Below are 72,089 nucleotides of genomic sequence, written 5' to 3' on the forward strand. Positions count from 1 at the left end.
GAACGACGATGGGTTAAGATGTCGATAAGTTCGAAATAATACACTTTAAGGCCAAGGCCTGCGCCAAAGAAGAAGTGTTCGACCTTGATCGAACGACGACGGGTTAATATTTCGAAAAGTTCGAAATAATACACTTTAAGGGCAAGGGCCTTTTCCAAAAAAGGAGAGTTCGACCTTGATCGAACGACGACGGGTTAACATTTCGATATGTTCGAAATAACCACCTTAAGGACAAGGGCTTTCGTCTAAGAAGAAGAGTTCGACCTTGATCGAATGACGACGGGTTAACATTTCGATAACATCGAAAAGACACCCTTTAACGCCAAGGGCCTTCGCCAAAGAAGAAGAGTTCGACCTTGATCGTACGACGACGGGTTAATATTTCTACAGGTTAGAAATAACACCCTTTAAGGCCAAGGGCCTTCTCCAAAGAAGAAGAGTTCGACCTTGATCGAACGACGACGGGTTAACATTTTGATAAGTTCGAAAGAACGCCCTTAAAGGCCAAGGGCCTTCGCCAAAGAAGAAGAGTTCGACCTTGATCGAACGATGATGGGTTAACATTTCGATAAGTTTGAAATAACATCCTTTATGGCCAGGGGACTTCGCCAAAGAAGAAGAGTTCCACCTTGATCGAACGATGACGGGTTAATATTTATACAAGTTAGAAATAACACCCTTTAAGGCCAAGGGCCTTCTCCAAAGAAGAAGAGTTCGACCTTGATCGAACAACGACGGGTTAACATTTTGATAAGTTCGAAATAACGCCCTTTAAGGACAAGGGCCTTCGCCAATGAAGAAGAGTTTGACCTTCATCGAACGACGACGGGTTAACATTTCGATAAGTTCGAAATAACATCCTTTATGGCCAAGGGCCTTCGCAAAAGAAGAAGAGTTCCACCTTGATCGAACGACGACGGGTTAATATTTATACAAGTTAGAAATAACACCCTTTAATGCCAAGGGCCTTCTCCAAAGAAGAAGAGTTCGACCTTGATCGAACAACGACGGGTTAACATTTTGATAAGTTCGAAATAACGCCCTTTAAGGCCAAGGGCCTTCGCCAATGAAGAAGAGTTCGACCTTGATCGAACAACTACGGGTTAACATTTCGATAAGTTCGAAATAACATCCTTTATGGCCAAGGGCCTTCGCCAAAGAAGAAGAGTTCCACCTTGATCGAACGACGACGGGTTAATATTTCAACAAGTTCGAAATAACACCCTTTAAGGCCAAGGGCCATGGCCAATAAAGAAGAGTTCGACCTTGATCGAACGACGACGGGTTAATATTTCAATAAGTTCAAAATAACACCCTTTAAGGCCAAGGGCCTTCGCCAATGAAGAAGAGTTCCACCTTGATCGAACGACGATGGGTTAACATTTTGATAAGTTTGAAATAAAACCCTTTAAGGCCAAGGTCCTTGGCCAAAGAAGAAGAGTTCGACCTTGATCGAACGGTGACGGGTTAACATTCCGACAATTTCGAAATAATACACTTTAAGGCCAAGGGCCTTCGCCAAAGAAGAAGAGTTCGACCTTGATCGAACGACGACGGGTTATCATTTTGATAAATTCGAAATAACACCCTTTAAGGCCTAGGGCCTTCGCCAAGTAAGAAGAGTTCGACCTTGATCGAACGACGACGGGTTAACATTTCAATAAGTTCGAAATAAAACCCTTAAAGGCTAAGTGCCTTCGCCAAAGAAGATGAGTTCGACCTTGATCGAACGACAACGGGTTAACATTTCGATAAGTTCGAAATAACAACCTTAAAGACAAGGGCCTTCGTCTAAGAAGAAGAGTTCGACCTTGATCGAATGACGACGGGTTAACATTTTGATAACTTCGAAAAGACACCCTTTAACGCCAAGGGCCTTCGCCAAAGAAAAAGAGTTCAACCTTGATCGTACGACGACGGGTTAATATTTCTACAAGTTAGAAATAACACCCTTTAAGGCCAAGGGCCTTCTCCAAAGAAGAAGAGTTCGACCTTGATCGAACGATGGGTTAACATTTTGATAAGTTCGAAATAACGCCCATAAAGGCCAAGGGCCTTCGCTAAAGATGAAGAGTTCGACCTTGATCGAACGACGACGGGTTAACATTTCGATAAGTTCTAAATAACATCCGTTATGGCCATGGGCCTTCGCCAAATAAGAAGAGTTCCACCTTGATCGAACGACGACGGGTTAATATTTCAACAAGTTCGAAATAACACCCTTTAAGGCCAAGGGCCATGGCCAATAAATAAGAGTTCGACCTTGATCGAACGACGATGGGTTAACATTTTGATAAGTTTTAAATAACACCCTTTAAGGCCAAGGGCCTTCGCCAAAGAAGAAGAGTTCAACCTTGAACGAACGACGATGGGTTAAGATGTCGATAAGTTCAAAATAACACACTTTAAGGCCAAGGGCCTTCGCCAAAGAAGAAGAGTTCTACCTTGATCGAACGACGACGGGTTAACTTTTCGACAAGTTCGAAATAATACACTTTAAGGCCAAGGCCTTCGCCAAAGAAGAAAGTGTTCGACCTTGATCGAACGACGACGGGTTAATATTTCGACAAGTTCGAAATAATACACTTTAAGGCCAAGGCCTGCGCCAAAGAAGAAGTGTTCGACCTTGATCGAACTATGACGGGTTAATATTTCGACAAGTTCGAAATAATACACTTTAAGGCCAAGGGCCTTTTCCAAAAAAGGAGAGTTCGACCTTGATCGAACGACGACGGGTTAATATTTCAACAAGTTCGAAATAACCACCTTAAGGACAAGGGCTTTCGTCTAAGAAGAAGAGTTCGACCTTGATCGAATGACGACGGGTTAACATTTCGATAACTTCAAAAAGACACCCTTTAACGCCAAGGGACTTCGCCAAAGAAGAAGAGTTTGACCTTGATCGTACGACGACGGGTTAATATTTCTACAAGTTAGAAATAACAACCTTTAAGGCCAAGGGCCTTCTCCAAAGAAGAAGAGTTCGACCTTGATCGAACGACGACGGGTTAACATTTTGATAAGTTCGAAAGAACGCCCTTTAAATCCAAGGGCCTTCGCCAAAGAAGAAGAGTTCCACCTTGATCGAACGACGACGGGTTAACATTTCGATAAGTTCGAAATAACATCTGTTATGGCCAAGGGCCTTCGCCAAAGAAGAAGAGTTCCACCTTGATCGAACGATGACGGGTTAATATTTATACAAGTTAGAAATAACACCCTTTAAGGCCAAGGGCCTTCTCCAAAGAAAAAGAGTTCGACCTTGATCGAACAACGACGGGTTAACATTTTGATAAGTTCGAAATAACGCCCTTTATGGCCAAGGTCCTTCGCCAAAGAAGAAGAGTTCCACCTTGATCGAACGACGACGGGTTAATATTTCAACAAGTTCGAAATAACACCCTTTAAGGCCAAGGACCATGGCCAATAAAGAATAGTTTGACCTTGATCGAACGACGACGGGTTAATATTTCAATAAGTTCAAAATAACACCCTTTAAGGTCAAGGACCTTCACCAATGAAGAAGAGTTCCACCTTGATCGAACGACGATGGGTTAACATTTTGATAAGTTTGAAATAAAACCAAGGCCAAGGTCCTTGGCCAAAGAAGAAGAGTTCGACCTTGATCGAACGGTGACGGGTTAACATTCCGACAATTTCGAAATAATACACTTTAAGGCCAAGGGCCTTCGCCAAAGAAGAAGAGTTCGACCTTGATCGAACGACGACGGGTTATCATTTTGATAAATTCGAAATAACACCCTTTAAGGCCCAGGGCCTTCGCCAAAGAAGAAGAGTTTGACCTTGATCGAACTACGATGGGTTAACATTTCGATAAGTTCGAAATAAAACCCTTTAAGGCCAAGGGCCTTCGCCAAAGAAGAAGAGTTAGACCTTGATCGAACGACAACGGGTTAACATTTTGACAAGTTCGAAATAATACACTTTAAGGCCAAGGGCCTTCGCCAGAGAAGAAGAGTTCGACCTTGATCGAACGACGACGGGTTAACATTTTGATAAATTTAAAATAACACCCTTTAAGGACAAGGACCTTCGCCAAAGAAGAAAAGTTCGACCTTGATAGAATGACGACCGGTTAACATTTTGACAAGTTCAAAATAACACCCTTTAAGGCTAAGTGCCTTCGCCAAAGAAGAAGAGTTCAACCTTGAACGAACGACGACGGGTTAACTTTTCGACAAGTTCAAAATAACACTTTAAGGCCAAGGGCCTTCGCCAAAGAAGAAGAGTTCTACCTTGATCGAACGACGACGGGTTAATATTTCGACAAGTTCGAAATAATACACTTTATGGCCAAGGCCTGCGCCAAAGAAGAAGTGTTCGACCTTGATCGAACTATGACGGGTTAATATTTCGACAAGTTCGAAATAATACACTTTAAGGCCAAGGGCCTTTTCCAAAAAAGGAGAGTTCGACCTTGATCGAACGACGACGGGTTAATATTTCAACAAGTTCGAAATAACCACCTTAAGGACAAGGGCTTTCGTCTAAGAAGAAGAGTTCGACCTTGATCGAATGACGACGGGTTAACATTTCGATAACTTCAAAAAGACACCCTTTAACGCCAAGGGACTTCGCCAAAGAAGAAGAGTTTGACCTTGATCGTACGACGACGGGTTAATATTTCTACAAGTTAGAAATAACAACCTTTAAGGCCAAGGGCCTTCTCCAAAGAAGAAGAGTTCGACCTTGATCGAACGACGACGGGTTAACATTTTGATAAGTTCGAAAGAACGCCCTTTAAATCCAAGGGCCTTCGCCAAAGAAGAAGAGTTCCACCTTGATCGAACGACGACGGGTTAACATTTCGATAAGTTCGAAATAACATCCGTTATGGCCAAGGGCCTTCGCCAAAGAAGAAGAGTTCCACCTTGATCGAACGATGACGGGTTAATATTTATACAAGTTAGAAATAACACCCTTTAAGGCCAAGGGCCTTCTCCAAAGAAAAAGAGTTCGACCTTGATCGAACAACGACGGGTTAACATTTTGATAAGTTCGAAATAACGCCCTTTATGGCCAAGGTCCTTCGCCAAAGAAGAAGAGTTCCACCTTGATCGAACGACGACGGGTTAATATTTCAACAAGTTCGAAATAACACCCTTTAAGGCCAAGGACCATGGCCAATAAAGAATAGTTTGACCTTGATCGAACGACGACGGGTTAATATTTCAATAAGTTCAAAATAACACCCTTTAAGGTCAAGGACCTTCACCAATGAAGAAGAGTTCCACCTTGATCGAACGACGATGGGTTAACATTTTGATAAGTTTGAAATAAAACCCTTTAAGGCCAAGGTCCTTGGCCAAAGAAGAAGAGTTCGACCTTGATCGAACGGTGACGGGTTAACATTCCGACAATTTCGAAATAATACACTTTAAGGCCAAGGGCCTTCGCCAAAGAAGAAGAGTTCGACCTTGATCGAACGACGACGGGTTATCATTTTGATAAATTCGAAATAACACCCTTTAAGGCCCAGGGCCTTCGCCAAAGAAGAAGAGTTTGACCTTGATCGAACTACGATGGGTTAACATTTCGATAAGTTCGAAATAAAACCCTTTAAGGCCAAGGGCCTTCGCCAAAGAAGAAGAGTTAGACCTTGATCGAACGACAACGGGTTAACATTTTGACAAGTTCGAAATAATACACTTTAAGGCCAAGGGCCTTCGCCAGAGAAGAAGAGTTCGACCTTGATCGAACGACGACGGGTTAACATTTTGATAAATTTAAAATAACACCCTTTAAGGACAAGGACCTTCGCCAAAGAAGAAAAGTTCGACCTTGATAGAATGACGACCGGTTAACATTTTGACAAGTTCAAAATAACACCCTTTAAGGCTAAGTGCCTTCGCCAAAGAAGAAGAGTTCAACCTTGAACGAACGACGACGGGTTAAGATGTCGATAAGTTCAAAATAACACACTTTAAGGCCAAGGGCCTTCGCCAAAGAAGAAGAGTTCTACCTTGATCGAACGACGACGGGTTAACTTTTCGACAAGTTCGAAATAATACACTTTAAGGCCAAGGCCTTCGCCAAATAAGAAGTGTTCGACCTTGATCGAACGACGACGGGTTAATATTTCGACAAGTTCGAAATAATACACTTTAAGGCCAAGGGCCTTCGACAAAGAAGGAGAGTTCGACCTTGATCGAACGACGACGAGTTAACATTTCGATAAGTTCGAAATAATACACTTTAAGGCCAAGGGCCTTCACCAAAGAACAAGAGTTCGACCTTGATCGAATGACGACGGGTTAAGATGTCGATAAGTTCAAAATAACACTTTAAGGCCAAGGGCCTTCGCCAAAGAAGAAGAGTTCTACCTTGATCGAACGACGACGGGTTAACTTTTCGACAAGTTCGAAATAATACACTTTAAGGCCAAGGCCTGCGCCAAAGAAGAAGTGTTCGACCTTGATCGAACTATGACGGGTTAATATTTCGACAAGTTCGAAATAATACACTTTAAGGCCAAGGGCCTTTTCCAAAAAAGGAGAGTTCGACCTTGATCGAACGACGACGGGTTAATATTTCAACAAGTTCGAAATAACCTCCTTAAGGACAAGGGCTTTCGTCTAAGAAGAAGAGTTCGACCTTGATCGAATGACGACGGGTTAACATTTCGATAACTTCAAAAAGACACCCTTTAACGCCAAGGGACTTCGCCAAAGAAGAAGAGTTTGACCTTGATCGTACGACGACGGGTTAATATTTCTACAAGTTAGAAATAACAACCTTTAAGGCCAAGGGCCTTCTCCAAAGAAGAAGAGTTCGACCTTGATCGAACGACGACGGGTTAACATTTTGATAAGTTCGAAAGAACGCCCTTTAAATCCAAGGGCCTTCGCCAAAGAAGAAGAGTTCCACCTTGATCGAACGACGACGGGTTAACATTTCGATAAGTTCGAAATAACATCCGTTATGGCCAAGGGCCTTCGCCAAAGAAGAAGAGTTCCACCTTGATCGAACGATGACGGGTTAATATTTATACAAGTTAGAAATAACACCCTTTAAGGCCAAGGGCCTTCTCCAAAGAAAAAGAGTTCGACCTTGATCGAACAACGACGGGTTAACATTTTGATAAGTTCGAAATAACGCCCTTTATGGCCAAGGTCCTTCGCCAAAGAAGAAGAGTTCCACCTTGATCGAACGACGACGGGTTAATATTTCAACAAGTTCGAAATAACACCCTTTAAGGCCAAGGACCATGGCCAATAAAGAATAGTTTGACCTTGATCGAACGACGACGGGTTAATATTTCAATAAGTTCAAAATAACACCCTTTAAGGTCAAGGACCTTCACCAATGAAGAAGAGTTCCACCTTGATCGAACGACGATGGGTTAACATTTTGATAAGTTTGAAATAAAACCCTTTAAGGCCAAGGTCCTTGGCCAAAGAAGAAGAGTTCGACCTTGATCGAACGGTGACGGGTTAACATTCCGACAATTTCGAAATAATACACTTTAAGGCCAAGGGCCTTCGCCAAAGAAGAAGAGTTCGACCTTGATCGAACGACGACGGGTTATCATTTTGATAAATTCGAAATAACACCCTTTAAGGCCCAGGGCCTTCGCCAAAGAAGAAGAGTTTGACCTTGATCGAACTACGATGGGTTAACATTTCGATAAGTTCAAAATAAAACCCTTTAAGGCCATGGGCCTTCGCCAAAGAAGAAGAGTTAGACCTTGATCGAACGACAACGGGTTAACATTTTGACAAGTTCGAAATAATACACTTTAAGGCCAAGGGCCTTCGCCAGAGAAGAAGAGTTCGACCTTGATCGAACGACGACGGGTTAACATTTTGATAAATTTAAAATAACACCCTTTAAGGACAAGGACCTTCGCCAAAGAAGAAAAGTTCGACCTTGATAGAATGACGACCGGTTAACATTTTGACAAGTTCAAAATAACACCCTTTAAGGCTAAGTGCCTTCGCCAAAGAAGAAGAGTTCAACCTTGAACGAACGACGACGGGTTAAGATGTCGATAAGTTCAAAATAACACACTTTAAGGCCAAGGGCCTTCGCCAAAGAAGAAGAGTTCTACCTTGATCGAACGACGACGGGTTAACTTTTCGACAAGTTCGAAATAATACACTTTAAGGCCAAGGCCTTCGCCAAATAAGAAGTGTTCGACCTTGATCGAACGACGACGGGTTAATATTTCGACAAGTTCGAAATAATACACTTTAAGGCCAAGGGCCTTCGACAAAGAAGGAGAGTTCGACCTTGATCGAACGACGACGAGTTAACATTTCGATAAGTTCGAAATAATACACTTTAAGGCCAAGGGCCTTCACCAAAGAAGAAGAGTTCGACCTTGATCGAACGACAACGGGTTAACATTTCGATAAGTTCGAAATAACAACCTTAAAGACAAGGGCCTTCGTCTAAGAAGAAGAGTTCGACCTTGATCTAATGACGAAGGGTTAACATTTTGATAACTTCGAAAAGACACCCTTTAACGCCAAGGGCCTTCGCCAAAGAAAAAGAGTTCAACCTTGATCGTACGACAACGGGTTAATATTTCTACAAGTTAGAAATAACACCCTTTAAGGCCAAGGGCCTTCTCCAAAGAAGAAGAGTTCGACCTTGATCGAACGACGACGGGTTAACATTTTGATAAGTTCGAAATAACGCCCATAAAGGCCAAGGGCCTTTGCCAAAGAAGAACAGTTCCACCTTGATCGAACGACGACGGGTTAACATTTCGATAAGTTCGAAATAACATCCGTTATGGCCAAGGGCCTTCGCCAAAGAAGAAGAGTTCCACCTTGATCGAACGACGACGGGTTAATATTTCAACAAGTTCGAAATAACACCCTTTAAGGCCAAGGGCCATGGCCAATAAATAAGAGTTCGATCTTGATCGAACGACGATGGGTTAACATTTTGATAAGTTCGAAATAACACCCTTTAAGGCCAAGGGCCTTCGCCAAAAAAGAAGAGTTCAACCTTGAACGAACAACGATGGGTTAAGATGTCGATAAGTTCAAAATAACACACTTTAAGGCCAAGGGCCTTCGCCAAAGAAGAAGAGTTCTACCTTGATCGAACGACGACGGGTTAATATTTCAACAAGTTCGAAATAACACCCTTTAAGGCCAAGGGCCATGGCCAATAAATAAGAGTTCGACCTTGATCGAACGACGATGGGTTAAAATTTTGATAAGTTTTAAATAACACCCTTTAAGGCCAAGGGCCTTCGCCAAAGAAGAAGAGTTCAACCTTGAACGAACGACGATGGGTTAAGATGTCGATAAGTTCGAAATAATACACTTTAAGGCCAAGGGCCTTCGCCAAAGAAGAAGAGTTCTACCTTGATCGAACGACGACGGGTTAACTTTTCGACAAGTTCGAAATAATACACTTTAAGGCTAAGTGCCTTCGCCAAAGAAGAAGAGTTCAACCTTGAACGAACGACGACGGGTTAAGATGTCGATAAGTTCAAAATAACACACTTTAAGGCCAAGGGCCTTCGCCAAAGAAGAAGAGTTCTACCTTGATCGAACGACGACGGGTTAACTTTTCGACAAGTTCGAAATAATACACTTTAAGGCCAAGGCCTTCTCCAAATAAGAAGTGTTCGACCTTGATCGAACGACGACGGGTTAATATTTCGACAAGTTCGAAATAATACACTTTAAGGCCAAGGGCCTTCGACAAAGAAGGAGAGTTCGACCTTGATCGAACGACGACGAGTTAACATTTCGATAAGTTCGAAATAATACACTTTAAGGCCAAGGGCCTTCACCAAAGAAGAAGAGTTCGACCTTGATCGAATGACAACGGGTTAACATTTCGATAAGTTCGAAATAACAACCTTAAAGACAAGGGCCTTCGTCTAAGAAGAAGAGTTCGACCTTGATCTAATGACGAAGGGTTAACATTTTGATAACTTCGAAAAGACACCCTTTAACGCCAAGGGCCTTCGCCAAAGAAAAAGAGTTCAACCTTGATCGTACGACAACGGGTTAATATTTCTACAAGTTAGAAATAACACCCTTTAAGGCCAAGGGCCTTCTCCAAAGAAGAAGAGTTCGACCTTGATTGAACGACGACGAGTTAACATTTTGATAAGTTCGAAATAATGCCCATAAAGGCCAAGGGCCTTTGCCAAAGAAGAAGAGTTCCACCTTGATCGAACGACGACGGGTTAACATTTCGATAAGTTCGAAATAACATCCGTTATGGCCAAGGGCCTTTGCCAAAGAAGAAGAGTTCCACCTTGATCGAACGACGACGGGTTAATATTTCAACAAGTTCGAAATAACACCCTTTAAGGCCAAGGGCCATGGCCAATAAATAAGAGTTCGACCTTGATCGAACGACGATGGGTTAACATTTTAATAAGTTTTAAATAACACCCTTTAAGGCCAAGGGCCTTCGCCAAAGAAGAAGAGTTCAACCTTGAACGAACGACGATGGGTTAAGATGTCGATAAGTTCGAAATAATACACTTTAAGGCCAAGGCCTGCGCCAAAGAAGAAGTGTTCGACCTTGATCGAACGATGACGGGTTAATATTTCGAAAAGTTCGAAATAATACACTTTAAGGGCAAGGGCCTTTTCCAAAAAAGGAGAGTTCGACCTTGATCGAACGACGACGGGTTAACATTTCGATAAGTTCGAAATAACCACCTTAAGGACAAGGGCTTTCGTCTAAGAAGAAGAGTTCGACCTTGATCGAATGACGACGGGTTAACATTTCGATAACTTCGAAAAGACACCCTTTAACGCCAAGGGCCTTCGCCAAAGAAGAAGAGTTCGACCTTGATCGTACGACGACGGGTTAATATTTCTACAGGTTAGAAATAACACCCTTTAAGGCCAAGGGCCTTCTCCAAAGAAGAAGAGTTCGACCTTGATCGAACGATGATGGGTTAACATTTCGATAAGTTTGAAATAACATCCTTTATGGCCAGGGGACTTCGCCAAAGAAGAAGAGTTCCACCTTGATCGAACCATGACGGGTTAATATTTATACAAGTTAGAAATAACACCCTTTAAGGCCAAGGGCCTTCTCCAAAGAAGAAGAGTTCGACCTTGATCGAACAACGACGGGTTAACATTTTGATAAGTTCGAAATAACGCCCTTTAAGGCCAAGGGCCTTCGCCAATGAAGAAGAGTTTCGACCTTGATCGAACGACGACGGGTTAACATTTCGATAAGTTCGAAATAACATCCTTTATGGCCAAGGGCCTTCGCCAAAGAAGAAGAGTTCCACCTTGATCGAACGACGACGGGTTAATATTTATACAAGTTAGAAATAACACCCTTTAAGGCCAAGGGCCTTCTCCAAAGAAGAAGAGTTCGACCTTGATCGAACAACGACGGGTTAACATTTTGATAAGTTCGAAATAACGCCCTTTAAGGCTAAGGGCCTTCGCCAATGAAGAAGAGTTCGACCTTGATCGAACGACGACGGGTTAACATTTCGATAAGTTCGAAATAACATCCTTTATGGCCAAGGGCCTTCTCCAAAGAAGAAGAGTTCCACCTTGATCGAACGACGACGGGTTAATATTTCAACAAGTTCGAAATAACACCCTTTAAGGCCAAGGGCCATGGCCAATAAAGAAGAGTTCGACCTTGATCGAACGACTCCGGGTTAATATTTCAATAAGTTCAAAATAACACCCTTTAAGGCCAAGGGCCTTCGCCAATGAAGAAGAGTTCCACCTTGATCGAACGACGATGGGTTAACATTTTGATAAGTTTGAAATAAAACCCTTTAAGGCCAAGGTCCTTGGCCAAAGAAGAAGAGTTCGACCTTGATCGAACGGTGACGGGTTAACATTCCGACAATTTCGAAATAATACACTTTAAGGCCAAGGGCCTTCGCCAAAGAAGAAGAGTTCGACCTTGATCGAACGACGACGGGTTATCATTTTGATAAATTCGAAATAACACCCTTTAAGGCCCAGGGCCTTCGCCAAAGAAGAAGAGTTCGACCTTGATCGAACGAAGATGGGTTAACATTTCAATAAGTTCGAAATAAAACCCTTAAAGGCCAAGGGCCTTCGCCAAAGAAGAAGAGTTCGACCTTGATCGAACGACAACGGGTTAACATTTTGACAAGTTCGAAATAATACACTTTAAGGCCAAGGGCCTTTGCCAGAGAAGAAGAGTTCCACCTTGATCGAACGACGACGGGTTAACATTTTGATAAATTTAAAATAACACCCTTTAAGGACAAGGACCTTCGCCAAAGAAGAAAAGTTCGACCTTGATAGAATGACGACCGGTTAACATTTTGACAAGTTCAAAATAACACCCTTTAAGGCTAAGTGCCTTCGCCAAAGAAGAAGAGTTCAACCTTGAACGAACGACGACGGGTTAAGATGTCGATAAGTTCAAAATAACACACTTTAAGGCCAAGGGCCTTCGCCAAAGAAGAAGAGTTCTACCTTGATCGAACGACGACGGGTTAACTTTTCGACAAGTTTGAAATAATACACTTTAAGGCCAAGGCCTTCGCCAAATAAGAAGTGTTCGACCTTGATCGAACGATGACGGGTTAATATTTCGACAAGTTCGAAATAATACACTTTAAGGCCAAGGGCCTTCTACAAAGAAGGAGAGTTCGACCTTGATCGAACGACGATGGGTTAACATTTTGATAAGATCGAAATAATACACTTTAAGGCCAAGGGCCTTCACCAAAGAAGAAGAGTTCGACCTTGATCGAACGACAACGGGTTAACATTTCGATAAGTTCGAAATAACAACCTTAAAGACAAGGGCCTTCGTCTAAGAAGAAGAGTTCGACCTTGATCGAATGACGACGGGTTAACATTTTGATAACTTCGAAAAGACACCCTTTAACGCCAAGGGCCTTCGCCAAAGAAAAAGAGTTCAACCTTGATCGTACGACGACGGGTTAATATTTCTACAAGTTAGAAATAACACCCTTTAAGGCCAAGGGCCTTCTCCAAAGAAGAAGAGTTCGACCTTGATCGAACGACGGGTTAACATTTTGATAAGTTCGAAATAATGCCCATAAAGGCCAAGGGCCTTCGCCAAAGATGAAGAGTTCGACCTTGATCGAACGACGACGGGTTAACATTTCGATAAGTTCGAAATAACATCCGTTATGGCCAAGGGCCTTTGCCAAATAAGAAGAGATCCACCTTGATCGAACGACGACGGGTTAATATTTCAACAAGTTCGAAATAACACCCTTTAAGGCCAAGGGCCATGGCCAATAAATAAGAGTTCGACCTTGATCGAACGACGATGGGTTAACATTTTGATAAGTTTGAAATAACACCCTTTAAGTCCAAGGGTCTTCGCCAAAGAAGAAGAGTTCAACCTTGAACGAACGACGATGGCTTAAGATGTCGATAATTTCAAAATAACACACTTTAAGGCCAAGGGCCTTCGCCAAAGAAGAAGAGTTCTACCTTGATCGAACGACGACGGGTTAACTTTTCGACAAGTTCGAAATAATACACTTTAAGGCCAAGGCCTTCGCCAAAGAAGAAGTGTTCGACCTTGATCGAACGACGACGGGTTAATATTTCGACAAGTTCAAAATAATACACTTTAAGGCCAAGGCCTGCGCCAAAGAAGAAGTGTTCGACCTTGATCGAACGACGACGGGTTAATATTTCGACAAGTTCGAAATAATACACTTTAAGGCCAAGGGCCTTTTCCAAAAAAGGAGAGCTCGACCTTGATCGAACGACGACGGGTTAACATTTCGATAAGTTCGAAATAACCACCTTAAGGACAAGGGCTTTCGCTTAAGAAGAAGAGTTCGACCTTGATCGAATGACGACGGGTTAACATTTCGATAACTTCAAAAAGACACCATTTAACGCCAAGGGCCTTCGCCAAAGAAGAAGAGTTTGACCTTGATCGTACGACGACGGGTTAATATTTCTACAAGTTAGAAATAACAACCTTTAAGGCCAAGGGCCTTCTCCAAAGAAGAAGATTTCAACCTTGATCGAACGACGACGGGTTAAATTTTGATAAGTTCGAAAGAACGCCCTTTAAGGCCAAAGGCCTTCGCCAAAGAAGAAGAGTTCGACCTTGATCGAACGATGACGGGTTAACATTTCAATAAGTTTGAAATAACATCCTTTATGGCCAAGGGACTTCGCCAAAGAAGAAGAGTTCCACCTTGATCGAACGATGACGGGGTAATATTTATACAAGTTAGAAATAACACCCTTTAAGGCCAAGGGCCTTCTCCAAAGAAGAAGAGTTCGACCTTGATCGAACAATGACTGGTTAACATTTTGATAAATTCGAAATAACGCCCTTTAAGGCCAAGGGCCTTCGCCAATGAAGAAGAGTTCGACCTTGATCGAACGACGACGGGTTAACATTTCGATAAGTTCGAAATAACATCCTTTATGGCCAAGGGCCTTCGCCAAAGAAGAAGAGTTCCACCTTGATCGAACGACGACGGGTTAATATTTCAACAAGTTCGAAATAACACCCTTTAAGGCCAAGGGCCATGGCCAATAAAGAATAGTTTGACCTTGATCGAACGACGACGGGTTAATATTTCAATAAGTTCAAAATAACACCCTTTAAGGCCAAGGGCCTTCACCAATGAAGAAGAGTTCCACCTTGATCGAACGACGATGGGTTAACATTTTGATAAGTTTGAAATAAAACCCTTTAAGGCCAAGGTCCTTGGCCAAAGAAGAAGAGTTCGACCTTGATCGAACGGTGACGGGTTAACATTCCGACAATTTCGAAATAATACACTTTAAGGCCAAGGGCCTTCGCCAAAGAAGAATAGTTCGACCTTGATCGAACGACGACGGGTTATCATTTTGATAAATTCGAAATAACACCCTTTAAGGCCCAGGGCCTTCGCCAAAGAAGAAGAGTTTGACCTTGATCGAACAACGATGGGTTAACATTTCGATAAGTTCGAAATAAAACCCTTTAAGGCCAAGGGCCTTCGCCAAAGAAGACGAGTTAGACCTTGATCGAACGACAACGGGTTAACATTTTGACAAGTTCGAAATAATACACTTTAAGGCCATGGGCCTTCGCCAGAGAAGAAGAGTTCGACCTTGATCGAACGACGACGGGTTAACATTTTGATAAATTTAAAATAACACCCTTTAAGGACAAGGACCTTCGCCAAAGAAGAAAAGTTCGACCTTGATAGAATGACGACCGGTTAACATTTTGACAAGTTCAAAATAACACCCTTTAAGGCTAAGTGCCTTCGCCAAAGAAGAAGAGTTCAACCTTGAACGAACGACGACGGGTTAAGATGTCGATAAGTTCAAAATAACACACTTTAAGGCCAAGGGCCTTCGCCAAAGAAGAAGAGTTCTACCTTGATCGAACGACGACGGGTTAACTTTTCGACAAGTTCGAAATGATACACTTTAAGGCCAGGGCCTTCTCCAAATAAGAAGTGTTCGACCTTGATCGAACGACGACGGGTTAATATTTCGACAAGTTCGAAATAATACACTTTAAGGCCAAGGGCCTTCGACAAAGAAGGAGAGTTCGACCTTGATCGAACGACGACGGGTTAACATTTCGATAAGTTCGAAATAATACACTTTAAGGCCAAGGGCCTTCACCAAAGAAGAAGAGTTCGACCTTGATCGAACGACAACGGGTTAACATTTCGATAAGTTCGAAATAACAACCTTAAAGACAAGGGCCTTCGTCTAAGAAGAAGAGTTCGACCTTGATCGAATGACGACGGGTTAACATTTTGATAAGTTCGAAATAACGCCCATTTAACGCCAAGGGCCTTCGCCAAAGAAAAAGAGTTCAACCTTGATCGTACGACAACGGGTTAATATTTCTACAAGTTAGAAATAACACCCTTTAAGGCCAAGGGCCTTCTCCAAAGAAGAAGAGTTCGACCTTGATCGAACGACGACGGGTTAACATTTTGATAAGTTTGAAATAATACACTTTAAGGCCAAGGGCCTTCGCCAAAGAAGAAGAGTTCCACTTTGATCGAACGACGACGGGTTAACCTTTCGATAAGTTCGAAATAACATCCATTATGGCCAAGGGCCTTCGCCAAAGAAGAAGAGTTCCACCTTTATCGAACGACGACGGGTTAATATTTCAACAAGTTCGAAATAACACCCTTTAAGGCCAAGGGCCATGGCCAATAAATAAGAGTTCGACCTTGATCGAACGACGATGGGTTAACATTTTGATAAGTTCAAAATAACACCCTTTAAGGCCAAGGGCCTTCGCCAATGAAGAAGAGTTCCACCTTGATCGAACGACGATGGGTTAACATTTTGATAAGTTCGAAATAACATCCATTATGGCCAAGGGCCTACGCCAAAGAAGAAGAGTTCCACCTTGATCGAACGACGACGGGTTAATATTTCAACAAGTTCGAAATAACACCCTTTAAGACCAAGGGCCATGGCCAATAAAGAAGAGTTCGACCTTGATCGAACGACGCCGGGTTAATATTTCAATAAGTTCAAAATAACACCCTTTAAGGCCAAGGGCCTTCGCCAATGAAGAAGAGTTCCACCTTGATCGAACGACGATGGGTTACCATTTTGATAAGTTTGAAATAAAACCCTTTAAGGCCAAGGTCCTTGGCCAAAGAAGAAGAGTTCGACCTTGATCTAACGGTGACGGGTTAACATTCCGACAATTTCGAAATAATACACTTTAAGGCCAAGGGCCTTCGCCAAAGAAGAAGAGTTCGACCTTGATCGAACGACGACGGGTTATCATTTTGATAAATTCGAAATAACACCCTTTAAGGCCCAGGGCCTTCGCCAAAGAAGAAGAGTTCGACCTTGATCGAACGAAGATGGGTTAACATTTCAATAAGTTCGAAATAAAACCCTTAAAGGCCAAGGGCCTTCGCCAAAGAAGAAGCGTTCGACCTTGATCGAACGACAACGGGTTAACATTTTGACAAGTTCGAAATAATACACTTTAAGGCCAAGGGCCTTCGCCAGAGAAGAAGAGTTCCACCTAGATCGAACGACGACGGGTTAACATTTTGATAAATTTAAAATAACACCCTTTAAGGACAAGGACCTTCGCCAAAGAAGAAAAGTTCGACCTTGATAGAATGACGACCGGTTAACATTTTGACAAGTTCAAAATAACACCCTTTAAGGCTAAGTGCCTTCGCCAAAGAAGAAGAGTTCAACCTTGAACGAACGACGACGGGTTAAGATGTCGATAAGTTCAAAATAACACACTTTAAGGCCAAGGGCCTTCGCCAAAGAAGAAGAGTTCTACCTTGATCGAACGACGACGGGTTAACATTATGATAAATTTAAAATAACATCCTTTAAGGACAAGGACCTTCGCCAAAGAAGAAGAGTTCGACCTTGATCGAATGACGACCGGTTAACATTTTGACAAGTTCAAAATAACACCCTTTAAGGCTAAGTGCCTTCGCCAAAGAAGAAGAGTTCTACCTTGATCGAATGACGACGGGTTAATATTTCGACAAGTTCGAAATAATACACTTTAAGGCCAAGGGCCTTCGACAAAGAAGGAGAGTTCGACCTTGATCGAACGACAACGGGTTAACATTTCGATAAGTTCGAAATAACAACCTTAAAGACAAGGGCCTTCGTCTAAGAAGAAGAGTTCGACCTTGATCGAATGACGACGGGTTAACATTTTGATAACTTCGAAAAGACACCCTTTAACGCCAAGGGCCTTCGCCAAAGAAAAAGAGTTCAACATTGATCGTACGACGACGGGTTAATATTTCTACAATTTAGAAATAACACCCTTTAAGGACAAGGTCCATCTCCAAAGAAGAAGAGTTCGACCTTGATCGAACGACGACGGGTTAACATTTTGATAAGTTCGAAATAACGCCCATAAAGGCCAAGGGCCTTCGCCAAAGAAGAAGAGTTCGAACTTGATCGAACGACGACGGATTAACATTTCGATAAGTTCGAAATAACATCCGTTATGGCCAAGGGCCTTCGCCAAAGAAGAAGAGTTCCACCTTGATCGAACGACGACGGGTTAATATTTCAACAAGTTCGAAATAACACCCTTTAAGGCCAAGGGCCATGGCCAATAAATAAGAGTTCGACCTTGATCGAACGACGATGGGTTAACATTTTGATAAGTTCGAAATAACACCCTTTAAGGTCAAGGGCCTTCGCCAAAGAAGAAGAGTTCAACCTTGAACGAACGACGATGGGTTAAGATGTCGATAAGTTCAAAATAACACACTTTAAGGCCAAGGGCCTTCGCCAAAGAAGAAGAGTTCTACCTTGATCGAACGACGACGGGTTAACTTTTCGACATGTTCAAAATAATACACTTTAAGGCCAAGGCCTTCGCCAAAGAAGAAGTGTTCGACCTTGATCGAACGACGACGGGTTAATATTTCGACAAGTTCGAAATAATACACTTTAAGGCCAAGGCCTGCGCCAAAGAAGAAGTGTTCGACCTTGATCGAACGACGACGGGTTAATATTTCGACAAGTTCAAAATAATACACTTTAAGGCCAAGGGCCTTTTCCAAAAAAGGAGAGTTCGACCTTGATCGAACGACGACGGGTTAACATTTTGATAAGTTCGAAATAACCACCTTAAGGACAAGGGCTTTCGTCTAAGAAGAAGAGTTCGACCTTGATCGAATGACGACGGGTTAACATTTCGATAACTTCGAAAAGATACCCTTTAACGCCAAGGGCCTTCGCCAAAGAAGAAGAGTTCGACCTTGACCGTACGACGACGGGTTAATATTTATACAAGTTAGAAATAACACCCTTTAAGGCCAAGGGCCTTCTCCAAAGAAGAAGAGTTCGACCTTGATGGAACGACGACGGGTTACCATTTTGATAAGTTCGAAAGAACGCCCTTTAAGGCCAAGGGCCTTCGCCAAAGAAGAAGAGTTCGACCTTGATCGAACGACGACGGGATAACATTTCGATAAGTTTGAAATAATATCCTTTATGGCCAAGGGACTTCGCCAAAGAAGAAGAGTTCCACCTTGATCGAACGATGACGGGTTAATATTTATACAAGTTAGAAATAACACCCTTTAAGGCCAAGTGCCTTCTCAAAAAAAGAAGAGTTCGACCTTGATCGAACAACGACGGGTTAACATTTTGATAAGTTCGAAATAATGCCCTTTAAGGCCAAGGGCCTTCGCCAATGAAGAAGAGTTCGACCTTGATCGAACGACGACGGGTTAACATTTCGATAAGTTCGAAATAACATCCTTTATGGCCAAGGGCCATCGCCAAAGAAGAAGATTTCCACCTTGATCGAACGACGACGGGTTAATATTTCAACAAGTTCGAAATAACACCCTTTAAGGCCAAGGGCCATGGCCAATAAAGAATAGTTCGACCTTGATCGAACGACGACGGGTTAATATTTCAATAAGTTCAAAATAACACCCTTTAAGGCCAAGGGCCTTCGCCAATGAAGAAGAGTTCCACCTTGATCGAACGACGATGGGTTAACATTTTGATAAGTTTGAAATAAAACCCTTTAAGGCCAAGGTCCTTAGCCAAAGAAGAAGATTTCCACCTTGATCGAACGACGACGGGTTAATATTTCAACAAGTTCGAAATAACACCCTTTAAGGCCAAGGGCCATGGCCAATAAAGAATAGTTCGACCTTGATCGAACGACGACGGGTTAATATTTCAATAAGTTCAAAATAACACCCTTTAAGGCCAAGGGCCTTCGCCAATGAAGAAGAGTTCCACCTTGATCGAACGACGATGGGTTAACATTTTGATAAGTTTGAAATAAAACCCTTTAAGGCCAAGGTCCTTAGCCAAAGAAGAAGAGTTCAACCTTGAACGAACGACGACGGGTTATGATGTCGATAAGTTCAAAATAACACACTTTAAGGCCAAGGAATTTCGCCAAAGAAGAAGAGTTCTACCTTGATCGAACGACAACGGGTTAACTTTTCGACAAGTTCGAAATAATACACTTTAAGGCCAAGGCCTTCGCCAAATAAGAAGTGTTCGACCTTGATCGAACGACGACGGGTTAACATTTCGATAAGTTCGAAATAATACACTTTAAGGCCAAGGGCCTTCACCAAAGAAGAAGAGTTCGACCTTGATCGAACGACAACGGGTTAACATTTCGATAAGTTCGAAATAACAACCTTAAAGACAAGGGCCTTCGTCTAAGAAGAAGAGTTCGACCTTGATCGAATGACGACGGGTTAACATTTTGATAACTTCTAAAAGACACCCTTTAACGCCAAGGGCCTTCGCCAAAGAAAAAGAGTTCAACCTTGATCGTACGACGACGGGTTAATATTTCTACAAGTTAGAAATAACAACCTTTAAGGCCAAGGGCCTTCTCCAAAGAAGAAGAGTTCGACCTTGATCGAACGACGATGGGTTAACATTTTGATAAGTTCGAAATAACGCCCATAAAGGCCAAGGGCTTTAGTCTAAGAAGAAGAGTTCGACCTTGATCGAATGACGACGGGTTAACATTTCGATAACTTCGAAAAGACACCCTTTAACGCCAAGGGCCTTCGCCAAAGAAGAAGAGTTCGACCTTGACCGTACGACGACGGGTTAATATTTATACAAGTTAGAAATAACACCCTTTAAGGCCAAGGGCCTTCTCAAAAGAAGAAGAGTTCGACCTTGATCGAACAACGACGGGTTAACATTTTGATAAGTTCGAAATAATGCCCTTTAAGGCCAAGGGCCTTCGCCAATGAAGAAGAGTTCGACCTTGATCGAACGACGACGGGTTAACATTTCGATAAGTTCGAAATAACATCCTTTATGGCAAAGGGCCTTCGCCAAAGAAGAAGAGTTCCACCTTGATCGAACGACGACGGGTTAATATTTCAACAAGTTCGAAATAACACCCTTTAAGGCCAAGGGCCATGGCCAATAAAGAAGAGTTCGACCTTGATCGAACGATGACGGGTTAATATTTCAATAAGTTCAAAATAACACCCTTTAAGGCCAAGGGCCTTCGCCAATGAAGAAGAGTTCCACCTTGATCGAACGACGATGGGTTAACATTTTGATAAGTTTGAAATAAAACCCTTTAAGGCCAAGGTCCTTGGCCAAAGAAGAAGAGTTCGACCTTGATCGAACGGTGACGGGTTAACGTTCCGACAATTTCGAAATAATACACTTTAAGGCTAAGGGCCTTCGCCAAAGAAGAAGAATTCGACCTTGATCTAACGACGACGGGTTATCATTTTGATAAATTCGAAATAACACCCTTTAAGGCCCAGGGCCTTCGCCAAAGAAGAAGAGTTTGACCTTGATCGAACGACGATGGGTTAACATTTCAATAAGTTCGAAATAAAACCCTTAAAGGCCAAGGGCCTTCGCCAAAGAAGAAGAGTTAGACCTTGATCGAACAATAACGGGTTAACATTTTGACAAGTTCGAAATAATACACTTTAAGGCCAAGGGCCTTCGCCAGAGAAGAAGAGTTCGACCTTGATCAAACGATGACGGGTTAACATTTTGATAAATTTAAAATAACACCCTTTAAGGACAAGGACCTTCGCCAAAGAAGAAGAGTTCGACGTTGATCGAATGACGACCGGTTAACATTTTGACAAGTTCAAAATAACACCCTTTAAGGCTAAGTGCCTTCGCCAAAGAAGAAGAGTTCAACCTTGAACGAATGACGACGGGTTAAGATGTCGATAAGTTCAAAATAACACACTTTAAGGCCAAGGAATTTCGCCAAAGAAGAAGAGTTCTACCTTGATCGAACGACGACGGGTTAACTTTTCGACAAGTTCGAAATAATACACTTTAAGGCCAAGGCCTTCGCCAAATAAGAAGTGTTCGACCTTGATCGAACGACGACGGGTTAACATTTCGATAAGTTCGAAATAATACACTTTAAGGCCAAGGGCCTTCACCAAAGAAGAAGAGTTCGACCTTGATCGAACGACAACGGGTTAACATTTCGATAAGTTCGAAATAACAACCTTAAAGACAAGGGCCTTCGTCTAAGAAGAAGAGTTCGACCTTGATCGAATGACGACGGGTTAACATTTTGATAAGTTCGAAATAACGCCCATAAAGGCCAAGGGCCTTCGCCAAAGAAGAAGAGTTCAACCTTGATCGAACGACGACGGGTTAACATTTCGATAAGTTCGAAATAACATCCGTTATGGCCAAGGGCCTTCGCCAAAGAAGAAGAGTTCCACCTTGATCGAACGACGACGGGTTAATATTTCAACAAGTTCGAAATAACACCCTTTAAGGCCAAGGGCCATGGCCAATAAATAAGAGTTCGATCTTGATCGAACGACGATGGGTTAACATTTTGATAAGTTCGAAATAACACCCTTTAAGGCCAAGGGCCTTCACCAAAGAAGAAGATTTCGACCTTGATCGAACGATGATGGGTTAACATTTCGATAAGTTCAAAATAAAACCCTTTAAGGCCAAGGGCCTTCGCCAAAGAAGAAGAGTTTGACCTTGATCAAACGATGACGGGTTAACATTTCGATAACTTCGAAATGACACCCTTTAAGGACAAGGGCCTTCGCCAAAGAACAAGAGTTCTACCTTGATCTAACGACGATGGGTTAACATTTTGGTAAGTTCGAAATAAAACCTTTTAAGGCCAATGGCCTTCGCCAAAGAAGAAGAGTTCAACCCTGATCGAACGATAACGGGTTATCGTTCTGACAAGTTCAAAATAATACACTTTAAGGCCAAGGGCCTTCGCCAAAGAAGAAGAGTTCCACCATGATCAAACGACGACGGGTTAACAATTTGATAAATTCGAAATAACACCCTTTAAGACCTAGGGCCTTCGCCAAAGAAGATGAGTTTGACCTTGATCGAACGACGATGGGTTAAGATGTCGATAAGTTCAAAATAAAACACATTAAGGCCAAGGGCCGTCGCCAAATAAGAAGAGTTCTACCTTGATCGAACGACGACGGGTTAACTTTTCGACAAGTTCGAAATAATACACTTTAAGGCCAAGGCCTTCGCCAAAGAAGAAGTGTTCGACCTTGATCGAACGACGACGGGTTAATATTTCGACAAGTTCGAAATAATACACTTTAAGGCCAAGGCCTGCGCCAAAGAAGAAGTGTTCGACCTTGATCGAACGACGACGGGTTAATATTTTGATAAATTCGAAATAACACCCTTTAAGGCCCAGGGCCTTCGCCAAAGAAGAAGAGTTTGACCTTGATCGAACGACGATGGGTTAACATTTCAATAAGTTCGAAATAAAACCCTTAAAGGCCAAGGGCCTTCGCCAAAGAAGAAGAGTTAGACCTTGATCGAACGACAACGGGTTAACATTTTGACAAGTTCGAAATAATACACTTTAAGGCCAAGGGCCTTCGCCAAAGAAGAAGAGTTCGACCTTGATCAAACGACGACGGGTTAACATTTTGATAAATTTAAAATAACACCCTTTAAGGACAAGGACCTTCGCCAAAGAAGAAGAGTTCGACCTTGATCGAATGACGACCGGTTAACATTTTGACAAGTTCAAAATAACACCCTTTAAGGCTAAGTGCCTTCGCCAAAGAATAAGAGTTCAACCTTGAACGAACGACGACGGGTTATGATGTCGATAAGTTCAAAATAACACACTTTAAGGCCAAGGAATTTCGCCAAAGAAGAAGAGTTCTACCTTGATCGAACGACAACGGGTTAACTTTTCGACAAGTTCGAAATAATACACTTTAAGGCCAAGGCCTTCGCCAAATAAGAAGTGTTCGACCTTGATCGAACGACGACGGGTTAACATTTCGATAAGTTCGAAATAATACACTTTAAGGCCAAGGGCCTTCACCAAAGAAGAAGAGTTCGACCTTGATCGAACGACAACGGGTTAACATTTCGATAAGTTCGAAATAACAACCTTAAAGACAAGGGCCTTCGTCTAAGAAGAAGAGTTCGACCTTGATCGAATGACGACGGGTTAACATTTTGATAACTTCTAAAAGACACCCTTTAACGCCAAGGGCCTTCGCCAAAGAAAAAGAGTTCAACCTTGATCGTACGACGACGGGTTAATATTTCTACAAGTTAGAAATAACAACCTTTAAGGCCAAGGGCCTTCTCCAAAGAAGAAGAGTTCGACCTTGATCGAACGACGACGGGTTAACATTTTGATAAGTTCGAAATAACGCCCATAAAGGCCAAGGGCTTTAGTCTAAGAAGAAGAGTTCGACCTTGATCGAATGACGACGGGTTAACATTTCGATAACTTCGAAAAGACACCCTTTAACGCCAAGGGCCTTCGCCAAAGAAGAAGAGTTCGACCTTGACCGTACGACGACGGGTTAATATTTATACAAGTTAGAAATAACACCCTTTAAGGCCAAGGGCCTTCTCAAAAGAAGAAGAGTTCGACCTTGATCGAACAACGACGGGTTAACATTTTGATAAGTTCGAAATAATGCCCTTTAAGGCCAAGGGCCTTCGCCAATGAAGAAGAGTTCGACCTTGATCGAACGACGACGGGTTAACATTTCGATAAGTTCGAAATAACATCCTTTATGGCAAAGGGCCTTCGCCAAAGAAGAAGAGTTCCACCTTGATCGAACGACGACGGGTTAATATTTCAACAAGTTCGAAATAACACCCTTTAAGGCCAAGGGCCATGGCCAATAAAGAAGAGTTCGACCTTGATCGAACGATGACGGGTTAATATTTCAATAAGTTCAAAATAACACCCTTTAAGGCCAAGGGCCTTCGCCAATGAAGAAGAGTTCCACCTTGATCGAACGACGATGGGTTAACATTTTGATAAGTTTGAAATAAAACCCTTTAAGGCCAAGGTCCTTGGCCAAAGAAGAAGAGTTCGACCTTGATCGAACGGTGACGGGTTAACGTTCCGACAATTTCGAAATAATACACTTTAAGGCTAAGGGCCTTCGCCAAAGAAGAAGAATTCGACCTTGATCTAACGACGACGGGTTATCATTTTGATAAATTCGAAATAACACCCTTTAAGGCCCAGGGCCTTCGCCAAAGAAGAAGAGTTTGACCTTGATCGAACGACGATGGGTTAACATTTCAATAAGTTCGAAATAAAACCCTTAAAGGCCAAGGGCCTTCGCCAAAGAAGAAGAGTTAGACCTTGATCGAACAATAACGGGTTAACATTTTGACAAGTTCGAAATAATACACTTTAAGGCCAAGGGCCTTCGCCAGAGAAGAAGAGTTCGACCTTGATCAAACGATGACGGGTTAACATTTTGATAAATTTAAAATAACACCCTTTAAGGACAAGGACCTTCGCCAAAGAAGAAGAGTTCGACGTTGATCGAATGACGACCGGTTAACATTTTGACAAGTTCAAAATAACACCCTTTAAGGCTAAGTGCCTTCGCCAAAGAAGAAGAGTTCAACCTTGAACGAACGACGACGGGTTAAGATGTCGATAAGTTCAAAATAACACACTTTAAGGCCAAGGAATTTCGCCAAAGAAGAAGAGTTCTACCTTGATCGAACGACGACGGGTTAACTTTTCGACAAGTTCGAAATAATACACTTTAAGGCCAAGGCCTTCGCCAAATAAGAAGTGTTCGACCTTGATCGAACGACGACGGGTTAACATTTCGATAAGTTCGAAATAATACACTTTAAGGCCAAGGGCCTTCACCAAAGAAGAAGAGTTCGACCTTGATCGAACGACAACGGGTTAACATTTCGATAAGTTCGAAATAACAACCTTAAAGACAAGGGCCTTCGTCTAAGAAGAAGAGTTCGACCTTGATCGAATGACGACGGGTTAACATTTTGATAAGTTCGAAATAACGCCCATAAAGGCCAAGGGCCTTCGCCAAAGAAGAAGAGTTCAACCTTGATCGAACGACGACGGGTTAACATTTCGATAAGTTCGAAATAACATCCGTTATGGCCAAGGGCCTTCGCCAAAGAAGAAGAGTTCCACCTTGATCGAACGACGACGGGTTAATATTTCAACAAGTTCGAAATAACACCCTTTAAGGCCAAGGGCCATGGCCAATAAATAAGAGTTCGATCTTGATCGAACGACGATGGGTTAACATTTTGATAAGTTCGAAATAACACCCTTTAAGGCCAAGGGCCTTCACCAAAGAAGAAGATTTCGACCTTGATCGAACGATGATGGGTTAACATTTCGATAAGTTCAAAATAAAACCCTTTAAGGCCAAGGGCCTTCGCCAAAGAAGAAGAGTTTGACCTTGATCAAACGATGACGGGTTAACATTTCGATAACTTCGAAATGACACCCTTTAAGGACAAGGGCCTTCGCCAAAGAACAAGAGTTCTACCTTGATCTAACGACGATGGGTTAACATTTTGGTAAGTTCGAAATAAAACCTTTTAAGGCCAATGGCCTTCGCCAAAGAAGAAGAGTTCAACCCTGATCGAACGATAACGGGTTATCGTTCTGACAAGTTCAAAATAATACACTTTAAGGCCAAGGGCCTTCGCCAAAGAAGAAGAGTTCCACCATGATCAAACGACGACGGGTTAACAATTTGATAAATTCGAAATAACACCCTTTAAAACCTAGGGCCTTCGCCAAAGAAGATGAGTTTGACCTTGATCGAACGACGATGGGTTAAGATGTCGATAAGTTCAAAATAAAACACTTTAAGGCCAAGGGCCGTCGCCAAATAAGAAGAGTTCTACCTTGATCGAACGACGACGGGTTAACTTTTCGACAAGTTCGAAATAATACACTTTAAGGCCAAGGCCTTCGCCAAAGAAGAAGTGTTCGACCTTGATCGAACGACGACGGGTTAATATTTCGACAAGTTCGAAATAATACACTTTAAGGCCAAGGCCTGCGCCAAAGAAGAAGTGTTCGACCTTGATCGAACGACGACGGGTTAATATTTCGACAAGTTCGAAATAACACCCTTTAAGGCCCAGGGCCTTCGCCAAAGAAGAAGAGTTTGACCTTGATCGAACGACGATGGGTTAACATTTCAATAAGTTCGAAATAAAACCCTTAAAGGCCAAGGGCCTTCGCCAAAGAAGAAGAGTTAGACCTTGATCGAACGACAACGGGTTAACATTTTGACAAGTTCGAAATAATACACTTTAAGGCCAAGGGCCTTCACCAAAGAAGAAGAGTTCGACCTTTATCGAACGATGACGGGTTAACATTTTGATAAATTTAAAATAACACCCTTTAAGGCCAAGGACCTTCGCCAAATAAGAAGAGTTCGACCTCGATAGAATGACGACCGGTTAACATTTTGACAAGTTCGAAATAACACCCTTTAAGGACAAGGGCCTTCGCCAAAGAAGAAGAGCTCAACCTTGAACGAACAATGATGTGTTCAGATGTCGATAAGTTCAAAATAACACACTTTAAGACCAAAGGCCTTCGCCAAATAAGAAGAGTTATACCTTGATTGAACGATGACAGGTTAACTTTTCGACAAGTCCGAAATAATACACTTTAAGGCCAAGGCCTTCGCCAAAGAAGAAGTGTTCGACCTTGATCGAACGACGACGGGTTAATATTGCGACAAGTTCGAAATAATACACTTTAAGGCCAAGGGCCTTTTCCAAAGAAGGAGAGTTCGACCTTGATCGAATGACGACGGGTTAACATTTCGATAAGTTCGAAATAACAACCTTAAGGACAAGGGCCTTCGTCTAAGAAGAAGAGTTCGACCTTGATCGAATGACGACGGGTTAACAATTCGATAACTTCAAAAAGACACCCTTTAACGCCAAGGGCCTTCGCCAAAGAAGAAGAGTTCGACCTTGGTCGAACGACGACGGGTTAACATTTCGATAAGTTCGAAATAACATCCTTTATGGCCAAGGGCCTTCGCCAAAGAAGAAGAGTTCCACCTTGATCGAACGACGACGGGTTAACCATTCGATAACTTCGAAATGACACCCTTTAAGGACAAGGGCCTTCGCCAAAGAAGAAGAGTTTGACCTTGATCAAACGACAATGGGTTAACATTTGATAAGTTCGAAATAAAACCATTTAAGGCCAAGGGCCTTCGCCAAAGAAGAAGAGTTCGACCCTGATCGAATGATGACGGGTTAACATTCCGACAAGTTCGAAATAAGACACTTTAAGGCCAAGGGCCTTCGCCAAAGAAGAAGAGTTCCACCTTGATCGAACGGCGACGAGTTACCATTTTGATAAATTTGAAATAACACCCTTTAAGGCTAAGGGCCTTCGCCAAAGAGGAAGAGTTCGACCTTGATCGAACGACGATGGGTTAACATTTCGTTAAGTCCGAAATAAAACCCTTTAAGGCCAAGAGTCTTCGCCAAAGAAGAAGAGTTCGACCTTGATCGAATGACGACAGGTTAACATTCTGACAAGTTCGAAATAATACACTTTATGGCCAAGGACCTTCCCGAAAGAAGAAGAGTTTGACCTTGATCGAACGACGACGGGTTAACATTTTGATAAATTTAAAATAACACCCTTTAAGGCCAAGGACCTTCGCCAAAGAAGAAGAGTTCGACCTTGATCGAATGACGACCGGTTAACATTTTGACAAGTTTGAAATAACACTCGTTAAGGCTAAGGGCCTTCGCCAAAGAAGAAGAGTTCTACCTTGAACGAACGACAATAGGTGTAGTAAGTTTCCATTTTCGAATCCAAGTGTTGACAAGGGTTCATTTGAACCTCCTTTGCTAAAATTATATTGTGCTAATATAGTAAAAATCAAATTTTCAGAACCTCTATAAGCTATGTTAAATGAGGAAATAACACTAAATGCCTATCACTCCCAAAATATTTACCCGAATTTGCCCATTTGGAAATTAATTACAATTTCTACCGAGGCAATCTAAACTTACTATATGTAAATTCACATGGGTTTTCCCTTTTAATTTGCTTTACGCTTTTACCCAACGTGATGTGCAAATTGAAAATGAAAATCTTTTTTCGTTCTGTTTTATTTTATGACTTGAATTCCAAGACTTTTGACTACTGCAAAACATTAATCTGTCATTTGAGAACCTTGAAGCTTGAAACTGATAAATTGGATTTCTTGAGTTTGTGGTTATTTTGATCCCATTCTGACCGAGTATGTTCGAAATGTTAATTGGAGGATGTGGCTATATTCTGAGTCAATTTGGTGGAGATTTTAAATTTTGGGTTGAAATTGAGTTGAACTAGCAAAGAAGACAGATTTGTACAGTTTACCAAAATGGTATATTGTATATTGTATTGATATACAATAATTAATTCAAGAGTATATAATTAACTACAATAGTATACTACTAATTTTTTTGAAGGAATGAACCAATCCTCTATATACTAAAATAACATATTATAAACCATTTTGATTAATTCAATAGTGTATAATTTATTGCGTTGAACTAGCAAAGAAGAATTTGTACTGTACGCCAAAATGATATACTATATACCATTTTGGTATACAGTTCATTCCAATGATATAGTATTATAGTATGCTATATAATATAACGGTATACTCTTACAATTTGGTCCTTTTAGAATATTTTGAAATTTTTATTGACAACTAATATTATTTCAGTTTAATAATTGAGTTAAAAAAATTATTTTAAACTCTTTGCGTACAATTGTATACTCTGTTGGTATAGCTATATACTATATTGGTATCATATGTTAGTTGGAATATTTTTTGCTTGTATTAGCTACATTTAATTGGTACACAATTTGATTTTTCTTTAGTAATACTCCTTCCGTTCCAATTTATGTGAACCTGTTTGACTGGGCACGGAGTTTAAGAAAAAATGAAGACTTTTAGAATTTGTGGTCCTAAACAAGTCAAAAAGAGGCCCAAAGTATTTGTGTGGTTATAAAAGCTTCTCATTAAGGGTAGAATTGTAAGTTTAAGCTAAATTATTACCAAATTTAGAAAGGGATTTCTTTTTGGAATTGACCAAGAAGAAAATAGGTTCACATAAACTGGAATAGAGGGAGTAGTAGAATAGTATAGTATCTTGAATTTTTTTAAATTTTCCTTTATGCATGTGTATTATGTAAACATTTTGATTTTTTCTTTATGTGTTTGTTTTATATAATAGTATTATAGTACAATATCTTGAAATACATTATTATATTAATATGTGGTACATTATTTTTTGATTTTTCTCTTTATGCATGTGTATTTTATAATAGTAGTATAGTCATATATAGTTTTCTGAAATTAATTAGTAGAACTGTATAACCTATTGGTATAATTATATGCCATATTGGTATCATATGGTAGTTAGAATATTTTTTGGTTGTTTTAGCTGTATTTTTAAGTGAATTCTATTCTAAATGATTTATATGATCATGTTTTGCTGTGTTGGATTTTCTTATACCTATGGACATAGATTTTGTGTATTATGTAATAATTTTTATAGTTATATGCAATTGTTGGAACGACCCCGTACAACTATATACCCTATTAGTATAGCTATATACCGTATTGATATCATATTCTAGTTTGGTTGTATTAGCCCCATTTAATTGGTACATTTATTTGATTTTCTTTTTAATAGTAGTAATATAGTACAATATCTTAAAACACTTTATTATATTCATATGTGGTACACTATTTTTTTATTTTTCTCTTTATGCATGTGTGTTATGTAATAGTAGTATAGTCATATAGTTGTCGGGAATTAACAAGTAAAATTGTATACCATGTTGGTCTAGTTATGCGCTATATTGGTATCATATGGTAGTTTGAACATTTTTTTGGTTGTTTTAGCTGCATTTTAGGTGAATTCTATTCTGAAATTATTTATAAGAACATGATTTGCAGTGCTGAATTTTTTTGTGCCGATGGACATAGATTATGTGTATTATGTAATAGTTTTTATAGTTATAGGAAATTTTTGGAACAATCCCATACAATTATATACCTTGTTAGTATACGGAATGAGCAAGTTGCTTTGCGAATATTTAGCGTGCAATTCAAGCATATAATTTTCTCATACTTTTATTGCAACTTTTAATGTTTTCGTACAGTAGTATAGTCACAGATAGTTGAAGAAATATTCTAGAGAAATCATATACTATGTTGGTATACATGTATACCATATTGGTATCATATGGTACTAGAAGTCTTTTTTGCTACTTATACTTTTATTGTATTTTTCAATATTTTATTATCATTTCTATTTATATATGGAGATTTGGTAGGCATAGATTATGTTTTCTTGCTCCATAACTGGTTGTATTACTGCTAATGGTAGAGTCTGTATTGATATTTGTAGGGAAGGAGATCAAGGTTTACATGTCAATCACGTGTTGATTCTTAGAATCTGATTATGTAATTTATGGTGCTCAGCAGCAATCAGTGTGATATTCAGTGAATTAGATCAAGTGACAACTAATATTATTTGAGTTTAATAATTGAATTTAAAAATGAGAAAAAAAAATAAAAGGTATATTATACTAGTTATATTAAAAAGGTGAACAAATATTTACTATATCAGTTATTTTTTCTTATTGTATAAAAAATAAAAAATAAAAAAGTGAAAATAGTAAATGAAATTAGATTATGAAGAGAAAAAGAATATAAAAAAAAGAAGTTAAATGAAATTAGAAAAGAAAAAAATAAGAAGAAAACGAGAAAAAAGAAGAGAAAAGAAAGAAAAAAAGAAAAAAAGTAAAGAATCATAGAAATAAAAAGAATTGGAGAAAAAAGAGAAAATTCCCCACAAAAACTACTATAGGTAGTAAATGTAATTAGTTTGATTGATAGGATAACAAATGGATAGACAAGAGTAAATAGTTTTATTTTTGTGGGTAATTGTGTCATTCTCCCGTGTTAAATCCCCTTAACATAATAGAATTTTCAGGTGTAGCCGTAAAGGGGTTCAAAAATTATTTTAGATTACATGTGCAAATCCTAAGTTTTATATATTACTTTTTTTAATCACCTTGTATATTTTTTATGCCTCCGTTATTGAATTTTGACATGAGTATTTTTCGTATTTGGCTCTATTCTTGGGGTGTGGTCTGTGTGTATGGGGGGGGGGAGTGGGTAGCAAAACAATCATTAATTGAATCTTTCTCTTTTGGAAGAATAGGCAGAAGGAAATAGTTTTTCACTTGAAAAGTAATGTACAAACTTTTCAGGGAGAAATATTTCAGAGAAGTAGCAGCAATTGAAACTAGCAAATTATATGAGCACCAAGCTGCACATATTTTGGAAATATTTTTTATTATGTCTAATCCTCCTCATATCTGTCGAAAAATATTGGTCTTTTTATTGGAAAAATCTTTTCATATCCCAACTTTTTTTTTATAATATTTGATTTATGAAAGAAATTCTTGTGCTACATGAAAAAGAGTACATGCATGGAAAGGAGTTGCGCGCAATGAAGGAGGAGGAATAAAACATCAGATCAAGTTATGTGAATTTGATATAATTAGTTGGTCGGACTAGTCTTTCAACCTTGAGATATACGACCTAAAGAGAAAACCGTCAAGGTAGTTAAGAGAAAGTAGAAAAGATTCATGTTACCCGCAAACAAGATTTGTGGCAAATAAACTTTCTTAAGATAGTTAAACTGCATGATCAAAACTTACAAATAGCAGAGACGGTTTGACTTATACAACAATTGGACCAATTATAGATGTTACCCCGAGTTTCCACTGCAGTTCCAAGATTGTTAAGACAATTTGTTAGTTAGGTACTTAAGTTTAGAAAGTTGAAGATGACCTAAATCTATCACCATACTTTTATACAATACCAACCTTTTGAATGTCTTAACATTTTTATTTTAAAAATATTCTATCTTTAGCTATTATTAACATTTACTAAATCTGGTTAAAGAGGGTGAGAAGAAAGGCAAAGTTCTATCCGTGTTAAGAAAGTGGTGATTGGACGTTAAGGCCTCCACTATTAGATGTGTCATTTAGTTTTATAATGCAGACTGTATACCAGCTTATGAATATAAGTATATTAACTTTTTTAGCGTTATGGAGTTTAATCAATTTTACCATGTCCTTTTTCTTTTAATAATTTATTATTAACGTATAGTTAGATCAAAGGAATTAATGCGGCTTAGGTAGGTTTGTAGGTTAGAAAAACTGGGAAAGATGTTGAAAGCAGAACAAAATTCACCCTAGCAAGCAACTTCCCTCCCAACCCCCTCTCAAAAAATAAATACTAATAAAATGAAAATACATGTGGAGCAAAATTAAAAATAAATAAATATAATGCATAGATACATGCATGCGGAGTACAAGACTAGACATAATTCAATATTGAATTTTCAAAATATATATATATTGAGGGGTGTTTGTTAGCCAAGATGTTGGCATCAATCACTGGTAGAAAGCTAAAGTCTGTACAAACGGAAAACACTTTCTGATCTCCTTTTATTGTTATTCCTCTTCTTATTTCTTCCTTAATCTGTCGTCCATATATTCTGTTTATAAAATCTGGTTTCTCAGCATATAAATATTAGCTCTGAGAACTTCTTTACTTTTCACTTACCCAAAAAACTCATTTATTCCCTTTCCACCAATCTTCTTTAAATCTTCTCAACAATCCAATATTCTTCTTGTGGATCTTCTCCTTTATTGCTTTGATCTTTTGTTTTTGGACAGTTTTTATAGCTTTAATTCACAAATAAAGAAAGGCGTTGAGGGTTAGTTTAAATTTAGGTTTCTATAGCTAGGAACTTTGTTTTATTATATCGGATATTATTTTTTGATAATTCATAAAGAAAGAAGCAGATGTGCAGCAGGGGCCATTGGAGGCCTCACGAAGACCAGAAGCTTCGGGAGTTAGTGGTAAAATATGGACCTCATAATTGGAATGCTATAGCAGAAAAGCTTCAAGGAAGATCTGGTAAAACAAACTGAAAATCATTATTGAACACTTGATATATTAGCTATTATATTACTAGTATTTTCCATTTCTTCTTCAGATTGTCTTTCTTTCTTTCTTTAGTACATATATATTAGTAATATCTTTGTGGTGTCTAGTGTTCAAGACCATCAAGGTTTTGATAATCATAAGATGTGGTGTATAATTTATTTTCAAGAAATTTAATCTAATTTCCTTTTTACTTAATTTTTTGTTTTTATGCCTATTTATTATTCAGCTCAAAGGAGTTTGGTTATTTCGCTTCATTTTTTCGACTATGAAATGGTCTAAAGAAAACTACTGCAAATTTGGTTGTTTGTGGTCACCAGAAACTAGGGGTTGATGAGGACAGTTCATATTTTCCCTTTTTTTTATTTTTTTTATTTTAGAGAAAGTGGTTGTTGTTCGATCGCCAAGAAGATGGTCATATTTCCTTGTTGTTCCTCTTTATTTATATTTTATTTATTATTAGCACTCATCTATCATGCGGGTACATTCGATTGAGTTTCAGCTTGATTTTTTTCCCAATATATTTTCTTATCTTTTTTCCTTTATAATTTATTTTTATGTATCTAGGATTTTATTGCAATAATTTTATAGGAAGTCTCCTTTTCCTTATGCCTGTATTACGGTCAAAAACTTACCCATAGCTGATATTTTACCTAAATCATATTAAATTTTTATGGTTAAGTAATTAATTAAGGTTGGATTATATTTGTATTAATTTTTTTAAATTAAAGTCATCAGCCTAGCTATACTGACTCACAATGGGGTTTGACATGATCCCTGCTTGTCTATACGTGTAATTGACTAAGGTTTAGCGACAATAAAGAATATAGAAATACATGTTATATACTAAATGAGTTTGTGTAAACACTAAGTGAGAGTAAGTTTTTTTTCCTCTGAATTGCTATGTGACATTGACTTCATGAATTTGGGAATATAAATATATGAATAAGCAAAAAGAAACATGATAATTCAATTTTCTTTTCATCGTGAAACAACTTAATTATGGAAAAGAAATATTAAAAGATGATAAAGTCATGCTTGTTACTATATATCTTTTAGGGAAGAGTTGTAGGCTGAGATGGTTCAATCAATTGGATCCAAGAATCAATCGAAACCCATTCACAGAGGAGGAAGAAGAAAGGCTTCTTTCTGCTCATCGGATTCATGGCAATCGATGGGCAATTATAGCGCGTCTTTTCCCTGGTCGGACTGATAACGCTGTCAAAAATCATTGGCACGTTATTATGGCACGAAAATGCAGAGAACGGTCCAAGATCCATGCAAGGAGAGCTGTCGCTGCTGCTACTACTGCTGCTCATAAAAATTCAATGAGCAATGACCAAGAATCGTCGTCGTCAAGGCAGCAAGATAATTATATGCAAATAAGTAATGAGATCATGATAACAAGGTGTTTCAACTCTTTGACGTACAACTATTCCTTTTACCCGAAGCTGCTTCACAATGACTATCTTTTTCATCATGCAAAAATGGATCAAGGTAATATTGTTATCCAGTTTTTAGACACTTTTTTTTTGGGTAACCCTCCTTACATTGTTCTTTGTGAGTTCTGTTAATAATGTTTGATGAAATTTCTTCAATTTTACTCTACGTACTCTTCATAAAACTACTCTTCTTTTCATTTTAACCACCTAATATGATTTTTCATTTTCTTGAAATTAAGAACTTTAAAATATTTAATTAGTACTAGAAAGAATAAACCCTCCCCACCCCCCACCCCCACATCTGCCTTTACTATTCTGGTAAAACACTTTTCTTTTTCTTTTTTCCTTTGATTTTCTCAAGGGATATCCATTTTCCAGAAAACTTAGGAAAGAAAAAGACATGTCGTCCGTTGTTCATGCTAATTGATAATTAAGGTTTTTTTTTACAAGAAAAGATATGTATTGAGTAGCTAGCTAAATTACCGAAATATTTGTCTAACTATTCTTTGTCTCTTCCTTAAATGTCTCATTTAACTAACATTTCACTAATTAGAACAATAAGGTTGGATTTATAAATTAAAAAAAAAAAAAAGGTAATAAATGACTTTTTATATATTTTGCTAAAACATCAATTATATTGGACCATAGGGAGTACAAATTAGTTTTTCGGAAGTAGCTCTAGGGTCTTTTGTTGATAATGATATTCCCTTACCTATTTCTTTTCCTTCTAGTTTTATGTACAGATGAAAACCAACCAACGGAGTTCTATGACTTTCTACAAGTGAATACTGACTCTAACAAGAGTGAGGTGATAGACCATGCGTCTAGAATAAGAGATGATGAGGAAGTTGAACAGGAAGCTGTTGATCTTCATAAGAGCGCACAATTCATAGATTTCTTATCAGTTGGAGACTCAGCATAAACTCGTATATATCAAGAAAAATCCTATCAATTCAACCTACTATAGTTTAGAATATATGTATAACGCTCTTTACTGTGAAATCCTAGAGATTTCTGCATAAATGAAGTTCGAGAATATTCCAATATAATTGTATTAGAAAAACAAAAGATTAACTTTTAGATCTATAATCTTGTTCATGTAATTCAATCAATTGAGACGCTACCAGGTTAGTTGAAAAATAATTACAAGTATTTGTGTGTATTATTAAATACACGTTAAATGGTATCAAATTTTATGTCTTTCACGCTTCAAATGTCCAGTTGTGGATGTGTCGACGAATTAAGTTAGAGTCTCACATCTGGTGAAGGCGAACTTATAGTCGCTTTTTACATTCTTGTACAGTATTCACCTCATCAGCAAGTTATTGAAGTTAAAGATTGATTCAATATATGTATTTCTGAACAAAATCAAACTAATGGGCAAAACGATTTTTCAAAACTGGCACATAGAGTAACTCACAAACATCATAACTGAGGACCAAGCATGCGGATATTCTATATTATAGACTTAATTTCAGTTGATTTCATACTTATTCTTGATTTTACTACACTATTACGGTTACGCAGTGCCTTCCTGAGATTCCTTGGAAGGGCGACGTAAGGCTAAGCAACCGATGCCAGTGCGGCTGTTGTCCGCCAACTGAGGTCCTCTCCGTACGCTACACGAGATTGCCAGTGCCGTATGGAAAAACCAATGTCAAGAGCAATTGCGGAAACGGAAATGAGAATTGAGAATAAAAGCTTGATTACATTAGTGAAAGCTATTACAAAAGGCTACGCGGTATCGGGGGGAGAGACACCAGTACAGAGAAATGTTTGATTGCTTGATCCCCCATAATAGTGCTTAAGAAAATAAACCAAAGTTACAAGACATAACCTAACTAAGCTAGAGAAACATAATGGAAGTACATGAAATAAACTACTCTATATTTACAATGAAAAGGACTTAGTTTTCTGCAAAGTAGAGACAGGTCCGTTGGAAGCAACTTTGTCTTTCGCATCAGGGTATGTGCGCGCGGTGCTGTCGGCACTGTTGGCATCATCATGAACTGTGCGCTCGACATTGTCTGTGCGCGCTAAACTATTGACATTTGCCAGCCACTCGGCATTGGCGTGGATTATTAGTGGGGCGATAGGGCCACATGCACGCTTGTCACTTGGCGCTTCCGAGACCATGGGACAGACCATGGCGCTGGGCGTTGGGAGGCTTGTCAGGACGCCATAGGGTGCGTCCAAAGGGTCATGGGGCATGGCTGGAAAGCTGCCCATAACATTCTCCCCCACCTGAGTTGGCGACGTCCTCGGAGCCTTACCTGTAAGATGATGATTGATCAAGCTCTTGTTAGTTGTGAGGTCTGTTCCCCTCTGTCTTGTGAGTTGGCTTTGTGAATGATGTTCCATGTCTTTCCGAAGAGATCTCAGGCGACTGACATGGAAGACTGGATGGATCTTCCACCAGGCTGGGATATTCACTTGGTATGTGGCTTTCCCAATGCATATTTCAATGGATAAGTGCCTAATGTCTTTTTGCAGTAGGCGAGGGTCATGGGTCCTCTCTGCGAACAAGTACCGCCTTGAGATGTTTAGCATCACTTTGTCTCCTACTTGGTGTTGGAAAAAGCAAAGATTTTGATTAGCGAACATTTTCACCTACTCTTGGGATCTGACGAGATAGCTCCACAATATCTCCAAATTGCGCTCTCATTCCCTCAAGAAGTTGGCAGCTCGAGGATATTTCGGCATGGTTGATGTATTCACCGTTTGCGGGAGAAGCGGTTGCTATCCGGTAACAATTTCAAAAGAGCTTTTGTCTGTATTAGGGCTCTTTTGAGAATTGAAACACAGTTGTGCAGCATCCAAAAGCTTCACCCAATGTTGTTGTGATCCGGTTGCGAAGTGACGAAAATATTCCTCCAGCATGTCATAGAACTATCCCTTCTAGTCATCTGATGGTGGATAGAAGCTTGAGCTGTGACTCAATTTTGACCCGAAATACTTAAAGAGATGGGCCAAAAGTTGCTAGTGAAGCATGAGCCGCGGCCACTAACGATGTCTTTGGGCAGACCCCAATATTTGACAATGTGCGAAAAAAAGAGTCGAGTTGTATCTTATACTGATTTTTTTGTGGAGCTGCTATGAAAGTTGCATTATTGGAAAACTGATATATTACAACCAAGATAGATGCAAGGTTTCCGACTGGGCAATCTTGTGATGAAGTTAAGGGAAACTCTTTCCCAAGGTCTTTCTGGGCATGTAGTGGCTCCAAGAGTCCCGTTTGTGATGAGCGGTCCGACTTGTCCTTTTGGTCTGCTTGACGAGTCTTCACACACTGAGGAGCGCCATAAGTCATCTGAGGCCGATGACATTGTCACACCTCCTTTTTGCGCGCCCGCCTCGAAGGGTAAAAATGCGCGAGGGGAGTTTTTCCAATTTAAGTGACAATATTCGAAATGGGATTATTTATTTAAATCAGAGTCGCCACTTGGGAAAGGTTTGGCTTTTGGTGTCCCAAGTCACCGGTTTATCTTGAATCCCGAATCGAGGAAAATATTCCACTTTTCCAAATGAAGTCTGTGAACCAGAAATTCTAAGTAAGGAATTATGTTGACCCGAGGGAAGGTGTTAGGCATCCTCGAATCCCGTGGTTCTAGCACGGTCGCTTTAATTGTTATAATGGCTAAATATCTGATTTAAATACATGTTGTGACTTATGTGCTTTTACTAAGTTTAAACCGCTTTTATTATATTTATTTTTATAGAATTGCAACGTCGTGAAAATGCATCTCGAACCACGTCATAATCAATGCACCCGTAGTTGTTAACACATTTCGACTCCGTTGAGATTTGAATTTGGGTCACATAAATGCGCACCCGAATTTAAGAATGTAATTTAATTAAGTCGCGCCTAAAGAGTCTAACGCGTTATTATCTTTGGGGAAGACAGTAAAATTCACTAAACAGTCAATCACAAATTCTAAGTATTTATTATGACCAATTATTGAGGGCCCCGCAATTTGCATTTTTATTTGGCGAGGCTCGTCTCATTATTTTTAAAAGGATAATCTTAGCATGACTACATTTCTATTTTTTTGTTTTTCTAAAATAAATGAAGAAAGAAAATACGTGCTAATTAAATTGCATGCTTGGCCAATTTGACCTCTTACTAGTTATTGGATTAATTCTCTGCGAGGTGGGAATTTTTTGTACCTTATTGGACATGCTTTCAGTTTGATAAAAGAAACTGCATACAAGACAAATAGCATGCTAAACTCACCCTAGACGTCTATCCCATTTTTATTTAAGTTGACCTTTTAACTAGATTAATAGCATTGACTACTATAAGCTACTACCAATGGGGTTCGGACGTGGTCCTATAAACTGCCTAACGAAACCAAATTTGATAGAGTTAGTTTAAATGACTCAGAATTATGATGCGACTTTTGTCGAATTAAAAGTATCCTGCCTTACATGTTTAGGAATAAAGATAGAAGCTGAGATTTAACTGCCAATGTACTAAACACACGCGCACTCCTCGTCATACAGACGACTTAACAACTGAAACCAAATAGTGTTAAATAGACTAAACTTCTATTAAGTACACATTGCACAAATGTATATTTTTTATGGAGCTACAAACTGAAAGTTACACAAACCCAAACACATTTAAAGTTGTAAGTGCAGCAGATGATTAGGTTCTTTTGCATCTTTCATTTCATGCCTTTAGTGTTACATCAGTATGAGATTCGAGTGTGTACCTGGAAAGTGCTTACAATTGAAGAAGCAGGAAAGTCAGTAGAGCAGTAGTAGCATACACCAAACAGCAGCAGTAACAGCAGGTAACAACAGAACAAATCCCAATGCAAGATGCAACTATAGCCGATAGAAAAGTAGCATAATGACAGCAGCAAGCAGTGTAGTAGAAACAGAACTCCAGACAGACCAAATCCAGGAATAAACTAATGCAACACACAACCAGTAACCTCAGTTAAAGACTTGGAAGAATCAGTATTGATTAAACAGGTTGAAAACAAGTGAAATCCAAACAACAATAGGAAGAAACACTTTCTGATTTTTGTCTGTATGTTTTCTATTTCTTGCTCTCTCTCTATCTGTGTTTTTTCTCACTTAGTGTATGTCTGTATATGCCTGTCTTTGTGGTATCTCTCTCTGTATATGTCTGTATCTCTTTTTTTTCCTCTTTTATAGCCTAGTATAAGGCCCTTTACAATCTGTAAAACCTATTCAGATTCCCTCCCATGTGGCCTCCTCCTTTCCAGTTTCCACTCAACTATTTAAAATAACACCCTTCCCATGATATTCCCCTGGCAGATCTATCTTTTAAGTGGGGTTTATTATTTCTAAACTAAATCAGGGTATGGGCAGCAGGGGTGTGTTCTAACAGCCCATGCTGTCCCATTTGCTCTAATTATTAAAGCACTATAGTGCACATGCTATCAATTCAGAACTCAAGCTGAACTGAAACCACAAACTAAACTATAAATGTTTCTGATCCAAATCGAACAAAACACAGACAACATACTCAGTTCCTAATTGAGTTTAAACAAAATTTCATCAGACAAACCAATGATATGTATAAGATTATCACTATTCCAAGCTGAACTAATTTACGACGTATATCGACTCGACTATACTAATTGTAACACAGGATAAGCATTCGACCAAACAAAACAACACAAAGCAAAGTATAACACTATTCTTGACAATTTGCAATGATACAGGAAAACAAACGGGCATTATTGGTTTGACGATACCAATTGAATTGAAATAAGCATACTACCACATGAACTTAACATAACAGAATAAACAAACAACCAAACAAAAGGTCTTGTAGAGATGGGGAGACAAACTGATAACAGAAATCCCAGAACCGGACAAACAAACTAAACATGCCAACAAATTAAACTAAAAATGGACAACAAAAGGGACAAATGAGCAAACCTGAAAAGCCTTAAACATAGCTGACCATAGGCCCGACTTGATTTGCCTGTTTGAAGTCGAACAAATCCTAACCGAGGTGTTCTCGACCGAGAACACTTCGATTAGGGTTTACTAGACCCCAAACTTTGTCTAAATTCAAACAGACCCCACAAAACTTTATGTTCTAGGGTTCGATTTTTCCAGATTTGGGTTTTTGGGATTTGTGGGTGGATTCGGACCAAAACAAGCATGGTTTGGCCACGAGGGATGTCAGGGGAGTATCTAGTGTGAATCTGGGGTAGATCGGTGTAGATCGAAGTCCTGCTCGAATCTTCAAATGAAGATTCGAGAACCTAGGGACTGATTCGAACCAAGCGGTTAGTGGATTTGGGTTCAGGGTTGTGAGGTGTATCTAGGGTGTTAAGGTGGGGGTCACCGGCGTCCATGCTGCCGGGTTTTTGGTAAGGGGAAAGGGGGCGGCTCTAGGGTTCCGGGGTTTTGGGTCTGTGAAGGGGATGAGGACGAAGGAGGGGTGTTTGGATAGGGGGTGGGGTATGAGAGGAAAGCTTATATATGGGATGGATGGCTTGATCTCGGCCGTTAGATCAATCGAGATCAACGGTCTGGATCTGAAGGTTTAAAACGAACGGTGTCGTTTGGCTTAGTATTAGGGTCAGGGTTGGTTCGGGTAATGGGTCGGGTTTGTATGTGGGTATGGGGGATGTGATCTTGGCCGTTGATCGTCCTGAGATCAACAGTCCAGATTGAAAGTGGCTCAACGACGTCGTTTGGACGGTTGTGTGGCCAGCTCAACTGGACCGGGTAAACAGGGATTCTGGATTGGGTTGTTTGGGCCTGTTTGTTTCAAATTGGACTGGCCCAAGTCCGAAAACTCTTTTTTTTTTTAATCTCTTAAGTAAAATTCCAAATAATGCTATAAAAACATTAAACCATAATTAACACACAATTAAAATAACACCACTTAATGACAAAATAGAATGAAAGATGCAATTTTTTTTGTGATTTTCCTTTTAATAACCGGATTACGGTTCAACTACACACGACATATATGTTTTTATTATTTTTTTGTTTGGTAAAAATAAAACGGACAAGATCACAAATAACCACAAAAAATGCCACATAAAATCCAAAAAATTGTACAGCAAGACCAATTGCTATTATTGTTTTTTTTATTTTGGAGTGATTGTCGCGGAAACAAAAATCACGTGCTCACAGCTGCCCCTCTTTGTTCGAAAACTTGAAGAATTTTCGTGCAAAGATAAAGTGAGCGGATACGAGCGATTTTTGGCTATTGGAATACTCCGTGTGAAGCACATTTTGAAAGATTTGACCGAATCTTCGCTTCAAAGATTTCCTACATATCCTGGGCTAAACAGGAATCAGGTCAATGTAGTTCGGGAAATTTTGGTAGCTGGGACTACCATAGGATTGCAATGCTCGCTGTTACTGTTGTCGCTGTTGCCACAGTTGCTTTACTGACCACCTTATTACAACCAAAGGAAAATTGAAACTGAACTATTTACTTATGCTTGTCAACTGCTAGTTACAAGATTCCTATCTATGATTCTTTTGCAACTTGATCTTGGGTCTTAGCTGATTCTGCTTGTAGACTTCGATCTGAATCCTGATGCTTGCAAGTTGTAGGCGCCTGTTTATTGAGTGAGAGGGGATAGGTAGAACTCAGGACCTTGATCGAATCTTGGGGTGATCCGTCCATCGTTTTTCCAAGTATCTCGGAACATCTCCTTTTTTTCTTTTTCTTCTTTTCTTTATTCTGGGTCGAGACTCATCTTGTGGGTCGTCTTGATTCATGCGCCTCGAGGTCAGACCTGCGGGAGAAACAAACGAACGAAATTTCGTGCCCCAGTTTCACTAGGAAAGTTTTGTGAGTTAATTGCCAGGAATTTTATGGAATTGATGAAGGATTGGAAAATTTCAGTCTATAAATGCCAACTCCGGGATTGGATCCCTAATATTGCCACAAGGTAAAAAATGCTCAGTTTAGGGTTGGAGCCCTAATGCTGGCTAAATGGAAAGAGTTCAGTTCAGGGTTGGAGCCCGGATGCTGACTAAATGGAAAAGTTCAATTCAGGGTTGGAAACCCAATGCTGACTAACAGACAATGCTCAGTTCAGGGTTAGAGCCCTAATGTTGGCTAAATGGAAAGAGTTCAGTTCAAGGTTGGAGCCCTGACGCTGACTAAATGGAAAAGTTCAGTTCAGGGTTGGAACCCCAATGCTGACTAACAGACAATGCTCAGTTCAGGGTTGGAGCCCTAATGATGGCTAAATGGAAAGAGTTCAGTTCAGAGTTGGAGCCCGGATGCTGACTAAATGGACAATGCTCAGTACAGGGTTGGAGCCCTAATGCTGGTTAAAATGGAAAAAGTTCAGTTTAGGGTTGGAGCCCTAATGCTGACTAACAGACAATGCTCAGTTCAGGGTTGGAGCCCTAATGCTGGCGGAAATGAAAGAGTTCAGTTCAGGGTTGGAGCCCTAATGCTGACTAAACGGAAAAGTTCAGTTTAGGGTTGGAGCCCTAATGCTGACTAACTGGGGAAAGTTCAGTATAGGGTTGGAGCCCTAATGCTGACTAAAGGGAAAAAGTTCAGTTTAGGGTTGGAGCCCTAATGCTGACTAACTGAGGAAAAGTTCAGTTTAGGGTTGAAGCCCTAATGTTGACTAACTGAAAAAATTCAGTTTAGGGTTGGAGCCCTTATGCTGACTAAAGGAAAAAAAAAAGTTCAGTTTAGGGTTGGAGCCCTAATGCTGACTAACAGACAATGCTCAGTTCAGGGTTGGATCCCTAATGCTAGCTAAAAATGGAAAAAGTTCAGTTTAGGGTTGGAGCCCTAATGCTGACTAACAGACAATGCTCAGTTCAGGGTCGGAGCCCCAATGCTGGCGGAATGGAAAAAGTTCAGTTCAGGGTTGGAGCCCTAATGCTGACTAACAGGAAAAAGTTCAGTTTAGGGTTGGAACCCTAATGCTGACTAACGGGAAAAGTTCAGTTTAGGGTTGGAGCCCTAATGCTGACTAAAGGGAAAAGTTCAGTTTAGGGTTGGAGCCCTAATGCTGACTAACTGGGGAAGAGTTCAGTTTAGAGTTGGAGCCCTAATGCTGACTAAAGGGAAAAGTTCAGTTTAGGGTTGGAACCCTAATGCTGACTAACTAGGAAGAGTTCAGGTTAGGGTTGGAGCCCTAATGCTGGCGGAAATGAAAGAGTTCAGTTCAGGGTTGGAGCCCTAATGCTGACCAAACGGAAAAGTTCAGTTTAGGGTTGGAGCCCTAATGCTGACTAACTGGGGAAAGTTCAATTTAGGGTTGGAGCCCTAATGCTGACTAAAGGGAAAAAGTTCAGTTTAGGGTTGGAGCCCTAATGCTGACTAACTGTGGAAAAGTTCAGTTTAGGGTTGGAGCCCTAATGCTGACTAAAGGGAAAAAGTTCAGTTTAGGGTTGGAGCCCTAATGCTGACTAACTAGGGAAAAGTTCAGTTTAGGGTTGGAGCCCTAATGCTGACTAACAGACAATGCTCAGTTCAGGGTTGGATCCCTAATGCTGGCTAAAAATGGAAAAAGTTCAGTTTAGTGTTGGAGCCCTAATGCTGACTAAAGGGAAAAGTTCAGTTTAGGGTTGGAGCCCTAATGCTGACTAACTGGGGAAGAATTCAGGTTAGGGTTGGAGCCCTAATGCTGACTAAAGGGAAAAGTTTAGTTTAGGGTTGGAGCCCTAATGCTGACTAACTGGGGAAGAGTTCAGTTTAGGGTTGGAGCCCTAATGCTGACTAAAGGGAAAAGTTCAGTTTAGGGTTGGAGCCCTAATGCTGACTAAATGGAAAAAGTTCAGTTTAGGGTTGGAGCCCTAATGCTGACTAACTGGGAAGAGTTCAGGTTAGGGTTGGAGCCCTAATGCTGGCGGAAATGAAAGAGTTCAGTTCAGGGTTGGAGCCCTAATGCTGACTAAACGGAAAAGTTCAGTTTAGGGTTGGAGCCCTAATGCTGACTAACTGGGGAATGTTCAATTTAGGGTTGGAGCACTAATGCTGACTAAAGGGAAAAAGTTCAGTTTAGGGTTGGAGCCCTAATGCTGACTAACTGGGGAAAAGTTCAGTTTAGGGTTGGAGCCCTAATGCTGACTAAAGGGAAAAAGTTCAGTTTAGGGTTGGAGCCCTAATGCTGACTAACTAGGGAAAAGTTCAGTTTAGGGTTTGAGCCCTAATGCTGACTAACAGACAAGGCTCAGTTCAGGGTTGGATCCCTAATGCTGGCTAAAAATGGAAAAAGTTCAGTTTAGTGTTGGATCCCTAATGCTGACTAAAGGGAAAAGTTCAGTTTAGGGTTGGAGCCCTAATGCTGAATAACTGGGGAAGAATTCAGGTTAGGGTTGGAGCCCTAATGCTGACTAAAGGGAAAAGTTTAGTTTAGGGTTGGAGCCCTAATGCTGACTAACTGGGGAAGAGTTCAGTTTAGGGTTGGAGCCCTAATGCTGACTAAAGGGAAAAGTTCAGTTTAGGGTTGGAGCCCTAATGCTGAATAAATGGAAAAAGTTCAGTTTAGGGTTGGAGCCCTAATGCTGACTAACAAAACAATGCTCAGTTCAGGGTTGGAGCCCTAATGCTGGCGGAAATGAAAAAGTTCAGTTTAGGGTTGGAGCCCTAATACTGACTAACAGACAATGCTCAGTTCAGGGTTGGAGCCCTAATGCTGTCTAAATGGAAAAAGTTCAGTTTAGGGTTAGAGCCCTAATGCTGACTAACAGGAAAAAGTTCAGTTTAGGGTTGGAATCCTAATGCTGACTAACGGGAAAAGTTCAGTTTAGGGTTGGATCCCTAATGCTGACTAAACGGAAAAGTTAAGTTTAGGGTTGGAGCCCTAATGCTGACTAACGGGAAAAGTTCAGTTTAGGGTTGTAGCCCTAATGCTGACTAAAGGGAAAAAGTTCAGTTTAGGGTTGGAGCCCTAATGTTGACTAACTAGGGAAAAGTTCAGTTTAGGGTTGGAGCCCTAATGCTGACTAACACACAATGCTCAGTTCAGGGTTGGATCCCTAATGCTGGCTAAAAAAGGAAAAAGTTCAGTTTAGTGTTGGAGCCCTAATGCTGACTAAAGGGAAAAGTTCAGTTTAGGGTTGGAGCCCTAATGCTGACTAACTGGGGAAGAATTCAGGTTAGGGTTGGAGCCCTAATGCTGACTAAAGGGAAAAGTTTAGTTTAGGGTTGGAGCCCTAATGCTGACTAACTGGGGAAGAGTTCAGTTTAGGGTTGGAGCCCTAATGCTGACTAAAGGGAAAAGTTCAGTTTAGGGTTGAAGCCCTAATGCTGACTAAATGGAAAAAGTTCAGTTTAGGGTTGGAGCCCTAATGCTGACTAACAAAACAATGCTCAGTTCAGGGTTGGAGCCCTAATGCTGGCGGAAATGAAAAAGTTCAGTTTAGGGTTGGAGCCCTAATACTGACTAACAGACAATGCTCAGTTCAGGGTTGGAGCTCTAATGCTGACTAAATGGAAAAAGTTCAGTTTAGGGTTGGAGCCCTAATGCTGACTAACAGAACAATGCTCAGTTCGGGGTTGAAACCCTAATGCTGGCTAAATGGAAAGAGTTCAGTTCAGGTTTGGAGCCCTAATGCTGACTAACAGGAAAAAGTTCAGTTCAGGGTTGGAACCCTAATGCTGACTAACGGGAAAAGTTCAGTTTAGGGTTGTAGCCCTAATGCTGACTAAAGGGAAAAGTTCAGTTTAGGGTTGGATCCTTATTGCTGACTAACTGGGGAAAGTTCAGTTTAGGGTTGGAGCCCTAATGCTGACTAAATGGAAAATGCTCTGGGGATACTAACTCAACCATTTTTTTTTTTTGAGTTTTCCTTGTTTTAGTAAAAATGTAAAAGAGGATTTTGTGGAAACTTCCCTTTCGAGTGGATTCCTTATTGCCAAACTGCTTCTTGCACTCATGTGTTTCTTTTCTTCTTTGGGTGACACCTGCTTCTTGCACGGTTGTCTTGGATCATACCTGTTTCAACTTTTCAAACAAAGAACAATTGTTAGCTCGGAAATGGCGGTTGGTTCGGTGACCTTGATTGTTCCAGTTGCTTTGCTGCGTCCTTATTTCTGTTGAGAAACTCTACCATTGATTTGATTCAAATGGCAAAACCCTTTAGACTGCTCAGGCCTGCGTTTCCAGATTCTGTGATGATTTGCCTTGTAAGGCTTTGGTTTTTTCATCCGGTTTTTCTTGGGGATTTTTCAACGGGGATTTTATTGGGGATACTCTGTGGGGATTTGTACAAGGGTAAGCTCTGTGGGGATTTGTACAAGGCGGACTTGCTGGGGATTTGTTGCAAAGTGGACTTGCCAGGATTTGTTGGGGCAAGCTCGCTGGGGAATTTTTACAAAGGGAGGCTCTGTGGGGATTTGTACAAAGGGAAGTTCTGTGGGGATTTGTACAAGGCGGACTTGCTGGGAAAATTTCTCTCTTCCTATTTTTTTTTTTTACTTTACTTTACTTTAAACGCAGTCAAACATCATGATTCATCAGGTTTGGACAAACGTACCAACGAAACGGGGCATTTCCCTTGCGAAACGGAATTCCGTGAAACCAAACCTGCCACCTGTCCTTTCCGGTATATCTGGAACTTAGGGTTAAAATGAATGGGATTCGAAGAAAAACAAATAAAGGAGAAAGCAAACTTCAGAAAAAAAAGTGTCCCTTTCGAGACAAGAAAGACTTATCTGAGGAAGACAATGCTGACTTTAAATGGACATGACATGCTCTTTGGACTGGACGCCTCACCTTCAATGAACTTGCATTTCCTCCCGAACCAAAATGGATTTGTGTTTCCAAACCGGTGGAACTTTGTCGAGACATCCTTGGGTGGAGTCGTTCTTTCGGCCAACAGCGCCATTTGCGGGTTTTCGCTGGCTGACCTCTCTCATTTCCCTCCTTGCTGTCGCTCGATAGCACTCTTTGCGAGTTTTTACTACACAAGCTCTCTCATTTTGGTTTCTCTACTCCCGTCGCCTCGCGGTGCCCGAAGGTTTTCACCGACGAGACTCTCTCATTTTATTTCTCTCAATTTACAGTGTACCGGTCTCCATTCGTGACACTTCTTGGCTTCCCGCTACCTTTGGTAATTGATCTGAAGGGCTTGTGCTTGGCAAAGAAAAGTAGATGATACTACGACTTCTAAGCCGCTTGACGTGCCCCGGTTTCAATTTCAGGGTAAATGGGATTTTATTGTTGGTGTGACTGAACCTCAGAGAGAGGTTGCCTACGTATCCTTTCGGAATCAAGTCAGACGTAGTTCAGGCTGACCTTCAATGAACTGTTTTGTTTGTTTTCGTTTTCTTTCTCTTTTTTTTTTTGATTGGTAACCAAAGAACTGTAACCGGCTCTAAGGCTTATAGAGAGAGTTGATAGTGTTTGGGGTAGTGGGAATAAAACCTCCCTCATTTCAAATGTGTCAGGATCGCTGGGGTGTCACTCAGACATAGTATCTTTTGACTGCATTAGCATTCACCATTGTTTCGGGATCATTTCCTTCAATATCACCTAGGTACAATGCTCCTCTCGGCAATATCTTCCTGATGATGTATGGGCCTTTCCAGTTTGGAGCAAATTTCCCTTTTGCTTCCTGGTGATATGGCAGAATGCGCCTCAGTACCAGTTGACCCACTTCGAAATTCCTGGGTCGGACTTTCTTATTGTAAGCACGAGCCATTCTTCGTTGGTATAACTGCCCGTGACAAACCGCAGCCATTCGTTTCTCGTCAATCAAAGTCAGCTGCTCCAATCGAGTCTTAACCCACTCGCTGTCTTCGATTTCTGCTTCGACAATGGTTCGAAGCGAAGGAATTTCTACCTCTGCTGGTATCACAGCCTCAGTCCCATAAACCAAAAGATAAGGGGTTGCCCCTACTGACGTGCGTACCGTAGTGCGATATCCCAACAATGCAAACGGTAACTACTCATGCCACTGTCGGGAACTCTGGATCGTCTTCCTCAAAATCTTCTTGATGTTCTTGTTTGCTGCTTCTACAGAGCCATTGGCCTTGGGCCGATAAGGAGTAGAATTCCTATGCGTTATTTTGAATTGCTCGCATACATCTCCCATCAAGTGACTATTCAGGTTTGCTACGTTATCTGTGATGATAGTTGCAGGAATACTGAAACGAAAAATAAGATTTGAATGTACAAAATCCACTATAGCTTTTTTGGTGAACGATTTGAGAGTGACAGCCTCTACCCATTTTATGAAGTAGTCGATGGCAACCAGTATAAATTTATGTCCATTTGAGGCCTTTGGCTCAATTTGTCCAATGACGTCCATGCCCCATGCAACAAATGGACAAGGTGCAGACATGGGATGCAACTCCTTGGGAGGTGCATGAATTAAATCACCGTGCACCTGACACTGATGACACTTCCGAACGAAGCCAAAACAGTCCCTTTCCATGGTCATCCAGTAATAACCTGCTCGAAGGATTTTCTTTGCCAATACATACCCGTTCATGTGAGGTCCGCACACTCCTGCGTGTACTTCGTGCATGATCTTTCTTGCCTCCTCGACGTCAACACATCTTAGTAGATTGAGGTCCGAGGTCCTCTTAAACAACAACTTAGTGCTCAAAAAGAAACCACTTGCATGTCGCCTAATGGTTCTCTTTTGATCTCCAGTAGCATGCTCGGGGTATTCTTGTGTTTTCAAGAACCTCTTGATATCATGGTACCATGGCTGTATACTCGATCCTGTCTCGATTGCGTTGCAGTAGCCGTGTCTTTCCCTGATTTGGATTTCCAAGGGATCGACGTGGGCGTTGCCTGGGTAAGGTAGCATTGAAGCTATGGTAGCAAGTGCATCCGCTAATTCATTGTGACATCGCGGGATATACCTGAACTCTATTGATTTAAAACGCTTGTCGAGATCCTCCACGTGCTGTCGGTAAGGAATAAGCTTGATATCCCGAGTTTCCCATTCACCTTGGGCTTGACGGATAATCAAGTCAGAATCTCCCATAATCAGTAAGTCTTCGACATCCTGATCGATCGCCATATGCATGCCCATGATGTAGGCTTCATACTCAGTTGTTGCTTGTGCAAAAGAAACATAGTCTAGCTGTGGCGGGATAATGCTGACCGGAAGGCGAAATCAAAATTGCCCTGATTCCTACACCTTTGGCGTTTACGGCTCCATCAAAGAACATCTTCCAAACATAAGCGTTCTCCGAGACCACTTCTACGGTGTTTATTTCTTCATCTGGAAAATAGGTACTCAATGGCTGGTATTCCTCATCGACTGGATTTTCGGCCAAATGATCTGCTAGCGCCTGGGCTTTCATTGCCGTGCGAGTGACATAGACTATGTCGAATTCAGTAAGCAAGATTTTGCCACTTGGCCAGTCTTCCAGTAGGCATTGGTTTCTGAAATATATACTTCAAAGGATCCAGCCTGCTTATGAGGAAAGTAGTGTGAGCTTGGAGATAATGTCTCAGCTTTTGAGCAACCCACGTCAGAGCGCAACATGTTCTTTCCAGCAGAGTGTACTTGGCCTCGTAGCCAGTGAATTTCTTGCTCAAGTAGTAGATTGCTTGTTCTTTCTTTCCGGTTATGTCATGTTGCCCGAGGACGCAACCGAAAGAATTTTCCAAGACTGTCAGATTCAAGAACAGTGGTCTTTCTGGCTCTGGTGGGACCAAAACTGGGGGATTTGAAAGATATTCTTTAATTTTGTCAAAAGCTTCTTGACACTCAGCCATCCATATGATCGCCGCATCTTTCCTCAATAGCTTAAATATGGGCTCACACGTGCTAGTTAGCTGGGCAATGAATCGACTGATATAGTTCAACCTGCCCAACAAACTTATCACGTCTTTCTTCGTTCTTGGGGGAGGTAGATCCCTGATAGATTTTATCTTTGTTGGATCTAATTCGATACCTCTCCTGCTCACTATGAAGCCCAAAAGCTTGCCCGATGGGACTCCGAAAGCACATTTGGCTGGGTTCAGCTTCAAGTCGTACTTCCTCAGTCTCCCGAAGAACTTCCTCAAGTCTTGGATGTGATTATCCTGCGTCCTGGATTTGATTATCACATCGTCCACGTACACCTCTATTTCTTGATGCATCATGTCATGAAAAATGGCAGTCATGGCTCTCATGTAAGTTGCCCCAGCATTCTTCAGACCAAATGGCATAACCCGATAACAGTAAGTGCCCCAAGGCATGGTGAAGGCAGTCTTCTTGGCGTCTTCTTCATCCATCAATACCTGATGATACCCAGCGTAACAATCTACGAAAGACTGGATCTCATGTTTGGCGCAATTATCAACAAGGATGTGGATGTTGGGCAATGGGAAATTATCTTTGGGACTCGCTCTATTCAGGTCTCGATAGTCCACACATACCCGAGTCTTCCCATCTTTTTTCGGAACTGGAACCACATTTGCCAACCATGTTGTATACTGGACTACCCGAATCACTCCCGTTTTTAGCTGCTTGGTGATCTCCTCTTTAATCTTGTCACTGACCTCAGTTTTGAACTTTCGTTGCTTTTGTTGAATTGGAGGACAATCAGGATGAATTGGCAATTTATGAACCACTAGATCAACACCTAGTCCCGGCATGTCATTGTATGACCAAGCAAACACATCTCTAAATTCAAAAAGAAGTTGAATTATCGCGTCTCGCATTTTCTTGTCCGTATGAATGCTTATTTTGGTCTCCCGGATTTCTTCAGGAGTTCTTAAATTAACCGGTTCGGTGTCATTCAGATTTGGCTTAGGTTTATTCTCAAAATGTTCCAACTCTCGGTTTATTTCCCTAAAAGCCTCTTCTTCATCATATTCTGGTTCTGGGTTCATTATTTCACAATTAAATAGCTCGTTGTGATCTGGGCATGAAGTCCGCAAGCATGTCATATTTAAAGCCGCATTATTATAACTGAAAGAAAAGATAAAGGAAAAAATAAGAAAATCAGAACAAAAGGGAAAAATGAGAAAACAATGACGATTTTTTTTATTTTTCTTGGAATTTCGGAAGACAACAATGTTTACAACTTGGGAATTCAAAACAACAATTGAAGGGAAGAAAATATCCAAGTTATATCCTGGAGATAACTCATGATCCAAGAAAGGTGGCAGGACAGGTCTACCCGGACTTCTGCCTAGTCGGGAATGGCGTGGCCTCCCAGTTTCGAAGTTTGGCATTTGGCCCCATATATATCATCTCGGCGGTGCTGGTGCCTTCTCCTGGTTGAACCATGTGAGCCTCATAAAGCATTTCTCTCATTGCCCCACATATCTCCTCGATTTCCTCAGCCGTGAAAACCTCATCATCTTCTTCTTCAGTGTATCTTGGTCTGACGAAGGTTTCATATAAATCCGGCAGTGGCCGAGGCAGTTTCCAACCCCCATTCTTCCTCTTCTTTGCCAATTCTTCATCTTCTGGAGTGGATTGAAAACCTATCCCAAAAAGTTTCTTGGCGGAAGGCAAGGTGATGGGTTCCGTTATTCCTTGCAATGTTCGTCCGAGCCCTTTCCGTGGCCTGAATCTGTGTCGGATCATCTCTTTAGCCACTATAACCGAGGCATTAGACAAGAAAGGTTAGGGGCAAGGTCTTCCCTCTTCATGCTACTCTGCTAACACAATTTCGAAAGCCTGGTAGACCGTGTGCTTGCTCCCTTCCCTTGGTTCAAGATATGGGATGGATGGGTCCTGATAAATAGACTGCTCATCTTCTCCGTGGACCACAATTTCCCGATCTTCGTGCTCAAACTTCACCATTTGATGAAGAGTGGAAGGCACAGCTCCCGCCGCGTGAATCCAAGGTCTGCCGAGGAGAAAATTGTAGGACGTATCCATGTCAAGCACTTGGAAAGTTACTTCAAACTCTACTGGACCTATGGTTAAAGCCAAGTCTATTTCCCCAAGGGTGTCTCTCTTGATGCCTTCAAAAGCCCTCACGCAGACATTATTGGGGCGGATTCTTCCGGTCCCAATTTCCATTCTCTGTAGCGTGGAGAGCGGACAAATGTCAACACCTGAACCCCCATCCAATATTACCCGCTTGACGTAGTAGTCTTCGCATTTAACTGTTAGATGCAAGGCCTTGTTGTGTGCCGCTCCCTCTGGGGGTAAGTCGTTCTTGTTGAAAGAGACCTGGTTAACGGTGAAGAACCTTTCTGTCATTCATTCCAGTTGTTCGACTGAGGTTTCAACTGGCACGTATGCTTCGTTCAGGGTTTTGAGTAAGATCTTTTGATGCTTGGCTGACCTCATCAGCAATGATAGCATGGGAACTTGCTCGGGGCATTTGCGTAGTTGGTGTACCACTTCGTAGTCTGGCATTTTCATTTGTTGGAAGAAAACTTCCGCTTCTTCAATGCTTACAGGCTTCTTTGGTGGGAAGCGCTTCCGTGTGGCGTTGTTTAACTCTCGAGCGTTCGAATACCTTCCAACGAAAGTATTTTCCGGAAGTTCTCCCGTGATTTCTCTACCTTTGTATGTAACCAACGTCCTTTGATAATTCCATGGCACTGTGGACGTGTTGGTCATCGGCTTTTGTGGCACGCATCCGATAACCACTGGCTCGTTCAGCCGAGGTGGTTGAATCGTCCCCCGAACCACATAGGCCCCTTTTGGTACATACATTGGCCTTGCCCTTTTGACTTCGAAACTTTGTGGCTTCTCTTCTTGACCCCGCGGGACGTAAAGAACTTCATTCCTTACGGGCACCACCGTTACTGTCTTTTCCTCCACCTTCTTTTCAGGCTCGCTCTCCACAGTACTGACCTTCTTTTTCCCTTTTTCTAACTTCGGGGTTGTTCCAGGCCTTTTCTCTGCGTCGGCGATGGCGATTATGGCTTTTAAAGCAGGATCAAATTCTTTGTCCTCGCAGATCATTCCAATTAGCGGCCCGTTGTTGTGAGCAAGTAATGGATTGTTAGTCACATTTGGGACCTCCTCGTCCCTTAGCACTATTTCCCCCTGCTCTATCAAATTCTCGACCACTCTTCTCAAAGCCCAGCAGTCGTTTGTATCGTGCCCTTCTGCTCCTGAATGATAGGCGCACCTAGCACCGACTTTGTAAGAAGGTGACGCCGGATTGTGCCTGGTCTGAGGGACTGGCTGCAGGAAACCCAACTGGATGAGCTTCGGGAACAAAGTAGAGTATGGTTCACCGATGGGCGTGAAAGTCCGCCTTCTAGGTGGCTCCTGAGGACGGAAGTTATTTTTTGGAGGCTGTGGGTTATAGTGGTTGCGGTAAGGAGGCTGATTTCTGGGAGGTGGAGCTTGGCCTCGGTTGGCTTGGTGCGGCGGATGGACATACGGCTGGGTGTTGATGACCATGTAGGGTTGAGGAGGATATGCCACATTTGAGTGGGGGTAGTAGTGTTGTGGGGTCCTTTCCGGAAAACGGGGCATAGGATTACGATATTCCCTTGTTTCGGCTGCTGCCATGGCCGTTTCTTCCTTTTTCTTCCCTCTTACCATTCCTCCGGACCCGCTTTGGACGGCTTGGGAGGTTGCCCTTATGGCTGCTTGACTCAAAATCGTACCTGTTTTCAGACCATTCTCCACCATTTCTCCAATTTTAATCGCTTCTGCGAACGGCTTTCCCATGGCTGACATCATGTTTTGGAAATAGTCGGACTCTTGAGCCTGGAGAAAAGTAGTGACCATTTCTACCTCATCCATGGGAGGCTTCACCCTCGATGCCTGCTCGCGCCACTTAATAGCATATTCTTTGAAGCTTTCTGAAGGTTTCTTCTTCAAGTTCGACAGAGAATTTTGGTCTAGTGAAATGTCGATGTTATACTGGAATTGTCTCACAAAATCTCTGGCGAGATCATCCCATATATGCCATCGGGACATTTCCTGGTCCATATACCATTCTGAGGCTATCCCTACCAGACTTTCCCCAAAATATGCCATTAGTAGTTCATCTTTTCCGCCGGCTCCCCGCAATTGGTTGCAATATTTCTTGAGATGAGCAATGGGGTCACCGTGCCCATCGTACTTCTCAAACTTTGGGGTCTTGAGACCCACTGGTAGGTGTACGTGAGGGAACATGCATAGATCGGCATAGGAGACGCTCTTCTGTCCGCTCAAACCTTGCATGTTCTTCAAACTCTGCTCCAGGCTTCTCATTCTTTTGGCCATCTCATCTCGTTCATCAAATTTGGGGTTCTAATCCTGCCCAGGTGCAAACTCGCACTGAGGCTGTGGAAGATGAGTGCTGGTGGCGAACCGAGTTGGTTCCCTTGAAAAAGATGGTGCTTGGAATGTAAACGAGGATGAGTCAAAATTTGGCTTGTATGTAACAGGTTGTGCCGTAATCGGGCAGGGTGGTGCAGTAAAGATGTTTGTGTTTACATCTGTTGCTGATATCCGGGGATGAGAATCAGAGGGCGCTCCAGCAGAGAAGGTCGAAATGGCTGGGTATCCGAACGGGGTAGCAGGATAGCTTATGGGGACATTAGAAGTCCCGCTTGTCCTAGAGAATAACTCAGGGAATCCAGGGATGACACTTGGTGGCTCTTTTCCGTTATTCCAGTCGTCCAACATTTCCAACATGCGGAGCCGCAGGATTCTATTTTCCTCCGCAGTTGCGGACTCGGGCGTGAGGACGGCCGAGATCGAACTCTCCTCGGAAACAGGAACTGTTCGTAAACGAATTTCTGCAGACATTTCTATGCTTCCTTTTGACCTTGTGAAATAAGTGTGAGCACCGCCTCCTGACTTAAGTGAACACTCCCTTTCGACCTCGTGAAGTATGAGTACGAGGCCAGACTTTCACCAAACCAACCGCCTTTTCAAAAACCTGGAAGAACTCAACGACAAACGAACGGTTAATTCGAAACAAATAATAGATAGGAAATCTCACGTTGGGGCATGATGCACCTATACAGTTAAGTGGATTCCTACATGTTTGCGACGAATGCATGCGTCATTCCGGCATTCTTTTTAGGCTTCCCTTTTTATTATTTTCCTCTTCTTCTTTTTTCAATTTTTCTCTTTGGTTAAACCGCGACCGGATCCGATGAGGATTGCCTACGTATCACGATGCCACGTGAATCAGATTATTACGTAGTTCAAAAACAGATGAATGTAAAAGAAACACACATTTTATTACCGAAATGATTTATTACAAGCAATATTTCGAAAAAGGAAAAAACAAAACTTGAAAATAATCATAGACTCAAACAGATTAAAACACCCTGATGCGAAAAGATAGACAGAAGATGTTAAGATACAGACTCGACCTATGAATACATTATGGTTTTGAAAATTGGTGCCCGCGGGGCATCGTTCGGCCTCGCCGCGGTCCTAGGTGTGAGATCCCTTTTAAGTTGCTCCAACTCATGCATGGTCTGCTGGACATAACTCATCACTGCCGAGAGAATGGTAACGCTGGGCATGTTCTCACAACGTAGACATCGTCTGATGATGGCGTGGGCAATGGTCCTGATCCTATCTCTGGTTTGTTTCTTTTCTATGAGCAGACGTTTCATCTGATCACTGCACGTTTTTAAAACCTGAGAATCTTGTATATGCCGATTCTTCAGTTGCCGCACTTCTGTCTTCATTTGGGCCAACAGGTCGTAACAGTATTTGCTCTCAAATTAGAAATCCTCGGCCCGTTTAGCTGCTTTAACCTCAAGTGTAGCCATCTCTCTCTTCATTTTAGCAACAGTTTTCTCGTGGTCACGTTTCTGTTGGTTCAAGTATCGACAATGCTTATCTGTTCTTGTACCCCACTGTGCTTTGAGTTCTGCCATGACATTTTCAGATTCTTCTAAACCATCTCGCCATTCCCTGACTTCTCTTTTCAAACCTTTTATCAACTGCTTGTCTGATCGACTTCTGGGCTGTTTATCAAGAGCCAATCTCAATTCCTGGATTTGGGCCTTAAGTTCTTCATTCTCTTGGATCAATCTATTCCTTTTGCCTCGATCCGCAGCGATGTGTATGATGTTATTGAATTTCAAACTGTCAATTTGTAGCTTCAAATCACCGATCTCTGCCCGATACCCCTTTTCTTTTGCTAATCAGTTCCATTGCCCTTGGGACGACTCAACGAAATCTTTGAGATGAGGTCTCTTAGCTGGTCTCTCGCAAGACAGGTCACCTCTGAACCAAGCGTGATACCCTGGGGCAACTTCCCCTTTTCCTGTATCCATCACACAAGTGTTTGCTGTTAGATGTTGGCACTCACTCCAGATTTGGCGAACTTCCTCTTCGGGGAAATGACTGTCCGGGCTGATTTCAATCACTTGAGTACTCAGATCTTCATCTTTTGGTACTATTTGATACCTCCCAAGTTGCCTCAAAACCCGATACGGTGCATAGGGTTGGATGCTTTTAAGTCCCATTAACAGAAAGTGGGGCTTGGTTGCCGGCATGTATAAGATTTCCTCAACGGGTAACCATCCAAGCGTCCACTGGATTTGGTTGGCAGTGAGAGTTCGGAGAAATGAGGTCCATGCTGTGACTCCCTCAGGTAGACTGAACCCTTTGATTCTTGTGTAGAATTCTCCAATACAAGTTTTTTCGGGCGAACCGTAACCCAAAAGCGGGGAGCGGTGGCATAAATGATCGGTCATCCACATTTGCAACAGTAGGTTACATCCTTCGAAAAAGTCGGCCCTGGCTCGGCAAACAGTGAGAGCCCGGAAAATGTCAGCCATAATCATAGGTGCCAGAGTACTTTTATCTTGGGTGAGCAAAGTATTGACGACCCCAGTTACTTTTAGATCGATGTTTCCGTCTTTCCTTGGGAACACTATAAGACCCAAAAAGGTTGTCATAAAAGCTAACAGCCTGTGTTCGTCCCACTTTTGTCGGTTGCCTCTACTACATAGTTTGAAATCCGGCTTATTGAACCCGCTCTCGTGGCCGTATCTAGCATACATCAGGTGGAGACTGCAGAAACCTTTGGCAAGATCTGGATGGTGAAATGTTCGGGGTATTTTTAAGAAATCCAGAAACCGGTGTACCGTGACGGCTCTAGGTGCAATCAAGTATTTGAACCTTAACGGAGCTTCATCACCTCCAATGTATCCCGCTATTTCTTCCAACGTCGTGGTGAGCTCAAAGTCTGAGAAATGAAATACATTGTGCGCTGAATCCCAGCAAGTGACCAATGATCTGATAATATCACCCCGAGTCTGAATGTCTAGTAAATCCGGGAGATCTTTCAGATATTTCCTTACTTTGTCTTGCCCCTCCTTGCCTAAGTCGTTCCACCATAATCGCAACTCAAAAGGGATCTTGGTCATTATTGAAAAGGGTTCGTTTTGTATCGTGCTCATCCTGCACATTTATTAGGGTGATTATGCTAATGAAAAGACTTTTATTAGACTCAAAATAAAACTATCTAGATTTTTTCAAGATTTATTTTTTTATTTTTTATTATTATTATTTTTTCCAAAACGACGAACTCGATTTCCAAAATGCGGCCTTTTAGTACTTCGAGAATAAAGACTTTAAAGCTACGAGGACCAACCGATCAAAAATGATGACCGAAGATGGCCGTTTATGCAATGTCAGTCTTCCGACGTCCCGCTTGGGAACATTCGGCTATTTTTACAAAAAACGGCCTCACCCGACTCTTTATACAAGTGGCGACATTTTGTCATTTTTTTTTGTTTTATTGGTTTCGGCTATCTTAGCAAAAGGTGGGGTTGAACCCGATGGGGGTTGCCTACGTATCTCACACCCGGTGAGAATCAAACCGGCGTAGTTCGGTCGGATCAGAAATAGGGGAAACAAATAAAATCTTTTTAAAGAAAAGAGGAATAACTATTTTTCTGGAATTTTATATATATTTTTATTTTATTTTATATTTTTTTGAAAAGAGACTAAGGAAATATTTATACATTTAAACTTCTTTTTTCATTTTGTTTTTTGAAATTTCGAAAATCTTTTAAAGAGATACTACAAATGAAACCATAATTTTTTTTTGATTTTTTTTCTTTTTTATTTATATATATATTTTGGATTTTGAAAGTGATTAAAAGGAATAAATCAAACTAAAGACAAACTTTGTTTTCATTTTTCTCTTCTTTTTTTTTTTAAGAAAATTCCGGCGAGGTTTCAACATTACTTGGACATTGGTTTTATTTTTCCAAAAATAAGTAATTATCTCCCTACGCTGCTATTATTTTTTTTTTTTTGAAACTTTTGGAAACCGGTCAGCATGCAGACCCGAAGCAAATAGATGCGCAAAACAAACGGGATGCAGCAGGATGGTCTTTTCATTTCAGGTTGCCTGTCCTAGACAGACCCAACCCCTGTGTTGAGTCCCCTAGGTCGAATGCAACATGATGCAAATAAACGTTCCTACTAGGGATCCGGCATGAGGTTTCGTTATACTAGGTTTATAAACTAAGTATATGTTCTAGGCTGTGTACCCGAGCGGACGACTCGAGTCGAGGAGGGGGCAACTTACCGGGAACCAAAAGGCCATCAGGCTTCGTAACTTGTCCGTCCTCTTTCTTATTTCAGATATTGACACTAACAGAATAGGGAGTCTCAACCAGTAAGCACATCCCCGGAGGTGAAGAGAGAAGGGTTTCGGCACAGTTTATATACAGTTCAGATAATATCAAAGCGGTAAAAGACAACATTTAGCACGTTATGTCAAAACATGTAATAAATATCAGATAATAAAGCCAAATATAACAATTATTCTAAGCTCGAATTCTTGAACCCTGAACCAGTGGTTCTGGGTTACAACAAATCCCCAGCAGAGTCGCCAGAGTTGTCACACCTCCTTTTTGCGCGCCCTCCCCGAAGGGTAAAAATGCGCGAGGGAGTTTTTCCAATTTAAGTGACAATATTCGAAATGGGATTATTTATTTAAATCAGAGTCGCCACTTGGGAAAAGTTTGGCTTTTGGTGTCCCAAGTCACCGGTTTATCTTGAATCCCGAATCGAGGAAAATATTCGACTTTTCCAAATGAAGTCTGCGAACTAGAAATTCTAAGTAAGGAATTCTGTTGACCCGAGGGAAGGTGTTAGGCACCCTCGAATCCCGTGGTTCTAGCACGGTCGCTTAAATTGTTATAATGGCTAAATATCTGATTTAAATACATGTTGTGACTTATGTGCTTTTATTAAGTTTAAACCGCTTTTATTATTATCATTTATTTTTATAGAATTGCAACGTCGTGAAAATGCATCTCGAACCACGTCACAATCAATGCACCCGTAGTTGTTAACACATTTCGACTCCGTTGAGATTTGAATTTGGGTCACATAAATGCGCACCCGAATTTAAGAATGTAATTTAATTAAGTCGCGCCTAAAGAGTGTAACGCGTTATTATCTTTGGGGAAGACAGTGAAATTCACTAAACAGTCCATCTCATATTCTAAGTATTCATTATGACCAATTATTGAGGGCCCCGCAATTTGCATTTTTATTTGGCGAGGCTCGTCTCATTATTTTTAAAAGGATAATCTTAGCATGACTACATTTCTATTTTTTTGTTTTTCTAAAATAAATGAAGAGAGAAAATACGTGCTAATTAAATTGCATGCTTGGGCAATTTGACCTCTTATTAGTTATTGGATTAATTCTCTGCGAGGTGGGAAATTTTTGTACCTTATTGGACATGCTTTCAGTTTGATAAAAGAAACTGCATACAAGACAAATAGCATGCTAAACTCACCCTAGACGTTTGTCCCATTTTTATTTAAGCTGACCTTTTAACTAGATTAATAGCATTGACTACTATAAGCTACTACCAATGGGGTTCGGACGTGGTCCTATAAACTGCCTAACGAAACCCAATTTGATAGAGTTAGTTTAAATGACTCAGAATTATGATGCGACTTTTGTCGAATTAAAAGCATCCTGCCTTACATGTTTAGGAATAAAGATAGAAGCTGAGATTTAACTGCCAATGTACTAAACACACGCGCACTCCTCGTCATACAGACGACTTAACAACTGAAACCAAATAGTGTTAAATAGACTAAACTTCTATTAAGTACACATTGCACAAATGTATATTTTTATGGAGCTACAAACTGAAAGTTACACAAACCCAAACACATTTAAAAGTTGTAAGTGCAGCAGATGACCAGGTTCCTTTGCATCTTTCATTTCATGCCTTTAGTGTTACATCAGTATGAGATTCGAGTGTGTACCTGGAAAGTGCTTACAATTGAAGAAGCAGGAAAGTCAGTAGAGCAGTAGTAGCATACACCAAACAACAACAGTAACAGCAGGTAGCAACAGAACAAATCCCAGTGCAAGATGCAACTATAGCCGATGGAAAAGTAGCAAAATGACAGTAGCAAGTAGTGTAGTAGAAACAGAACTCCAGACAGACCAAATCCAGGAATAAACTAATGCAACACACAACCAGTAACCTCAGTTAAAGACTTGGAAGAATCAGTATTGATTAAACAGGTTGAAAACAAGTGAAATCCAAACAACAATAGGAAGAAACAATTTCTGATTTTTGTCTGTATGTTTTCTATTTCTTGCTCTCTCTCTATCTGTGTTTTTTCTCACTTAGTGTATGTCTGTATATGCCTGTCTTTGTGGTATCTCTCTCTGTATATGTCTGTATCTCTTTTTTTTTCCTCTTTTATAACCTAGTATAAGGCCCTTTACAATCTGTAAAACCTATTCAGATTCCCTCCCATGTGGCCTCCTCCTTTCCAGTTTCCACTCAACTATTTAAAATAACACCCTTCCCATGATATTCCCCTGGCAGATCTATCTTTTAAGTGGGGTTTATTATTTCTAAACTAAATCAGGGTATGGGCAGTAGGGGTGTGTTCTGACAGCCCATGCTGTCCCATTTGCTCTAATTATTAAAGCACTATAGTGCACATGCTATCAATTCAGAACTCAAGCTGAACTGAAACCACAAACTAAACTATAAATGTTTCTGATCCAAATCGAACAAAACACAGACAACATACTCAGTTCCTAATTGAGTTTAAACAAAATTTCATCAGATAAACCAATGACAGGGATCAGATTATCACTATTCCAAGCTGAACTAATTTACGACGTATATCGACTCGACTATACTAATTGTAACACAGGATATGCATTCGACCAAACAAAACAACACAAAGCAAAGTATAACCCTGTTCTTGACAATTTGCAACGATACAGGAAAACAAACGGGCATTATTGGTTTGACGATACCAACTGAATTGAAATAAGCATACTACCACATGAACTTAACATAACAGAATAAACAAACAACCAAACAAAAGGTCTTGTAGAGATGGGGAGACAAACTGATAACAGAAATCCCAGAACCGGACAAACAAACTAAACATGCCAACAAATTAAACTAAAAATTGACAACAAAAGGGACAAATGAGCAAACCTGAAAAGCCTTAAACATAGCTGACCCTAGGCCCGACTTGATTTGCCCGTTTGAAGTCGAACAAATCCTAACCGAGGTGTTCTCGACCGAAAACACTTCGATTAGGGTTTACTAGACCCCAAACTTCGTCTAAATTCAAACAGACCCCACAAAATCTTTATGTTCTAGGGTTCGATTTTTCCAGATTTGGGTTTTTGGGATTTCTGGGTGGATTCGGACCAAACCAAGCATGGTTTGGCCACGGGGGATGTCAGGGGAGTATCTAGTGTGAATCTGGGGTAGATCGGTGTAGATCGAAGTCCTGCTCGAATCTTCAAATAAAGATTCGAGAACCTAGGGACTGATTCGAACCAAGCGGTTAGTGGATTTCGGTTCAGGGTAGTGAGGTGTATCTAGGGTGTTAAGGTGGGGGTCACCGGCGTCCATGCCGCCGGGTGTTTGGTGAGGGGAAAGGGGGGTGGCTCTAGGGTTCCAGGGTTTTGGGTCTGTGAAGGGGATGAGGACGAAGGAGGGGTGTTTGGATAGGGGGTGGGGTATGAGAGGAAAGCTTATATATGGGGTGGATGACTTGATCTCGGCCATTAGATCAATCGAGATCAACGGCCTGGATCTGAAGGTTTAAAACGAACGGTGTCGTTTGGCTTAGTATTAGGGTCAGGGTTGGTTCGGGTAATGGGTCGGGTTTGTATGTGGGTATGGGGGATGTGATCTTGGCCGTTGATCGTCCTGAGATCAACGGCCCAGATTGAAACAGGGATTCTGGATTGGGTTGTTTGGGCCTGTTTGTTTCAAATTGGACTGGCCCAAGTCCGAAAACTCTTTTTTTTTTTAATCTCTTAATTAAAATGCCAAATAATGCTATAAAAACATTAAACCATAATTAACACACAATTAAACTAACACCATTTAATGACAAAATAGAATGAAAGATGCAATTTTTTTTGTGATTTTCCTTTTAATAACCGGATTACGGTTCAACTACACACGACATATATTTTTTTATTATTTTTTTGTTTGGTAAAAATAAAACGGACAAGATCACAAATAACCACCAAAAATGCCACGTAAAATCCAAAAAATTGTACAGCAAGACCAATTGCTATTATTAATTTTTTTTATTTTTGAGTGATTGTCGCGAAAACAAAAATCACGTGCTCACAGACATGACTTCTGATTCTTGTTGCAAAGGGTAGCGCGAACCATAGGTTCATGTTTTTTGACTCCCTTCTTCAACTGCATAGCCGAGATGTTTTCAACGGCCATCTTTATGGGCATGCACGGTATGATGCGGGGCTTGGCCCCGTTTTCTCCTTGTCGCGCCCCTTTTTCTCGAGAAATTGGGTTTCGATATTGACAACTCTTTTAAGGAATAGTTTTAATGAGAGAGTCGTCACTTAACGAATTAAGGTGCGTTAGGGCACCTATTTGTAGATAACTCTGTTTAACCAGTTTGGGCCACCAAAGATCGGGTAAGGGCTCGAAATTACCTCGAAGAGATGGTGTTAGGTACTATTCGAGGTCCACAACTGTGGGTCGCGGCCGAACTTAATTATATGAATTAGTCTTTGTGATCAAAGATAAGAAAAAACAGTGAATCTGGGAAGTTCATTAAACGCAAATAATTGATGAAAGACAAGGTGGGGGGGTCCTAAATGTTTTATCCTAAAGGATCACCCCGTGTAACATAAATAATACTTTGTAACTTCCTCAAGATAGGATGTTACTCATATTATTCAGTGGGCACAGACTATCATCTCCTGCTACCCGATTACTATCTTTAAGTTGTTACCTAAAGCGCACTAGTTGATTCTAAACCGCACCCTCTGCGTGCACTTCCGTCCCATGCCTATGGTCCAGGAGGCTTTGGACCTCTATTTAAGTAGTTCTACACCTTAACCTAGGTTAATCAAACGAGAAAAATACTTAGCGATAGACAAAATAGTTAGGACTTTTATTTATAAGAAAATAAGGGCTCAAGTTGGCCTCTGTAATTAGGCAACAAATGCATGCAAGTCATATTAACAAAGACAATTGCTGATTTTAAATAGTTAAGATTATAAAAACCTATATGCAGGATCTGTATATGAATCTGGATTTGTATGGGTGGACAATTTCATAAATAGAAGCCAATTTTTAATACGATTTCTGAAAGACTATGCAGTTGCCTACTGATTATACATTATAAGTGGTTAAATTTATAAGCAAGACATCTAGGTGATATATGCAATAGTAGACAGTGGCAGGTCATAGAAACAGATCCAAAATCATTTGTTGAATCCTATAGTCATATTGTCTAGTGAGAGTAACAAGTCGTCCAACCTTTGCACTAGGCTGCCGTTTGCCGGTCTCCTTCAGAGTCAAGACTGATATTTGCTATGTCAACTTCGGCGTGGAGCATTCTGCGATCCAAGTCGTCCAACCTTTGTGCTAGGCTGGTTCTTAGTTTAGGCACTGTATCCACGATGGGTCATAATACGTCAACCGTCTCTTCAAGGGATGCAATGCGGTCCCCATGATTCACCATGGTCAGAAATGGTGGTAATGGAAATATGTTCCCTCGTCCGATGTCGAGCCTAGGCTCTGATACCAACTGTTACGCGGTGTCTTCCTGAGATTCCTTGGAAGGGCGACGTAAGGCGAAGCAACCGATGTGAGTGCGGATGTTGTCCGCCAACTAAGGTCCCCTCCGTATTCTAGACGAGATTGTCAGTGTCGTACGAAAAAATCAATGTCAAGAGCAATTGCGAAAACGGAAATAAGAATTGAGAATGAAAGCTTGATTGCATTAATGAAAGCTATTACAAAAGGCTACGCTGTGTCGAGGGGGAGAGACACCAGTACAAAGAAATGTTTGCTTGCTAGAAAGTTTGATTGCTTGATCCCCCCTAATAGTGCTTAAAAAAAATAAACCAAAGTTATAAGACTTAACCTAACTAAGCTAGAGAAACATAATGGAAGTACATGAAATAAACTACTCTATATTTATAATGAAAAGGACTTAGTTTTCTACAAAGTAGAGACAGGTCCATTGGCAGCAACTTTGTCTTTCGCATCAGGGTCTACGTGCGTTGTGCTGTCGGCGCGCGTGACACTATTTGGAGTCTGCCTGCGGCTGGCCGCTGGCAAGGCATCAAATCTGCGCGCACGACGGTGTTGGCATCAAAAGGAACTGTGCGCCTGGCATTGTCTGTGTGCACCGCACTGTTGGCATCTGCCAGCCGCTGGGTGCTGACGTGGGCTATCGGTGGGGTGACCATTACTAGAAATCAGGTGATTTCCGTCCACAATTTCCGACCGAAATCAGTCGAAAATTGATAATTTCCGACCGTTTTTAATTGGACGGAAAAATAATGGTTGCAAACGTAAACCGACCGCAATTGGTCGAAAATTACCGACCGAAATCCGTAGGAAAATATTGGTCAAAAATTTTCGACCAAAGTCGGTCGGAAAATTCAATGCATTGACTGCCAGTCAAACTTTATTTTTCGACCGAAATCGGTCGAAAATTATTAAATATTTTTTTTTTAATTTTCAAATTTCTAACCGAAATCGGTCGGAAATTATTATTATTTTTTTTAATTTTAGTTTCCCGACTGAGTTTGGTCAAAACTTTTAATTAAATAATTATTTGTAAATTATTAATTTATTTAAAAAATAAATATAAATTCATAATTTCCTACCGAATTCACAATTAACCAAATTGAAGGAGATCAAATTGTTTGTCCCTCCTTTCTAGCTGACCGTGAAGGGTATCAAATCTCTTCTTTTCTCTAGCCTTGATCTCTTCAAACTCTGCTGTCAGCTTTGCGATCTTCTCTTCCATAGACGATATAGCCGAACTATCAATCGTCTCGCCTTGGGCGGAAGTCCCTATACCTTGCAATCCAGCCCTGTAGCGTCGAAACGATTTTTCTAAAAGGTTGTATGCTATCCCCTTTTCAAGACCACCGACAGTATCCATCCATATCCTCTTCCCTTCTTCGTCTGAAATGGGCGGTCGCTCGCCTTGCTCATTCGGTGGCAAGCTCTGAGTGTACTCCTCCAAATTGATCTTGTAACGACCGTTTATTTAGAAGATAGAAAATTACTAACTATATAATAATATAAACATTTATATTAGTTATGAAACTTACATGTGTAGTCTCTGTCCGGTGCTCGACCCATCTAGTTGGATCTGTCGGTGCCTTCTTCCGGATGTGAGTCTCCATGAAGAACTCATCATGACTCATCTTCCTCCCCAATTTTTTTTCCTACAAATATAATAAACGTGTTAACGAAAGCTGTAGCTATACTCGCATTTTGTTGTAAATGCATAGTGCAATTTAAGAGATAGGAATTTTAAGTAACTAGATCCTTGAGAGAAACATAGAATAAAAAATACAACATGAAGCTAGGATTTTGAGTAAATAAGAGATCTAGTTATCTTTTAAATAAGAGATCTAGTTACAACATGAAATTTATATCATTTACAAAAATAAGAGATCAATAATTACATATTCTTTGCATAGATGTCAGTTAAAGTAGTGTTAAGAAGTAATAAGAAGAGAGGACCAGCTTAAGAGACTTCATCTAAAACAGCAATGACAACAAAAGTTGTCAGTTGATCTCCTTAGTTAAAGTTCTTTTCATTCCTCCTTAGTATGGACTCTGGAGTCTGGACCTAAGCCATAGATACTTATTACGTCCTAATGAATAATGACACTGGAGTTGGAAAATTTTAAGTTTTGGTGACGCACTAGTTCATGAAACTTACCAACTACAATTTCAACACCTAGTTGGTGCTATATAGTACTTCATGTCCTTTTGAAATATTATACTACTACTACTTTTTTACTAAAAAACAAACCTTGATAAAGATAATAGCAAAAATCATAAACCATTTGCAGATAGGCTCACCCAGTTCAGATGATTATACATCGCACTCTCCCAAAATGACAATGTTTCAGTAAAGATGTGCCCACTGCATATAATGGTAAATATGTAGTGAGATTTGATACCCATTATTAGGGGTGTCAAATGGCCGGGTTGGGTCAATTTTGGGTGGGTCAATTTTGGGCGGGTCAAAATGGGTTGAGTCAATAATTGGGCGGGTCAAATGACCCGCCCAAAAGTTACTTGGGATAAGATGGGTTGGGTCAAGATGGGTTAAAATTTGGGTCATAACCCAACCCGCCCAACTGTTATTAAACTTTAATTAATATGTGTTATTTTCTTATAAATTATATAATTACTAAATAAGGCTTTTTTGCTTTTGTTATGGTCATATTTAAAAATATTAAACAAAAAATAAAATTATTTATAATATATTTTGACAAACTTACTCATGGATCAATTTGGGCTAAAAATTAGTCGAACTTTAATTGGGCTGAGATGAGTTGGGTCAAGATGGACTAAGTTCAATAAATGGGCGGGTCAATAACCAACCCAACCTTGGGCGGGTTGGGCGTGTAATTTGGGCTTAGGCCAAATTTGACAGCCCTACCCATTATATTATCATCCATTCAATGTAGCTGATGCAAAACATTGAAACCATTTCTTCCCAAAAAGATAAAATGGTACAAGGTGACAACATAAACAGTCCCAACTATTTAAATCTTCTTCAACATGCATGTAAGCTGCCTCCTATCTTCAAATTTACAGCATGAAGCATTCCCGCTATATTCCAACGAAAAAATGACAGAATTAACATCTTAGTCATCTCCGATGACGAGTTGAGAAACAAGGAAAGTGCTAAATAGTAAGATGTAAATTTGCATCGCATCAAAGGAGCTAGAGATCAACTGTTGTAAATTTGAACATAAGTGCTACATAAATCATATCATATAATACAGTTGACAATTAATGCTTTATCTACAAGCTAGAGGTTCAGATTTAGCACAGAAGTGCTAAGCTCTCATTCCTTTAACAAATGCATTTGCTAATCAACACACTCAGTTGTGCTAGGAACAAAGGACATAGCATTTTGATCTCTCAGATGCTTCTTTGATAAACTGTGCTTCCATGAATTACTTTCATGTAAGGTAAGATTATGAAGATGGCCATCATTTACTACTACTTTCATGTAATGTAAGATTATGTATTTTTTTAGGACGGTGGTATTCAAGGCAGCTTAAATTCACCTTGACTATTCCACAGCGTACCTATTACTTCCAACCAACATAGGTATCGGAGTATTATATGTATTTTTAAAACGCCAACTTGCCGTGATATTCCAAAATTATGGGAGATATATAAATATAATTGGATAAAAGTAGACCGAAATATTTTAAAGAATTACCAGATGTCTCCTCGTATCCCCCATGCTCCTTGAACCCAGACAGTGCAAGGAGCCATCCTTCTCAGATGCTCGGGCCTTCTTTCCCTGTTCACTCTACTTCTTGAATTTGTCGGTGGTCCAATACCTCTCCAGAGGTCCATAATACGCAAGTATAACCAAATATTTGGCCAATTTCCGACCGAAATAGGTCGGAAATTTTATTTTTTTGTTGGCAAGCAATTTTTGTTGACTTTTGCGACCAAATACTCTTATTTCCGACCGATTTCGGTCGGAAAGCCTTGGACGGAAATCACCTGATTTCTAGTAGTGGACAGAGGCACATGAACACTTGTCACTTGGCGCTGCCGAGACTAAGGGGCCGATTATGACGCTGGGCGTTGGGAGGCTTATTAGGATGCCATGAGGTGCGTCCAAGGGGTCACGGGGCATGACTGGAAAGCCGCCTATGACATTACTCATGTTCATCATTAATAATTTTATGATGTTCTGTTCTATCTATTATGTAGAATACTAGCAATTTTATTTATATTCCGGCTGTCCAGATCAGATAAAGTAGCTAGCTATTTCAATATAGAAACATTGTAAGTAAAATTTATGACTTTAATATAATGGGGTAAATTTCGCAAATGATCACGTAACTTAACATTTTTGTGCAGCAAAGTCATTATTGCCGGAAATGTGTGAACTTATTTGTATCAGTTTCCCAAAAATCAAGTTGTTACTGTTCATCGCCCTCAAATAATTGTATTATTTAGAGAAGTAGGCTTGAATTAACTAATATACCATGACGAATAGTGCATAATCACAACTCCCTCCATCCCAAAATTAATTGTTATGTTCGTTTCTCGAGACTCAAACTTTATGATTAGGAAAATTACACCTATTTTTGAATATTTAAATTTTAGTTTTAAAATATTAAATAGATTTCATCCAATTGACTCTCTAAACAGGACAACTAATTTAGGATGAAAGAAGCATTAGTCAGCAATATGGCAGAAGACTTGTCAGTTATACCACAGCGAAATGTCTTCCTTAGTTCTGCGTTGCAATGCTGTACATTAGTATATTTTTCGTCGTATTGACCACATACATTTTGAACTGTAAATTATGTAGCAAAATCAGGAATTTTAAAAAAAAGCAGTTATTGTCAAGGAGAAAAAAGGTTATAAATCTATTAACATCAATGTTAATTTCTAGCATTATTAATAACTCCATAATGACACCGAGGTACTAAGACTGCGATTTGATGCAGTTTAGGAATTGAAAATCGTGATTAATGGTTTTGACAGGACACATAACAACTCTTCAAACCCCTCTTGCCTCTCACCAGAGAAGGAAGGATTTCAAGAGGATGGATACACTATTGCGAAGAGGTGCATCTAGAATTTATATTTGACAGGCTTCACTTGCGTGTGTATACTTTGTGCTGAAAACAAGACTGTTCAAAGTGGAATTTGAATTGCCAATTTTACATACCCAATAATAATTGCATCATAAAAGTCTTTAGGCAAGAGTTCACGCACATATAATTAAGTAATTTGAGAAAATATAATATTGAAAATTTATTGAGAGCAGTATATATAGATTCATATGAACACATACTCTGCCTCTCACCCCACCTCCGCAGCACCCACATTCACAAATCATGTACATTCGACGTGTCACCATTGAGTAACATTAAGGATGGTGAAAATTCTTGGATGGTCCCATTTTGTTTGTCACTCAATTGATTATAGCGTGGTTAATGAATTAATCATCCATTAACCAGATTACTAGTTCAGGGTGAAAATTATTTTCCCCTCCAACTTTGTAAAAACAAAACAAACTGAAACTCTGATAAAGTACAGTCTAGTTGGAGCCAATAGTGTTGCATTCTCTCTCTTATTATTTTTGGTTCAAAATAATACAATTTTATTGTTTCTAATGTCTACCAAATAGTTTCTGTTGCATTAGGTGACATTTTAACTATTGCAAAAATTAATTGAACCATACCAGTATTCAAGAGAAGTGGATGATAGAAAGTAGGGGTCCACCAAACTATATAGAGAATCAGGTTCTTTATTAGTTCATACAGAACACACGCACACAACAACAAAGCAGTAAGTTAATGAACAGTGGAGTTTTACGTGGAAAACTCTCAGCTCATGGGATTAAAAATCACGACCTACACTCGTAGGATTTCAACTTCACTACTGAGCAAACTTTAGATTACAAACTATTGTAACCTAGGAATTAAACTCTTAATCCCTCACTAACTTGCAATAACCCTATTACAAGCCTCTTTGCAATAACTCTATTTCAAAGATTATAACTCGACTAACTCTAATCAAGACACAAACACAAGGTTTATGGTTTTACAAACGGTTTCCTACACAATGCTTCTTAACTAAGCTAAGTAGGAATTACAAGTAAATCACTTTATCAAAGGTGCAACACATATAAGGACATGCAATGACTCAATGCAGGAAACTGGTCCTTTGTTATGTTGTTCTTTGTTCTTGAAGCCTTGAGAGTCAATTGCAAGATTGACACGCTTGAGAGAAAGCTTGATCAATTATGGAATGTGCAAGTTACTTGTTTTTGCTTTGCTTCATGTTAATATTACCCAAGTGATGTCACTTGGATGATGCAAGCATATTTGGTACAAAGGCATTCCCCATAAAGTGACTGCTACATTGTTGCCTTGTTGTATGCGTGCAGAGAAACAGTTGCAACAACTTTACAACTGTAGGGAGTTGACTTAGTACAGTCAGCAAGAGAACTGATATCCGTTTGTTCCCTCTATCATTTCTTTGACTCTGAATTGTTGAGACATGTCCCCGACTTGAGACTTGTTGTTCTTGAGCACCTGAGGATGTACAGCAGGTTTCTCATCTAGTTCTTGAAGTTTGTTAGATCATCAAAACATAGCAGATTATAGGTCACAAAATCTATCAATTTTTCCCATTTTAATGATGGAAAACTTGTAATTGAAATTCGCCCTAACAACCAAAGTGTCATGCATATTTCCTATATTCCCCCTGAACGTGTTCTCTCTCTTGTTCCTCCTTAATTCATTTTCCCCCTTTTGGTATCATAAAAAGATTAAGCAGAAGCAATAAGCAAAAATAAGTCTAGCCTGGTTAACTCATGACACATGTGTGCACACAAACATGACTAAAAATAAAGTATAAGAGCAAAGTATGCACAACAAAAGGATGAGATATTCATTAAATTTGGAAATATGCAGTGAGCAGTACCTGTTTTACATAATCATCCACACATTAAAACAGCAAAAAAAAAGTACCAGTCACTAAACACGGTCAAACAAAAAGGATTAAAATAGAG

General features: G+C 40.5%; 1 protein-coding gene across 1 annotated transcript; it reads left to right on the top strand.

Moving 5' to 3' along the window:
- Window positions 1–33,361: 33,361 nt before the first annotated feature.
- On the top strand, window positions 33,362–36,414 carry LOC104227705 (transcription factor MYB54-like). The gene is made up of 3 exons (XM_009780010.2): window positions 33,362–33,745; window positions 34,832–35,269; window positions 35,946–36,414. The coding sequence occupies exons 1-3, from the start codon at window positions 33,631–33,633 to the stop codon at window positions 36,134–36,136; spliced, it is 744 nt and encodes a 247-aa protein (XP_009778312.1). The 5' UTR covers window positions 33,362–33,630; the 3' UTR covers window positions 36,137–36,414.
- The last annotated feature ends 35,675 nt before the right edge of the window (window positions 36,415–72,089 follow it).

This window comes from Nicotiana sylvestris, chromosome 3, assembly GCF_000393655.2.
Source record: "Nicotiana sylvestris chromosome 3, ASM39365v2, whole genome shotgun sequence".
In the NCBI taxonomy this organism is placed as follows: Eukaryota; Viridiplantae; Streptophyta; class Magnoliopsida; order Solanales; family Solanaceae; genus Nicotiana; species Nicotiana sylvestris.

What these genes read in the sequence shown, in the direction of transcription:
- LOC104227705 (XM_009780010.2), top strand. Translation starts at nt 33,631, where the DNA reads ATGTGCAGCAGGGGCCATTGGAGGCCTCACGAAGACCAGAAGCTTCGG. An exon ending in AAAGCTTCAAGGAAGATCTG is followed by an intron (nt 33,746 to 34,831) that starts GTAAAACAAACT and finishes TATATCTTTTAG; the next exon opens with GGAAGAGTTGTAGGCTGAGA. An exon ending in TCATGCAAAAATGGATCAAG is followed by an intron (nt 35,270 to 35,945) that starts GTAATATTGTTA and finishes TTTTCCTTCTAG; the next exon opens with TTTTATGTACAGATGAAAAC.